The sequence below is a fragment of the Cryptomeria japonica genome, chromosome 2 (genome assembly GCF_030272615.1).
Source record: "Cryptomeria japonica chromosome 2, Sugi_1.0, whole genome shotgun sequence".
In the NCBI taxonomy this organism is placed as follows: Eukaryota; Viridiplantae; Streptophyta; class Pinopsida; order Cupressales; family Cupressaceae; genus Cryptomeria; species Cryptomeria japonica.
The window spans coordinates 345,477,366-345,549,454 of record NC_081406.1 but is presented as its reverse complement, the minus strand read 5'-3'; positions in this window follow the sequence as shown (position 1 = coordinate 345,549,454).

Genomic DNA, 72,089 nt, shown 5'->3' with positions numbered 1-72,089 from the left:
TCGAGGGGGCATGCGTATGTCATTGTCATTGTCTGGGGCATGCATATGTCATTGTCATTGTCTGGGGCATTTTCATTATTGATCTTTGAAACAATGCTTAAAATCGCATTATCTCAAAGAGGGGCAAAATGTAGACACCTAAAAATGGTCAACGCTTGCTGAATCGTACTTTAACATTTGCGCATTGCCTTATTTTAGGGTTTTTGCATCGCATTAACATTTCTTCTATGTTGAGCACTTGGTCTTTATCAATTGCGAGCATCGAGTCCTTCTTTTGCATTCCTCATTTTTCTCGCTTTTGAATTAGGTCTTGTCGATAGCAATTTTCAGTCATGATTCGTCATCAATCCTTGTCCTCTTGTCAATCTCGTCAATTTTGCGATCGATTTGTCATCGATCCTTGTCCTCTTCAATCATGTCAATTGGCACATATCAATTTGGTCTCTTTATCAATATTGGTCAATTTGTCAACCAATTTCAATTGTTTATCAATCAAATCATTTATCAAGTCAGAATCATGATCAAATCGAATCGATATCAATTATCCTTTGTCAAGACCTAATTGTCATCTTTCCATTGCTAATTCATCTTCTAGGGTTTCATGATTTAATCATTTAACCTTGTTTGTCATTTTTCCCTTTAGGATTAATAAATTATTTATTTATCCTAAGTCTTCTCATCACAATTAAATGATCATTTAATTGGCTAATTATTCCTCTTTTTGTGAATTAATTAATAAATGACAAATTATTAATTAATTCACCTAATTTCTTAATTCCTAATTTTCCTCTTTTTCTAATTTTTTAATTTTCTAATTTCTAATTCAATTTCCTCCTATTTTTCTCCTAATTTCATGGGAATGACATTTCAATTTGTCATAATTTGTCATAATTGACAATCAATCAATTTTGACATAGAAATTTGTCATAATTTGTCATAATTGACAATCAATCAATTTTGCATAGAAAGTGCATAATTTGTCATAATTGACATTTTTGATTTACAATTTCCATTTGAATTGAATCATGCTAATTTGATCATTTCTCCAATTTGTCTATAAATTGGATGAATTTCTTCAATCTCGATCTAATAATCAGATTATTGAATTTCTAATCACTTTGTCAAATCACACTTCGAGTACTCTTGCGCCAATATCTTATTTACTTGCTTTCATCTCATGTGTGCACACTTGAAGGTGAGATCCACAAACAAAGGCTATTTGGAGAAGAAAGAAGGACAATGGAGCCGCATGAAGGAGACATTCGAATATGCATCTGGTTTGCTTAGTTTCTTTAGTTTTGAATGTTTTGCTTTTCATGTCTCTATTGAGTGTGTTAGGATTGATCATTGCAATCTGCTTTTGTGATTGAGCTATTATTCATACTTGCTTTGATGATTTCCGATTTCCTAGCTACAAGAGCCATTTTAAAATGGTAGCATTTTTTCACCTACTGCAGAAACTGTCAATGACATGCAATGCAAAGTTGCAAGATAGGCTAGATTTGATTCCGTTCATTGTGGGAACAAACCAACATCATGAGCACATCCGGGTAGGAAGGTTTACAATAGACATGCTCCTATTGTGCCTTCCAATGCACCAGAACGTCGAGAGCCATACCCTATTGGCGCGATCTCTCAAGTGCACTGAGTCCAAAAAAATGTCAAACATTGATGGATAGTTTCTCCCAATCCAGGATGCATATGATCAATACATTCAAACCTATAGGGTCACATGAGGCTCTTCTACAATGACCTATCTCGGTTTCTGATGACTTAGAGCCATTTTCAAATGGTAGCATTTTTTCACCTGCTGCAAAAACCGTCAGTGGCATGCAATGCAAAGTTACAAGATAGGCTAGATTTGATTCCTTCATCATGGGAACAAACCAATATCATGAGCACATCTGGGTGGGAATTTTTACGCTAGGAATGCTCCTGTTGTGCCTCCCAATGTGCTAGAACATCAAGAGCCATACCTTACCGGAGCAATCTCTCAAGTGCCCCGAGTCCAAAAAATTATCAAACTTTGATGGACCATTTCTCGCAATCCAGGATACATATGATTGATCTATTTGAACCTATAGGGTCATGTGAGGCTATTCTATAATGAACTATCTCGGTGTCTGATGACTTGGAGCCATTTTCAAATGGTAGCATTTTTTCACCTACTGCAAAAACTGTCAGTGGCATGCAATGCAAAGTTGCAAGATAGGCTAGATTTGATTCCTTCATCATGGGTACAAACCAACATCACTAGCGCATTTGGGTGGGAATTTTTACATTAGGCATGCTCCTGTTGTGCCTCCCAATGCACCGGAACGTCGAGAGCCATACCCTACCGACCCAATCTCTCAAGTGCCCTGAGTCCAAAACAATGTCAAACTTTGACGGGCTGTTTCTCGCAATCCAGGATGCATATGATCAATCTTTTTGAAACTATAGGGTCATGTGAGGCTAGTCTACAGTGACATATCTCAGTTTGTGATAACTGAAAGCCATTTTCAAATGGTAGCATTTTTTCACCTACTGCAAAAACTGTCAGTGGCATGCAATGCAAAGTTGCAAGATAGGAGAGATTTGATTTTGTTCATCGTGGGCACAAAACAACATCACAAGCACGTCCAGGTGGTCAGTTTTATGCTAAGAATGCTCCTGTTGTGTCTCCCAATCTGCCAAAACGTCGAGAGCCATACCCTACTGGCGCGATCTCTCAAGTGCCTTGAGTCCAAAAAATTGTCAAACTTTGACAGATAGTTTCTCGCAATCCAGGATGCATATGATTAATTCGTTTGAACCTATAGGGCCATGTGAGGCTCGTCTAAAATGACATATCTTAGTTTTTGATGACTCAAATCCATTTTCAAATGGTAGCGTTGTTAGTGGCATGAAATGCAAAGTTGCAAGATAGGCTAGATTTGATTTTGTTCGTTGTGGTCACAAACCAACATCATGAGCACGTTCGGGTGGGTAGGTTTGCGCTAGCCATGCTCCTTTTGTGTCTCCCAATGTGTCAGAACATCGAGAGCCACACCCTATCGACACAATCTCTCAAGTGCCTGAGTCCAAAAAAATATTAAATTATAGGGTCACATGAGGCTCGTCTACAATGACCTATCTTGGTTATCTTCCTAGTCATCCCAAAATACTTGTCGGACATTTCTAATCCTTCTGCTATCATGACACCCTCTACAAGCCCATTCCTAACAAACTATTCTAATATGAGGGTGAAATGGAACAGAGAGAAAGAGGGAGAAGGAAGGCAAGAAACAAATTTCTAGCTCTCCTTTATTCTCACTTTGTCTCCAAAGGGTGTTTTCTCTCGCCTGAGCCAAAAAGATGTTGGCATATGTGCAGAGTATGTTGACATGATGATATTGTGTTGTCATTGATGCCGATATGCTGAAGAGTGAACCAGTAATATGCTAAAGAGTGAACCGGTAATATGTTGAAGAGTGAACGGGTTTATTGAAGTTAAGCAACTGTCAAAGTGAACCGGTATAATGTTGTGAACCGGTATATGTGCCAAAGGTGAAGCGGTACATTTGTCCAAGTGAACCAGTATATGGAATGTTTTCTATCAAGGTTTAATATGGTATGACTACCGGTTGGTAGTCCCAGCCTCAGGGTTTTCGGTTGAAGTGTTTCGAGCCTGTGTGATTCAACCGATGGCATTGTGTGATGAGTTAGCATTGTAATGGAGATCAGATCATGTTGCCACATCAACCTCGTGCGTGTGAAGGATCTTGCATGAAGGGGATTGATCCTATCTACCTCGGGAATGTGCGAAGTCCTTGCAAATGGTGAAGAACGCGTGATGGGTTATCGCCTCCAAGAAGCAGTGAAGAACGAACAATGGAGAATGTCTTGAGATCTGTTCAAGACCGTTGTATTCAAATACAAAGTGTTCAATGGTCAGGATTGAACCGACTGAATTGCTCAACCTAAATGTTTAGTATTTATGCTACCGACCTATCTGTTTCCTATAAGGTTGATGTTGTGTTTCATGTTGAAGTTGTTGGAAAATGTTGTGTGTGTATCTAAGTGCAAAGAGACATGTTTCTTGCTAGACCAAATAAGAGAATAGATACCTGCAAAGTGTGTGTGCAGAAGGAAGGAACTAAAATTGATCTACATTGGCATTGAGTTCTATTACCAGATCATTGCAATACCTATTGATCTCTAATCACTTCAACAGTTGGAAAATCCCTTAACAGGGTAGCTTCAACCAACTTGCTATAAATCCTTTAATAGGGTGACTCAAGGCCATTGAGTTCATAAAATCCTCTAACAAGGTAACCTTTAACAGGGTTTAACCTTTAACCGGGTATTTAGCCATCCCTTAATCGGGTGATCCCTAATAGGATCGGTTCCTAACAAAACCTGTTGTAATAGTCTTTAACCGAACTAGGCTCCTAACAGAGCGGACTTCTAAAGAGTTCAAAAACAACTTGTGGGTATTTATCCCCATCATGGTTTTTCCCAGTTGGGTTTCCACGTGAAAAATATGCGTGTCATATGTGATGTCTTTTTCATGTGATGTTTTGTTGTTTTTTGTCAAGCGGTGAATCATGTTGATCTAGCAAGTTATTATATTTCTGATGATAGATTACTTGTTAATGCACAAGGATAATATGGAAATGAGGGTGTTGGTTGTATGGAAAGATAAGTGTTTTCGGTTTATATCTTTCATAGTCTCATTGTGCTTAACTGGTAGTAATCTAGTTTAAGACCGGTGTTAGTGATTGCCAGTCAAGTTCTCTGTTGCCAGTCAAACCGGTTCAAGAAATTTTTTTGTGTCTATACTGATTCACCCCCCCTTCTCAGTACTGGTTTGGTACTCACTGTTCATCATTGAGTTATCAAAAGAGGCCTTTTTCTCTTCTGGTCTGCTTCAAACAATCCAAATGCCTAATTTTTGCTCTCCTCCCTAAATCCCCAATAGGAGAAATTCATGAAAACCCAAGCTCTCTAACTGCAAACCCACCACAAGAAAAGCCAAAAATCCCACTTCCAAACATGGCTTATCTCAATGCCAAAACCAACCTAGCTTATCACATCACATAAACTCAAAACCCTTAAGATATTCAAAACATAGTCACATATATTCAAAAAATAGTCACAAAACATAGTCACATATATTCAAAAAATGTTTTACAAATCATCTCATGGGATTTTATACAAAATTTGGCATTTAAATATGCACAAATCAGCTCATCGCCATTTAAATAAACAAAATTTGGCATCTAAATATGTACAAATCATCTCATGGCCATTTAAATATATAAAATTATGCCCCTAAATATGTACAAATCAGCTCATGGGAATTTATATATACAAAAAACAAATATAGAATAATTTGTCGATGATATATACAAAATTCTCAAAATCATTCTACCCTGAACTGTAGAATCAATCAAGTGAGCCTTCTGGATCGGCTCTAACCTGTATTGTGTCAAGTATTGCCTCATGATCAGATTCACGAACTTTCCATAAAATCTTGTTATGAGATCTACCACAATACTTAATCAAATGAATATTTGTTGCAACAACAAGGTTAGAGAAATGAAGAATATGTCTATGTTTTTCAAAGTCCTCAAACAACCAAACATCAGAATTCTTGATAGGGTATCTCCTAGGCCATGTGCCTGTCATGACAATAGACCCTACTGGATACTTAATACCCTCTCCATCAATGATTGTGGTTGTCAATTTTCTCTTAGGCTCAATACAATGACACAAAAAGTAATTCATTCCTTCTTCATTTTTCTCTTCTGCAACAACTGCGTACACATGACCTGCATATTATAGAATGATAATTAATACTAAAAATAATGTTTGATGTAACAAAATGAGCCAAAAAAATTTCCTAGAATAAAATTTACCCAGAAAATCACCTGGTTCCACTAGGTCGGATACATGATCGAAATCAACTGATTCTTCCATTTGGTTCAACTGCAGTGCTCTGGGAATTTGATAGGTATCAATGGGAAGCAATGATATACAAGACCATTTGTCAACCCACTCCTATGATTCACATTCTTCCCACAAAAAATACATACATGAAGAGCAAAAACACACAATCTGTCTAGTATAAATTATCGGTGAACTTGCATTTGAACTTCGAAATGAGTGCATGTCACTGGATCCTGCAACTGTACAACAATCTTGATAGTTTTAAATGTCAGATTTAGTGATCAACCAAAAATATCTATGAACCATTGACACACCTGCATTACATGGTCCCATTGTAGAGTTACACCATCTCACAATTGTTGCTGCATCTGTCAACTCAACACCACCTTTGTACTTCAATTATTCTCTAGCTAGGGATCTTTTTATGCATGCTTCTACACCATCATGCTCTCCCTTTCCATGTCCAGCCTCAATGAAATTCCAAAAATGTTGTACACCGCTTGTTAGATGCATCCTACTCAACCAATAGAACATCCTTGCATTTTTAGATTGCGAGGTGCAATTATCTGACCATATTATGTGTTGCTTGTATCATATGTTCCTTTCCCTTAAACTATCATAGAAAACTTTAAAGCATCCTTGCACAAACTCTGATGAATGTGTATGATCATCACTTATGTAGAAGTGATACTCTCTTACAACCTTTCTATCCTCCTTTGTGCTATCATCTGCATGCATGAATGCTATGTGTACAAAAATAGAAACTTGTGTAGAATGGTAATACATAGATTGCACTTCATTTTGAGGTTGTAGTGTATAATTTCCAGAAAAATCAGCTATAGATACAATGGTACCAAGATGAAATGTGTCCTTGCATAACTTCTATTGCTCATCCAAACATTGAGCTCTATGTGTATGCATTATGTACTCATAAACTAGTTTCTCTTTAAACGTTCTCATAAAATCAGCTACACATATATCATTTTTCACTAACTCACATCTCTTTAATTCTTTTCCATCTTTAACTCCATATGTCACTATCTTGTACTTTCCAAAAGATACTAGTTTCTTACCAATTTAATGTGTGCTATCCAAATGTAGACATCTTGGAAAATGTTGCAAACCATCACATGTAGCACAAGAACCTTTCAAACACATCATATTATAATAAATGCAGCCATCATATCTTTTACATAACACACCTGAAATAAATTATCTTGGTGACTTAGGAGGTGGTTGTATATTGCATTCTTGCAAAATATTGTTAGTGTGCAAAGTACAACATATATGACGATAAATATCATAGTGCATGGAAAATTCAATATGCATCCTACAACAACATGTGGTGTGTACATGATTAATCTTAACATAGAAATGTTTTGCCATTTCAAAAAATATTTGACTAATTCTTATTTGAGGAAACTTTTGAAGGAATCTTTCATAATTTTTTTTTTGAGTCATATCCAAATAGTGTTTGCCATGTGGCTCATGATTTCTAGATCCAATTCGCCTTCTAACAACATCTTTTTGGTTAGGCGGAATCCTTGTGTTGTCATGCCAAAAAGTTTCAATTAATGTTCTTAGTGCATCAACAACAACCTTATCTTTTCATGGTAGTCTACCCAAGAGCGCCCAAAGAGAATTATTGTTAGGATCCTCTATTTTCTCCTGCCTATCTAATGCTTTATGTAATGTTGTTCTACTTATGTTTAATGACTTGTTTTTCTTATCAAACAATCTTTTTTTATTTTCTTGCTCATTATGGTTGATGTAATAACATGTCAAGTAACATTAGAATCTTTAGTAGGTGATTTTGAACCAATAGCTTGATATGCATCAAATATATTTCTCACAATAGTTCTTCTGCTATTACTTTCGGATGATCTTAGGCCTAGAATTTTCATTGTCTCTCTAAAATTTAAATTTTGAATCATTTCAACAATTAATTGGCATCAAACACAAAGATTCTAATAGGATAAAAAAACTGATGGTGGACAATGTGGAGCTGGTCAAGGAGGAGGAGATTAGAAATGAGGCAAAAAATTTCTTCTTTGATCTTCTTTGTAGGGATCAGAGCTTGGATGATGATGTTCAAAATGACTTCCTCTAGAACATTCCTTGCCTTATTGATGAGCATAAGAATGCTTTTTTGACTTCCATCCCTTTGGACTTGGAGATCAAAAATGTTGTCTTTTCTTTTGAGGGCAATAAAGCTCCTAGTCTTTATGGCTTCTCTTTGTTCTTCTTCCAAGAGTTCTGGGATATTGTTGGGAAAGATGTCTCCAATGGGGTTAAAGAATTATTTGGAGCAAGAAGATTACTGAAAGAAATTAATGGCACTTTCATTGCTTTGATCCCCAAAATTCAAGGAGCAGACTCCATGGATAAGTTCAGGCCTATCAGTTTATGCAACTCTTTCTATAAGATTATTTCCAAGGTCCTCACATCCAGACTCTTGAATGTCCTTCCCTCCTTGATCAGTCTACAATAGAATGGTTTTGTGCCAGGAAGGAAAATTCTTGATTCCATCATTACCATCCATGAGAATATCCATTCCCTTGTTATGGCCAAGAAGCGGGGTTTTATTCTCAAGCTTGATCTCTCCAAGGCTTATGACCGGTGGACTGGTCTTTCCTCATGAAGGTTCTCTTAGCTTTTGGCTTCTCTAACAGATGTGTGGACCTCTTCAAGCAAGTTCTCTCCTTGACCTCCTTTGTTGTTCTTGTTAACGGCTCCCCCTCCCCTTTTTTTAAAGCCTCCAGAGGTTTGAGGCAAGGGGATCCCATCTCCCCTATTCTCTTCATCATTATGGCTGAATGCTTTAGCAGGTACATGGAAAGCATGGTGACTAGAGGTATCTTTAAAGGTCTCCAACCCTCTTCTGTTGATCACACCTTCTCCCACCAACAATTTGTGGATGATACCATCATTATGGGGGATTCCAGTATTTCGGAAGCCAAAATCCTTAAGGACACCCTGTGCAAGTTTGTGTCTGCTTCTGGCCAACTTATCAATTGGGTTAAAAGTGAAGTGTTTTTCATCAACACTCCTAAGAGAAGACAACATAGAATTTATAGAATTCTAGAATGTCGGATTGTTGTTCTTCCTGCTACCTACCTTGGCCTTCCCCTGGGCATCTCTCCCCCTGATTCCTTTTGGAGTTCTTTAATGGATAAATTTCAGAGAAAGCTTGTTGGTTGGAAATATGCTCTCTTAAGTCAAGCTGGCAAGTTACAACTTCTTAAAGAATCTCTTCAAAGAATTCCTATTTATGCTCTTAGTCTCTTTAGAATCCCTGTTAAGTTTGTTGATGCTATTGAAAAAATCCAAAAAAAAATTCTTTGGTTTGGGGTTGAGGAAAAGAAGAGAATGGCTTTAGTGGCTTGGGACAAGGTTTGTAGATAAAAAAGCAAGGCTGGTCTGGGTCTGAGGAGAATCAAGACTCTCAATGAAGCTCTTTTGTCCAAACAAATATGGAGATTGTTCCACTCTGATAGTGAGTGGTGTGAAATTTGGAGAAGCTTCCTCTCTTGTCTTCATCTCTTTTCTCTTTCATCAACTCTGATTTCAACATCAATGGCTCTTACATTTGGAACCATTCTTCAAAGTGTAAAGACAACATAGCTAAAGGGGTTAAATGGAGAGTTGGTAATGGTAGGAAAGTCAGATTTTGGGAAGATCCTTGGTTGCTTGATAAGCCTTTTCTGGAAATCCCTGGTTGGGCCCCTTTTGCTGCCCCTTGTAAAAGAGTTTTTGGTTCCTTGGTTGAGGGGTACTGGATAGGTGACAAATGGAAAAATATTGAAGGTATACACCCTGGTCTCATCAATCTCAAGATACACTTGTTTTCTGCTTGGCTGAATAATGAAGAAGATATTCTTATTTGGAAACTTGAGCCCAAAGGAAACCTTACTATTTCTTCCATGTATGGAGTGCTAACTCCAGCCCCCTTAGAGAACCCCTTCTAGTCTAAAGCTTGGATCAAGCGTCTTATTCCTAAGATCAATATCTTCTACTGGACTATTCTCCAGAACAAAATTTTGACACTAGACAACCTGAAGATTAGAGGTTTTTATCTTCCCAATAGGTGTGTTTTGTGTCATGAGGAGGAAGAGTCTATGGACCACTTGGCTATTCACTGTTCTTCCACTGTCTCTATTTTGGGAAAGCTTTCTTAAGAATTTTTGTATGGTATGAGTGTTCCCTAACTCTATTCAAGACTTGTTCCATTCTTGGAGCTACCATTCGTCTAATACCTCTTCGAGAATTTTGTGGCAGCTCTCTCTTTCTCACATTCTGTGGGGGATTTGGAAAGAAAGGAACATCCGCATCTTCAGGGATACTTCTCTCCCCTAGGCTGATGTTTTCCAAAAAATTCAAAGGTCTATAGTGGAGAACTTCAAGACCATTGGAGAACCTTGCACTCTTGTCAATTGCCTGGAAGCTCACATCCTCAACTCCTAGAACCTGAAGAGTGTTGTAAGGATTGATACTAAACAAAGTAAGAGACTTGAAGCTAAGTGGTACTCTCCCCCTCCTGGATGGTTCAAAATCAACTTTGACGGTGATGCTAAAGGCAATCCTGGACCAGCAGGATGTGGTGCTATTCTCAGAGATGAAAATGGCATTTGTAAGGAAATTGTTGATGTTCCTATAGGCTGCCAAACTAACCATATGGCAGAAGCTATGACTACTCTCCAAGGCATCCTTCTAGCTAAAAGGTGGAACTATCCTTACCTCTGGATCGAGGGGGATTCTAATAATATCATTAACTGCCTTAAAGGAATTACCAAGCTCTCATGGACTATCAACAATATTATTAAGGCTGCTATGGATCTTATTAAAACCTTTGATAAATGTTTTATCTCTCACATTTATTAGGAAGCAAATGGTCCTGTTGATTGGGCATCTAACATGGCGGTCACTCATGACAACATGATTACCTGGAAGGGTGAATAGGATCTTCTTAATGATGCCAGATCGATCATTTTCATGGATCGATATAACTGCACCTCAAAGATTTTAAATGGATTATATAATGATTAATAACATGACTTGGAGGGCTAATATTAATTATTATTGTGTTAGTACCAATAATGATAATATGAATGCCACCTTCTCCTATGCTTTCTAGGTTTGTGGGGCCGCATCTAGAGATTTCCATCCATTAGCTATCTGCAACTCTCGTGTTTCTGGTTTGAGCTATCAAAATCATGGGAGATAACAAGCATCGCTACGAGCCCAGTAATTGTAAAGAATGGAAACAAAAGGAGGAAATCTAGAGTATCTTGCAGAAGGGCGGGCTAACAAAGTACATGGAAAGACTCCATGGGAGGGATGCTAAAATCACTAATTTTTTCACCAAAAATTGGAGGAAGGGCACCCTAAAAATGGGAGATCAAACTATCACCATCAACGAAGACCTCATTGCTTAGGTGACGGGTCTCCGGAGGGAGGGAAGTAATTTCTGCAGGGACATAAAGCTTAGCAAGGAGGTTATCAAGCGATACCCTGAAACTATTAAGGAGAAAAAGCGCTTGGTGAAGCTTAGAAAGACCTACTACCCTCCTAGGGCCTTTGCTACACCTTGGAGGGAGGTTCAATTTTCAATCATGTGCTACATCACTCTGGATGGCAGATTTACCAAAGTCCACGGCTACCATTTCATGCTACTCAACCACTTTAGGTATGAAGACAAAGTTAACATACCCTATTTCTTAATTTGCTCAATGAATGCCACTATCAAAGCCCATAGAGAGAACCCTAAGGGAGACATTTCTATGCACAAATGTCTAATGCTTCTAATCTATGATCATATTAAAGGTAATCAAATCTCCCGTCCCCAATTTTTTGTCTTTGAATCTGAGGAGGAAGGGTTGGACTCTGAATTTTCTATGGGTGAGGATTTTGCAGGTGATTCGAAAAGTGAGACTGAGGAGAGCTTGGAGGACTCTGAGGTTGAATTGGGTAAAAAAAGAAGACAGGAGAGCAGTAAGTCATCCTCTTCCAAGGGAAAGAAAAAAAGCAAAGAGAAGGTCTTCTAGATTCACTCTTCCTCCTCCTCAGAGGTCTCTAAGGACTTTTAAAATGATGACTCTTCGTCCCCTCGGAAGAAGAAACCTAAATCTTCTTTTCAGCAAAGGAAAAAGAAAAAAAGACAGGGCAATTCTGACCTAGAGACCGAGGACAAAGAGAAGATCAAGGATTCTGATATAGACCAAAAAGTTGAGGAGGAGATTACGGGGGATGGTTTCAACTAGAGTGTTGGTGGTGACGCCGAACAGAAAACTAGTGGTGAAGACCCCAAAACTGATCAGGCCAAGGTTGGTGAAAAAATCCCCCTGCTAACCCTTCTGTTGAGGGTTTGAAGGGGTTTGTGGACACCCTCGATTGGCTAATAAACAATCACAAGAAAGCTGTGGAGGAAAACAAGAACCTAAGTCATAGTGTAGACACTTAAAAATAATTATTTTAATTATTTTTAATTCCTCACATAATTAATTAATTAATTATGTTAATTCAAATTCCTCTCAATATTAATTAAATATAATTAATATTGTCACTATAGCATATGATTGATTTATTTAATAAATCAATCCCTTTCTTTATTCTTCTAAAAAAATCAAATCCTCACAAATCTTCCTCTTAGCTAATTAATTTCAATTAATTAGTTAACCTACATGATTCCTACAAATCATCTTCTTAATTTATTTTTCTAGAAACTCCCTAAACTCACTTAACATTATTCTTCTAATTTTTTATTCCCTCCACTCATACTCTCTCCTAGTCAAATTCTCTTACAAATATTAATCCCACCTAACATTTCCTCTAATCCCCCTCCTAATGAGTTGTTAATGGTTAATCAACATGATTAGCCACAAAGTCAACTCTTTGTCCTTTTCATCCAGCCACTAGCTTTAAATGCTCTTTTCCTAGGTGAATGTAAGATTTTCGAAATCACACATTCCTCTAGGAATCCCCTCTCCTAAGAAATTTTTAATTCCTTTTTATTCCTCCAATCCCCATGATATCCTTTTTTGGAGAATTTTTAATTCCTCCAATGTATCTTGTGGAGTGTGGAGATACAAAATGCCTTTAAGGCATATTTCTCAGTCTCCACACCCTCTCTTGGACCTTGTGTGAGCTCACAAGTAAATCTTAGCCCTTCATCTCGAATTCATCCTAGCCATTCGTTTTCTTCTCCTCTTCCTATAAAATAGGGCTCCATCCCTTCATTCAAAACATCTTGAAATCCAGTAAGTTTATGCTGCCCTTTTGAGCCTAGGAAATCATCTTGGCAACTTGATCATCTCATTCTTATCATTTTTTCAAATCCATTCCATTTGTGCACAACATTGGAGAGCCATCCACATCCAGCAATCAAAGGAGCACATCAAGTGGAGCATTATCAAGGGGCGCCTTCACTTCATCAAGCTCAATCCGAAGGAGAAGGTAAAATAGCAAGGTGAAATGGTCTTTTAATGATATTTTAGCATTCTGCATGTTTATTTCGTTATGTTTTGATCATTTGACCTTCAAATCTATTTTCCCCTCTTCATTTTGGCACATTTGGTGGGACCCACATCCCTAATGTTTTTTTTTTAGGTTTTTGTGAGTTGTGAGATGCAGGTTCCAGAATAGTGCGACTGAAAAAAAAAAAATAAAAAAATTGTAGGTTTCAGAATAGCAGCTCTGTATTTCTGCGCAACAACTGCTTTTCTGTTTTTGTTTCTATTCTTTTTCTGTTTCAATTTTCGTTTCAGCACGATAGCTCTATGATTAGCGCGAGCATTTTTGTGGGAATTTGAATTCCTGTTATCTGATATGTTATTTGCTCTGTTATCTGCTCTGTTTAATTATAATCCGTGTGAAAGTAGGAGAGTATGCTCTTGTCTATATAGACAATTAGAAATCTAGACCTTTCACTTTTCTATTCTGTTTAGCGCGACTGTATGCTCTGACCGCAGGAAAGTGTGAAAATAGGAGAGTATGCTCTTGTCTATCTAGACAATCAGAAATCCAGACCTTTGACACTTTTCTATCTGTTTAGTGCTACTGTCTGCTCTGTTAATCTGTCTGAAATTTTTAGGCGCTAATTGTAGTCTGCATTTTTTTTCATTTCCTGTTATCTGCTCTATTTAAATATAATTTGTCTGACCATAGGAAAGTGTGAAAGTAGGAGATTATGCTCTTGTCTATCTAGACAATCAGAAATCCGGACCTTTGACATTTTTTTTTATTATGTTAAATTTAGGGTGTCTGCTCTGTTAAATCTAAGGTTTAAAAAAAATAAAATAAAATTATGTTTTTTCGCCATATCTTCTTTATCTCGACTCTATTTTCCTCCAAACTTCACCAGATTCTCCGCATTGCCATTTTCCACATTTCCTTCCTTGGAGGCCTTATCCTAAAAATCCACTTTTTGAAGCTCAAAATCCCATATTTCTCTATTTTTAGGGTTTGTCATAACTCCTTCCCCTTTTATGCAATCACCTCCAAATTTTTCTCATATTATCCATCTCCAACTTTTGCTTCTTTGTCCCTCTTGGACAATTTTTCCCATTTCTTCATCTCTCCTCCAAAATCCCCATTTTCCGCTTGCCTATCCCTTGGAAAGTGGCAAAAACCTAGTCAAACCCCATTTACCCATCAAAGCTTTCTTCAAATCCACATTTGTCATTAGCAAAAAAGTTTTTATTCATGTTTTTCTATTCATTCCCAAAAAATCAAAAAAATTAATATTTTTGTCATTTTGTTGTTTTTTGCAGGACGCTTGTTGAAGACTCTATTTTTCCGAACTACTAATCAAGTTGTTTTGTAGGACGCTTTTTGAAGACTCCATTTTTCAAACTACTAATCAAGTGGTTTTGCAGGTTACCTAGCTGATTCAACCAAATATTGTGCATTTATTTAAATTAGGCACCTAGATATTAATTAAAATGGAATGAACCATTGTCTTATGTGTCTTTAAGAAAATCGTAAAGGTAGGAAGGTATGCTTTCGTCTTACTAGAAGATCAAAAATCCAGACCCTCCAAACTTTTCTTGTTTGATTGTGTGTTTACCTCTAGCAGGCCTGCCCTCCCAACTTGCTCTTTGAGAAGGTAAGAGGGGAATGACCCAAGTGAGTACACCCGGACCTGGGTTCCCAACTCACTATAATAAATAGGCCATTGACTATGAAAGGGTTAATGGTTGGGGCTATATGAGAGTTCACTCTCACATTGGGTGCTTAGTAGGATCCTAGAGATCTCAATCACGCTTGCGTGACTACTAAGTTATTGGTGCTTCGTTGGGTTGTAGGCCTCAATTATGCTTGTACAACTTCGAAGGGTAGCTCCTAACGGGAAGACTTACTAAACACCTTGTTCATAGTGGCCAAAAACCTTCTAGTCATTGGTGCAGGAGGTCGGACCTCTGAAGCGACCCATATTCTTATGGCCCTCAGTAGAGACACAAAGTTCACCATGAGGAGTTTTCATGGGAATTGATGCTTGGCTGCCCCGAGAAGTGAGTGTCGTGGAGGGGAGCCAGTGGGGTCAAGTATCTAAGTGTCCGCTCTAGGTAAGTGTAGATGGGAAACCAATTGGGATTCAATGACTATTTTCCTTGCCAGCCTTAAGAATGTTGTATATGAGCTTGAGTGTCTTTGATATAATATGCATTTGATCACTGTGTTTGCTTTGTTTGATACATACTTGCCAAGAGTAGACTAAAAACACATCACTATCCCCAAACACTTTGCAAAAACATTTGTCAAGACAAACAATTGTCCAAGTCATTACCCACACAAAGTCCAAAATTGCGTCAAAACTCTGTCTGTCCTGTTAGTGAACATATTTTCTCTTTGTTTTTAAATGATTAATCTTAAACTCTGTTATCTTATTCTAAGAACAAATGATTTACTGAACAGTTGGGTAAGTGTTGTTCTAATCACTTCCCTCTGAATTTTTGCATAGGTATAGCTCCCTATCTTGGTTTTTCATGAAATGTGTTTTATTTTTATTTATATCTGAATGAAAGCTTTTAACCAGAAAGCGTGTAAGGCCGCCTATTTCATTCTTGGATGAGAGGCTGCAACTTCTCTCATGTCTCATAAACAATGAAAGCTATTTCCTTAATTTTCAATGCATGTAACTACAGCAACTGAAACAAAGTTCAATATACTTCTTCCACCTAAACTAATAAAAGATGAACAGATTCAAGGAAAATAAATCCGTCCTCAATCACAAATCTTTTCTAGAGTAAACAACACATCCAAAGGAAAGAACATCAGAGGAATAATGAAATACTGTAATGAAATGATCAATTGCTGTTACTTGATTGGATGAACATATGCAAAGACATGTTATCTATTCGGATTCAAAATACACATATCTTTCTTCTCCCCAAAAACAATGTAATCAGATTTCATATATATCCTTATGCAACAAAGGCACAAAAATACATCTGCCAATCTTTTTCCATAATAGATCTCAATCATCTGATTCTTCCTTTGATTAAGAACAAAAAATACCAAAACAAAAACTTCAGTCGAAGTTCACAAAATTAGTTACTAAAATCTAACCCTTCTACCATCTGTTTTACTTAATTTATAGTCTAAATGGGGGAGGTCTCCTTGAAAAGTCAACCACTCCCCGATAAAACAGTTGCGAAACCAACAAAAAGTATTTTGGGACAGATGTCCTGAAGTTTCTGCATAACCATGAGAAATGTTTTAAAAATAAAGAAAACTAGTCCTAAATTGATGCATTATGTCATATTCCATCATTGTCATCTTCTTCGTCTTCGCGGGCGTCATGAACAGTTGTGAGTTCTTGATCCATGGATTGGCTCGGGACTTTCATTGCATTGAGTTTCACCTTTGCCACCTCTTTATTGCACCTATGTTGCACCATCTTCTCTGAGTGTTTCGGCAGTTGATCATTCCCAATGAAAACCATAGATTCGATCCTAGCCACCTTGGTTATATCCTTCGGCGTGAAGCTACTCTTGACTCTGATCTTCTCCATGTTCAACCGGAAAGATTTGATTGCTTCTTGTGTGCTTGACCCATAGATTCCTAACTCCCAGTCATGATCGGGATTAACCACTTTATTATCCTTGACTATACTACTTTGCAAATCCTGGAGTTCATAGACAGAGGTTCTTGCATCCGTAATCACCAACTGAAAGGTAAGCACTCGCCACATGATAGTTTTCTTCAGCATGAAAAGTTGACATTCATCAGCCACCAGCTTCGATTTTGGCAAACAAAGGCAGGACATTTTGCCATTTGTGCTCTTCTTTCTCCCACGGTACAAGCTAGTTTTGGATTTCAGAAATCAGGCTCTATACTTCATCACACAATTTCCGGGAGTCAGTAATGTACTTTTCTGTCAAAAACCTGGTAGTCCCATATTCTTCGATTTTGGCAAACAAAGGCAGGACATTTTTCCATTTGTGCTCTTCTTTCTCCCACGGTACAAGCTAGTTTTGGATTTCAAAAATCAAGCTCTATACTTCATCACACAATTTCCAGGAGTCGGTAATGTACTTTTCACCGTCTTTGATTATTTGTTCAATCCACTTCTCAACCGCTTCAGCGATGCTCTTAGCCCATTGAACTTGGTTCATCCACTTCTTATTTTCCGGAGAAGTTGGGTCGAAATTCTCAGTGGCATTGGATATTGGAATTGCTCCAAGGAAACCGATACTATTGATGAATTGAGCCAAAACACTTATGTGTCTTTTAAGTTCTTTTTTCTCCCGTCCATCCTTCTCTGAGCGGGTAAGCATTTTCTTTGCTGACACTTGGAAAAATGGTTATTTGTATCTCTGCTCATCTTTCCCAACTCTACTTTTGTGATCTCAAAATCATCAGGACCAGCTTCTCTATTTTCATCTTTTGGCTTGTATGAGGCAATTTCGGCCATCCATTTTCTAGTTTCTTCATCATTGTTTAGGTGAGCGGTGGTCTTGAACCTTTTCGGCTTTGGATTCTTCTTGGAGTACTTAGCAACCATTTCCTAAATTGGAATGGTCACAGAAAGAAAGCTCCTTTTCTTGTTCACTGAGGTTGTTAACCATTTAGGGGTCACAGCGGAATGAGTAGTTCCTTCAATCATTTTTGGTGGTGGTGTCATAGCCACAGTCACTGTTTGGGAGTCCAGAGCACAAACAACTTCACCATCCAAATCTTTGATTTCAAAAATCCGAGCTTCAAGCACAGCATCCTTTACTCCCATATCCTTGACCTGGTCCATCTTCCTCTGGGTGACACTTTGTGATCGAGTATGTCATGGGGTACTAAAATCCAGAGTTGGACTAGACCTGTGTCTAGGCTGAGACGACTTGGTATCCTTACCTACACGAACAGGAGCACTGTTAGAAGGACGTTTTGGTGAAGATAGTGGATCCTTATTATTTCTTGCAGAAAGGGACTTGGCACCTGACTTTATTGCTTTCTTTTTAGCCACCCATGCCACGGTTCTTTCTAGAACTCATTTGGTCCTCAATTGTATGTCATCATTTTCCTCCTCATCCCAATTAATTGGGGGCATTTCAGTCTCTGCATGGGCTAAATATCTTGGTTCAAACAATTCAAGATAATCCTCTTCAAGCCCTTTAATGTCTAACTTTATTTACAAAGAGACAATCTATTCGAGCACCAATCTCATGTTTTCCCTTTTGAAAACTTCAAGTTCATCCGTACAATCTTCCTAGAAATCTTCTAACCATGGCATGGGAAGATAAGGCATTAGGCCAAGGCTCTAAGAAAATCCCTTATTGTCAAACCCTTTCCTTTCAGAATACAGAGATAAATTAAAATTCCTAAGGTCTGCTCCTATACTTAGTGCATCAGACATTGAATTACAAGACAACACTCCCAATTGTATTGGAAAATGACCTTCCCACTTGTCCTTAGGCTGTGCCTTTTTTATCACAGGGGTCAGTTGCCTACATACTTCTGCTAGAACAAAACAATTAGAACAGAAATGAGGGAGCTTGAAGGGTTCCTCTTCAAAGCCTCCTACTCATATATAGAAAAAGCGTGGGAACTGGATGTAAAAACTACCGAACTTCTTAATCAAGGTCTGTGCATCATCTGAAATCCGTTTACCCTTTGTACTCTTCAGTTCATGACACATATCACCCAGGAATGCATTGTGTATCCTTCTGAAATCTTGTAGGGCATTGTCTTTTTGCAGCATAGGATAGAACTCATACATGGGAACATCCTCCTCAGTGGGCTGCTTTGGTATACCCGTTAACTCTTTAACACAAGCGAGACAATACAAGAGATATGAGGACATGAAGAAGTTTTGTTGAAACTGCTTGGCTAGACTCAACTGCTTTCTCATTGAATCAGCAATTAACTCTACCCAATCCAAATATTGTTTTCCTTCTAGAACTAATTGCACATAGAAATAAATCCAATCATCAAAACTATAAGCTTCGGCAGAACCTTTGGCTCGATGCAATAGAAGCATCACATCATGGATATGTGGCAACATGTAGTTCTTGTTAGGATTTTTGGGTAACCTAGAACCACATCTCTGAGGGACCTTCAACCAAAATTTCGCCACATTGTTTCGGTGTCCGGCTCTATCTGCATTGAACTCACTGATTGACTGGGCAGGAGAGAAATTAGAAAACTGGTAATCCGGTATCTTGAAAACTGAAGCAATCACCTCACAGTTAATGGCAAGAAGGGTTTCGCCATTATCTCTCTTAATAGTTTTAGATACTGGGTCATATCTAGCAATACACTCCCGAACCAACTCTGGACAAGGAATTGCTAGAGGAAAGGCTGCGTCTTCTAAAAGTCCACTACTCAAAATCTCTATACAAAAAGACTTATCAATACCCTTGAACACCCTTTCTTTCAAATCTTCAAGGTTCTCTCCTTTCAGGTCAGTATCACTAACTATGGCTTCTGTGGATGCCAAGCTAAAGACATTTCCAAACAAATGCAGAGTGGACTTCATAACTTCAAAACAAGAAACCTAAATTTGATTGCAGTGAAACCTTCTGTATGAGAGAAAATGCAAGGGAAAACACTGGAGAAAATAAGGAAAGACTCACCTTCACAGTTGTATAATCGGACGACGGCTAGCAGCAAGAAAGACTCCTATCCAGGGATAACATAAACAAAAGTCCAGCAGCAAGTAACAAATGCAGAACACAAATGATTTTCATACCTTATTGAGAAAGGTAATGATACAGATACATTAAATGCAATGATTTCACAATTTCAGTTTGGACATGGCAAGTTGGTAGATTAGACCCTCGCACGCATGCATTGAATGCATGGGGGCATGCTTTAAGAAACTGCCAGTTCCCGAAACGTTCACTTACTTCGAAAAAGCCAAAGAATGACATCACTTTAAGATATGGTTTTGCCTCTCCATATTTAGCAATGAATGCACTTCCCAAAACATTAGAAACTGTGGGACCCACCAACATTGAACCCAGATGAACATCTTGAACCTACTTCTTGAGTGTTCAAGTAGTTCAAGATGTACGCCACGTCAAACTGTTGACCACTTGCTATGTTGAACATGTTGAACATATTTGAACCCTTTGAACTCAATTCAACAAGTTCAAATCACATGCTATATCACCGAACAGGAAGAACTTTTGGAAGAGCCGCTGCAAAACACTTAGAGAAAATGTTAGTACGAAATTTTTTTTTCCTGAACACCTTGGAACCTATGGAACCTAATGAACTTGTTGAACCCAGTTTAAAATGGTTCAACATGTTCAAAGAGTTCAATCAATTGTCTAAACTTGACTTTAAATGACTAGAAAAAGGATTTGAGGACGCATTAAAGACTTAAACCAAGGTAATATGGCATGAACTAGGACTCCAACATCAAAAGGAAAAGATGATCCACTCTTATCATGTGAAATAAATGACGCGGTAACACGTCCCATTTTTCATAAGCCCAAGAGAGAAGCTAAGAGCTTATCCTCTATGTCAACATTCAAGTTTGTCCTTTGAAACACCTATTATCGTCCAAATTAGGGTGGTCATATCCCTTCATACAACTTGCCATTCAAATCGATCCTCCATTAAGTCGTATTCATGTCAAAGACAACCTAGTTATCAAGTTTCTTCTAAACCATCACTACCATACCTTCTTCATCAATCATTCTCAAATTTCTTAAATCCTTTCATCCTCATTTTTCTTAAATCCTTTCATCACAAATTTCTCAAGTCCTTTCATCACAAATTTCTTAAATCCTTTCATCACAAATTTCTCAAGTCTTTTCATCCTGAAATTTCTCAAATCCTTTCATCACAAATTTCTCAAGTCTTTTCATCCTGAAATTTCTCAAATCCTTTCATCACAAATTTCTCAAGTCTTTTCATCCTCAAATTTCTTAAATCCTTTCATCACAAATTTCTTAAGTCCTTTCATCCTCAAATTTCTTAAATCCTTTCACCACAAATTTCTTAAATCCTTTCATCACAAATTTCTTAAGTCCTTTCATCACATTTTTCCTAAGTCTTTTCATCACAAATATCGTGTATGGTCGCAACTCGATCCCAAAAGAAAAAGATGGCTGAAGAACAATATGGCATGCCAGACATTGATATCCTATATGAAGATCCCACGCAAGATCATACACAAAGTGGGCAACCTAGTGATCAAGATCAAAGTCAAAATCTTCACATGGTTAACCAAGATGAACTTTGTCTGAAAGTGCAAACTTTCCTAGCAGATTCTTATAACCAAGAGATGATGGAAAAGTTTATTAAACACAATCCTACTGCACTTCTGAAAACTCTCCTTGAACATGGAGCTCAACTTCCACCTAAATTTAATAGATCCCCTCTCACCCAACAACCACAAGGAGACCTCACTCCCACACAAAGTGCTGCACCTACTATTCAAACTCAATCAATTGCAGCCCCATCAATCATCCAGGCTCAATGAATGCCACCCGTGGTACCTCCCACTGTGGTCTCCATCCCACCTTCTTCCTCCTTACCATCCATACCACTATCAAATCCGATCTCATCCATTCTCCAACAAACTTCTATACCACCTCCTTCTATTCAACTACAAATTTCTATTCCACAAACTTCCCTTCCTCCCAACAATGTCCCAAATTTTATCTGGGCCGTAATCAATCCCGTCACAACAATTGGCAGACCGCAACCAACTATCCCTCAAACCCCAGTGACTTCGGTCATCACATACCACATTCCCACCTCCTCATCATATCAATATATTGGTGGTGGTGCACCTTCTTTGGTTCATCCAATTCTTGGGGCAAATACAATTCATCAATATTAAAGTCCACAACAAGACCTCATCAAGGAAATTCAAGACATGAAGAATATCATCAAGGACATGAAACAAAGGACTAATAAAAGGAAAAATTACTCATTCGAAGAGTTTTGCCCTTGTCCTTACGACCCATCTATATCAGTTGCACCATATCCCCCAAGATTTGAGATCCCTAAATTCACCAAGTATGAAGGCAAAGGAGATCCCCGTGACCATGTCTGAGAATTCCACATCTTATGCCAAGAAGTCTCCTATAGTGACCTTTATCTTCGCAGACTCTTTCCCAAGAGTCTCACGGGAGACGCCTTGGCATGGTTCTCATCTTTACCATGAGGTTCCATTGTCTCTTTTCCAACTTGACAAAAAAATTTGTGGCCCACTATGCATACAACATGGGTAATGATGTATCTGTGATGGACTTATGTAATACAAAACAAAGGCCTAGAAAAACCTTTGCCAATTTCCTACAAAGATGGCAACATCTTATCAAGAAATTCCAGTGGGACATGCCAGAACAACATCAAATTGAGCTATTCCAAAAGAACTTGGTGCCTGAACTTTCAAGACCTTTAATATCTCAATGTATCAAATCCTTCCAAAATTTGACAGATAAGGGCCTCGCCCTCGAACGTGTCTTGTTGGAGGAAGGAACCTTGAAACATTACCAAAAATCAACACAAAGTTCTTCCTCTTATTATAACGACAAGCCAAAATTCTGGTCCAAAAACAAAAATGTGGTCAATGATGGTATAACTGATGCAAAGCGGGTCCAAATCGTGGCCGCTCCCCCAAAATCCACCACCAACAATCATCAATTCAACAACCAAAATCAATCCCAAAAACCTCACAACAATGTCTCAATCCAGGGATGAACACCCCGATCGAATAACAGGACTCCAAGAGATTTCACTCCTCTGGTTGAGCCTATTGAAGTGGTGTTTCAAAAACTTGTCCAAGTAGGTGTAGTGGTTTTTCCAATTACTCACCCATTTGACCCCAATCAACCTAAACTGAGATGGTATAATGAAAATGAGTATTGTGAATACCATCGTATCAAGGGACATGATACATGAAAGTGTATGAAACTGAAGATTTACGTACAAGATCTCATTGATAGAGGTGAGATTGAAGTAGAAAATGCAAAACCTGGTAATAACAATGACAAACTCAAAATGTACCAAGAACCCTTCCCGAAGCATGATAAAGGAAAAGGCTCATCATCTAACGCAATGGGTTATGACTACGCTAATTACGTAACTGGTTTTAATTTTTTGGTAGGTTGCATTGAACCTGCAGACAATAATGTCAATGTCATAACCATCCAAGGAGTTAATCCTACTTCTTCCCAAAGCAGACCAAATCCTTCTTGGATAGTCATTCAAGGCGCCATGCCTTCCACCTCCCATTTCCAGAATGATTGCAATGCAACTACACACCGAGGAAGAGTCACCATCCAAGGAGTTCCTCCCCCACCAAACCCCCCACCCATGTCTTCCACCCGTCGATATGACCTCCTTGATCAACTTGGGAAGACACCCGCGCAGATCTCCATTTTGGAACTTCTCAAGACCTCCCCGGTCCATAAAGAAATTTTGGAACAAGCTCTTCTCCAATCATGCGTTCCAGATAACATCAACACCACCCAATTCCAAGCTCTCATTGGAAACCTCACTGCCCAGTAGGACATTGTATTTAACTCCAAAGATGCTCCCGCAGATGAAGACCATAACAAACCTTTGCACATCGAAGCTCTTATCCACAAGCACAAGGTCAAACGTATCCTAATAGATGGTGGATCCATGCTTAATCTGTGTACATACAAATTAATAAAACAATTGGGACTTTCTGAGGATCTAATAGACACATCAGTAAGGATCACAATAAAGGCATATGATGATGCAGAAAGAATTTCAAAGGGCGTGGTCACCTTACCTCTTCAAGTGGGCCCCATTACAATTGAAACCCCTTGCCAAGTACTAGATCTTGACCTCCCCTACAACATTCTCCTTGGGAGGCCATGGATTCATTCCTTGTAGGCCGTACCTTCCACCTATCACCAATGCATCAAATTCCCCTATAACGGAAGAGAGATCACTATCAAAGGTGATCCCCAACCTTTTCAATATTGCAAACTATTAGAGGGGAAGCATCTGTATCATTGCCCACTAAATAGACCCTTGCCAACACCTCCATCTGACACATCAAATGTTGCCTCCACATAATCCCAACCAGATAATCAAATCAAAATCTTGGACAATGGCTATGGAGAATACAAATTGGAGGATGTCTTATTAATAGGCAACCTCCCTCTCTCTCCTAAGTCATTTGGCAAACCAAAAGAGATAAAAAAGGACCCAAAACCAATCATGCAATGCCAAAACACCACCTTCCAGCAATGGGGCCCACTTGATAATGAGAGCCTCGAAGCAGATATCTCTTCATGGCTGTACCGGGAAGAAGATGAAGATCCAACAAGAATATCCAAAGAAATGTACCCAAAAGCATCTGCCATAGTTGAAAAAATGGGTTACAAAGGACACGGCCTGGGACTAGAGGAGAAAGGAAGAAAAACACCCATAAATCCTATCTCCTATAGATACAACAGAGGCTTGGGGTACACCCCGGTGCCTAAGATTACTATCATTGGTGCCCCTTTTAGTCCTTCTTCGGATATCGAAAGCGCTGACAAAGAGGAATTCCATGAAATGCCTTATGAATATGAGAAAGATATCTTCTTGGACACTTACATCAATACCATCACCCCCATAACCCCTCCCACTTCACATGAGCTACATCTTGTCCATCTTAAACTCATTGATTGGGGCCAATGAGACAAACCCACTTTAGATATCTACGCCAACAATAATTCTCTCATTGCTCTCCTAACAATGCAAAATATGGAAGATTGTAGCAGAATCGAGGGCATTCAACTACATGAAAAGGGATACTTTGGTAGTCAAGTCAATGCCCTTAGCCACAAAAAAGATAATAAAAGAAAAAGATATGATTCCCTAGGTGAAAACCTCCCTTAGGCGCCTTTTGATGAACAAGAAATAAAAACAAAGGGCGTATCTGAAAGTGAAAACCAAGAAAAGGCACTTGACGATGAGGGATTTGACCTCCCTACCATTGGTTACCTTCCACAGGACAAATCAAATTTGTTGATAGAAGAAACAGACAGCATCAACATGGGCACCAAGGTCATTCCAAAAAATGTGCTCATTACCAAATCCCTCATAGAAATCGAGAAACAAGACTTCATCAACTTCCTTATAGAGGTAAAAATCAATTTTGCATGGTCCTATTCTGATATGCCAGGGTTGGACCCTGCCTTGGTGGTTCACAATCTCATCATCCACCCAGATGGAAAACCTGTAAAACAAAAATTGCACAAAATGCACCCACATATTGCACTCCTGGTCATGGCAGAACTCCAAAAGTTGTTAGATGGTAAATTTATCAAACCAATAGACTATGCTGAATGGGTCTCCAACATTGTACCTATCAGCAAACCTGTTGGGGGCATTAGCACCTGCACAGATTTCCGAGATCTAAATATAGCTTGTCTTAAAGATGATTTCCCGCTCCCCAATATAGACATGATTGTGGACCTTACATCAGGACATGAAATGTTATCGCTAATGGATGGGTTTTCTGGATACAACCAAATTAGGATAGCAGATGAGGATCAGCATAAAACTGCATTCACAACACCATGGGGTACCTTCTATTACCCGGTCATGCCTTTTGGCCTTAAAAATGCTGGAGCTACATATCAACAAGCAATGACAACAATTTTTCATGACCTCTTGCATAAAATTATGGAGGACTATGTGGATGATTTGCTAGGAAAATCCAAGACAAGACAAGAACACATCCCCATTCTAAAACAGATCTTCGAAAGATTGGAAAAATACAAGCTGCGCCTAAATCCCAAAAAGTGTGTGTTTGGCGTCACATCGGGAAAACTACTGGGATTCATTGTTTCCCACAGAGGCATTGAGGTTGATCCCACAAAGGTAAAAGCTATTATGGAAATGCCTTCGCCAAAAACTCTCAGACAACTGCATAGTCTCTAGGGAAAACTCCAGTCTGTCAGGCATTTCATTTCATAGCTAGTAGACAAGTGCCATCCATTTGCACACTTGTTACATAAAGACACAAAATTTAAATGGGATTGCCTATGTCAAAAGTCCTTTGAGAAATTAAAAGAATATCTAGCATCACCTCTTGTATTGATGCCTCTTGCTCCTAGAAAACCCCTTATTTTGTATATATGTGCTACTGCAATGGCATTGGGGGCATTATTGGCACAAAAAGACGATCAAGGGAAGGAACACACCATTTACTACATTAGTTGGACATTGGTAGGATATGAACTCAATTACACCCCCATTGAAAGAACATGTTTGGTATTAGTGTTTAGCACATAGAAACTACGACACTATATGCTAAATAATAAGACAAAATTAATTGCTAAAATTGATCCACTTGAATATCTCTTGTCCAAAGCTGCTCTCACTGGCAGAACCGCCAAATGGGTCATGCTCTTAAGCGAGTTTGACATTGAATATGTGGACAGAAAGGCAATCAAGGGACAAGTCATTGCAGATCAGTTGGCTAAAGCTCCACTTCTAGGTGACCATCCTCTTCTCACAGAATTACCAGATGAGTTCATTATGACTGTTACCACATCCTCCACATGGAAATTGTATTTTGATGGCTCCTACACTCAAAATGGATTGCGGGTAGGAATATTATTGGTCACACCTCAAGGAGATGGCATCCCCAAATCATACAAGATAGCCTTTGCATGTACCAATAACATAGCAGAATACAAGGCCCTCATCACAGGTTTACGCTTGGCTATCCACTGGAAAATAAATGAATTACAAGTCTATGGCGATTCCCAACTCATCATAAAACAAGTCAATGATGAATACCAGACAAAAGATGATAAACTCCTTCCCTACCATACCATGGTTGAAGATCTTAAGCAACATTTCACAGCAATCAAGTTTGACCAAATCCCATGAACAAACAACAGGGCTTCAGATGCAATGGCCACCATTGGCTCCCTCCTTCAAATGCCAGCACATAGTCAGAAGTGTGAGTTCTTGGTCAAGCAATTGTTTATACCGACATACGACCTACCAGAGTCTGAAATGGTGTGTGTTCTCATTGGTCCCGAGTCCCCTTGGTACCAAGAAACCTTCGCTTTCCTCAAAGACAACACCATTCCCCCACACCTCACCAAAACCCAATAACAAACCTTCATCCGTCGATGTGCCCGTTACACCATCCTTGCAGACACCTTGTTCAAAAGGCATTTTGATGGTTCCCTTCTAAGGTGTTTAGATAAACAAGAAGCAGAATGGGCATTATGTGAAGTACACGAGAGTATCTGTGGGGCACACTCAAGTGGACTCACATTGGCTAAAAAACTTTTGAGAACAGGATACTATTGGCCTAAAATGGAAGAAGATGCATACAATTATGTGAAGAAATGCATCTCTTGCTAGCAGCATGGCGACAAGATTCATGCACCGTCACAAGAATTGCAGCCATTCATTACACCATGGCCCTTCTCGTAGTGGGGGCTCAATCTCATTGGGAAAATCCACCCTTCATCTTCCAACGGACATAAATTCATTATCACCACCACCGAATACTTCACCAAGTGGGTAGAGGATATCCCTCTTACTTTCACCACCGGCAAGCAAATATCCAAATTCATCCTGAACTACCTATTCTGTTGATATGGCATCCAAAAAGTTATCATCACAGATAATGGTAAACAATTTAAGAACCAGGATGTCAAAGAACTTTGCCAAAAATTCAGCATCCAACACCGCTTCTCTACTCCATATTACCCCCAAGACAATGGCCAAGCTGAGGCTTCTAATAAAACCTTAATAAAAATCCTCAAAAAGACAGTCAATGAAGTAGGCCATGATTGGCACCTCCAAATCCATCCTGCATTGTGGGCCTACCACACCTCCATCTGCACCCCCACAGGTGCCACTCCTTATTCCCTAGTATTTGGTTTCGAAACCATCCTTCCCCTTGAGATCAAGATCCCCTCTCTAAGGGTATCACTGCAAAACATCCTACCAAAGGAAGAATACAGAATTGCTCGCTTACAAGAGCTAGAATTGTTAGATGAAAGGCGCCTCAAGGCCTTGAATCATCTCTGGGTATATCAAAACCGTCTGCGCATGAGTTATCATAAAAAAGTCAGAACCCGAGAATTCCAAGTTGGTGATCTTATCCTCATGGAAAATCAGAAAAATCTATAAGAAAGAGAAAAGAAAGGCAAGTTCGAGCCTAATTGGCTTGGACCATATGTAATCACAGTGAAATATGGATCAGGAGCTTATTAGTTGGCTACTCCTGAAGGCGATCCTTTAGATGATCCAATGAATATCATGCACTTCAAAAGATTTTATGCTTAGTCCTCAGAAAGTCTTAAATTGTCAAAAAAAAAAAAAAAAAATTAAAAAAAAAAAAATGAGAAAAAGATCCTAAAAAAATTGTCACTTTGGTGAAAATTTGACAAACAGGCACCTTATGACACAAAAAATTTAAAAAATCAGAAAAAAGAAAGAAGAAACAATTCGTCCATTAGTGAAAACCACTTGGTGGTGCTATGGACAAGTACCTTGGTGAAAACCTTTGTGCAGACGCCAAGGTAAATAACCGGATCCACTGTCTATCATGTTGATACTACAAATCATCTACCATCCAGCCCACCCATGCGCAACATTCCTTCTTTTCTGCCTCCCAATAAAACATGTGTATGATGATGAAGTCTTCACCTGAGTCATGAACAAGGAATGTCCCATTGAAACTGAGATTTTATGCCTCTGTGTGTAAGCTTCAAGAAGTCTTGAGAAACAATCCCAAGTCCATCCTAGTTCTACTCTTGGCAAGAGGTATCATGTGGTCACAAGGAAGAGACTTGTTAGATTTTGTTAGATCTTTTCATATAGGCTTGCATCTTTTGCCCTACGACTGCCACTATTTACGACTGCCTGGGTTCTTCCATATCTAGGTATGTTATGATAGGTGCATACTGGGGCATATTTCATAGTATGGCATGTTTTGGATTCTTCTTGTATAAACCGGTGACCTGGTACTAGTGTTTACCAACACTTACCTTCTCGTGTACAAGAGGTATCGGTGTGTTTGAGGGTTTCCTTGCATGAACCCACAATTTTGTATTAGTGTTTCTTAACACTTGCATTGTTGTGTGCAAGAAATTCCCATTTGTCTATAGAGTCAGTCCACGCCTTCGGTTTCTCATGGCATCCTAATTTCTATAATCAGTGGTGCAAGTCACTCAGGGCAACATCAAACTAGGTTGGCTCTCCACATTTGTTGTGCACAAAATCTCACTATCATTCCATCAAATCCTAAACTCAATAATCCCATGGAGTTCTCAATTGCCCCCATTTTCCTCCGCGGTCTCGCATCTCTTATTCTTCTTTCCAAATACCTCACGACTAATTCATATATCTTCCTCATTTATCCCTTCCACCCTAATTTTTCTTCCTCTATTTTTCCTCACATAATCAATTCAGATTCTGATTCATGTCTTATACAAGATGTATCCTTCTTGAAACCAGACGCTCTGATCATGTCTTATTCAGGATGAATCCTTCCTGAAACCAGACATTGTGATCGATCATGTCTTATACAGGATGAATCCTTCCTAAAACCAGATGTTGTGATCGATTATGTCTTATATAGGATGTATTCTTCCTGAAATCAGACACTCCGATCATGTCTTATACAGGATGAATCCTTCCTGAAACCAGATGTTGTGATCGATCATGTCTTATACAGGATGAATCCTTCCTGAAACCAGACGTTGTGATTGATCATGTCTTATACAAGATGAATCCTTCCTGAAACCAGACGCTCCGATCATGTCTTATATAGGATGAATCCTTCCTGAAACCAGACGCTCTGATCATGTCTTATACAAGATGAATCCTTCTTGAAACCAGATGTTGTGATCTGATCATGTCTTATACAGGATGAATCCTTCCTGAAACCAGATGTTGTGATCAGTCATGTCTTATACAGGATGTATCCTTCCTGAAACCAGACACTTCGATCATGTCTTATACAGGATGAATCCTTCCTGAAACCAGACGTTGTGATCAATCATGTCTTATATAGGATGAATCCTTCCTGAAACCAGACATTGTGATCTGATCATGTCTTATACAGGATGAATCCTTCCTAAAACTAGACATTGTGATCAGTCATGTCTTATACAGGATGTATCCTTCCTAAAATGATACACTCTGATCATGTCTTATACAGGATGAATCCTTCCTGAAACCAGATGTTGTGATCAGTCATGTCTTATACAGGATGTATCCTTCCTGAAACCAGACACTCCGATCATGTCTTATACAGGATGAATCCTTCCTGAAACTAGATATTGTGATCAATCATGTCTTATACAGGATGAATCCTTTCTGAAACCAAACACTTTGATCATCTTTGTCTTATACAGGATGAATTCTTCTTGAAACCAGACTGAATCTAGATCTTATCAATCGAATCAAATCAAATCTATCAGGATATCAATTTCGCAAAACTCCAAAGATCAAATATGTCAATTGATCTTCCGAGGGGGCATCACGATACCATAATCTATCAATCAAGAGCTGGGGCATCCTATCAAACCAATATCAACATCAAAACAAGATTATTCTTTGAATCAATGTGTCATCACACCTCGCTTCAAAGAGGGGCAAAATATAGACACTTAAAAATAATTATTTTAATTATTTTTAATTCCTCACATAATTAATTAATTAATTATGTTAATTCAAATTCCTCTCAATATTAATTAAATATAATTAATATTGTCACTATAGCATATGATTGATTTATTTAATAAATCAATCCCTTTCTTTATTCTTCTAAAAAATCAAATCCTCACAAATCTTCCTCTTAGCTAATTAATTTCAATTAATTAGTTAACCTACATGATTCCTACAAATCATCTTCTTAATTCATTCTTCTAGAAACTCCCTAAACTCACTTAACATTATTCTTCTATTTTTTTATTCCCTACACTCATTCTCTCTCCTAGTCAAATTCTCCTACAAATATTAATCCCACCTAACATTTCCTCTAATCCCCCTCCTAATGAGTTGTTAATGGTTAATCAACATGATTAGCCACAAAGTCAACTCTTTGTCCTTTTCATCCAGCCACTAGCTTTAAATGCTCTTTTCCTAGGTGAATGTAAGATTTTCAAAATCACACATTCCTCTAGGCATCCCCTCTCCTAAAGAATTTTTAATTCCTTTTTATTCCTCCAATCCCCATGATATCCTTTTTTGGAGAATTTTTAATTCCTCCAATGCATCTTGTGGAGTGTGGAGATACGAAATGCCTTTAAGGCATATTTCTTGGTCCCCACACCCCCTCTTGGACCTTGTGTGAGCTCACAAGTAAATCTTATCCCTTCATCTCGAATTCATCCTAGCCATTCGTTTTCCTCTCCTCTTCCTATAAAATAGGGCTCCATCCCTTCATTCAAAACATCTTGAAATCTAGTAAGTTTATGCTACCATTTTGAGCCCAGGAAATCATCTTGGCAACTTGATCATCTCATTCTTATCATTTTTTCAAATCCATTCCATTTGTGCACAACATTGGAGAGCCATCCACATCTAGCAATCAAAGGAGCACATCAAGTGGAGCATTATCAAGGGGCGCCTTCACTTCATCAAGCTCAATCCGAAGGAGAAGGTAAAATAGCAAGGTGAAATGGTCTTTTAATGATATTTTAGCATTCTGCATGTTTATTTCGTTATGTTTTGATCATTTGACCTTCAAATCTATTTTCCCCTCTTCAGATAGGATTCAAATTCTAGAGACTATTAGCATCGGTGAAGGTAAATCCATGGCTGAGTATGTTGATGATTTGGGAAAGACTATTTCCAAAGTTGAAGAGATTAGGGATGCCTTCAATCCAAGGTTTGAGAAAGTGGAGAAGGCCTTGGAGGAAATAAAAAACAATAACACTGTTAGGGACCAAAGAATGGTGGATGCTGAAAACAGACTCAACAAAATCGATACCTGTCTCAGAAGAATTACTGAACAGAGTTATAACATTCTGAAGGCCTCGGCTGACAACATCAAAATCCCGATCAGTAAGCTAGAGAATGAGAAGGGATCCTTGGAGTAGGAACCTGACATGGGGGGCATGGAAGGTGTGCAAGGACCAAGAACGAGGACCAAAGGCAAGAAGAGGGAGAAAAAGCCAAACAAGGAAATAGAAGAGCTCAAAGTTGCTTCAGCGAATTATGACTTGTTGGTCATCAAGGCTGCTAAACTTCTTAAGTCTCTATAGGTGTTGCTAGCTTTCTAAGTCTTTATTTCCGGTTTCTTTTGCTTTGTTGTTCCTAGTTTTTTGCTGTCCATTCGGGTTGCTGACTTTCTTGCCAGTCTTTTGTATGTTGTCTTTATGCTGGTCTAGTTGAACTTTGTTGTTCTATCTTTTAATCTTTTTGTAAAAGGTTTCAGGTCCTTAAAACCTATTTTTCTAATTAATCAGAACAATTAATTGACATCTTGCAGTTTGATTTAAGTTTTCAAAATAGTTTTTCCATATTTTTTTAACCATTCTCCTAAAACTTCGTTCATTCATTTTATCGAGCATTGGCTTCAAAATATTCTCATCGATGTCAATTAGATACTTTGGTTTCCTATGAATGATTCTAGGAGGTATTATCATCGGTGCATTGCATGCATTAGGTACATTCATTGCATTAGGTTCATACGGTAAATCAAATGTTGTTGGTGCATCTTCATCGTTTGTTTGATTATTCATTGTGGTCTCTTCTTCAATTGCATTATGTTCATTTGGTAAATCTAATTGAGATATTGAGGATGGCGTACCTTCTTGTCCCATTGTTCTTATGTCACATAATTTCTTCATACATTGCCTTTGTCTTTCCTTTTCAGCCTCTCATTGTTCCACCGTTCCTCGCTTGTTCTTTCCCATCGGTAATACCAGTTGTCCTAAATATAATTATTTTACATATATATGTAAACAAAAGTTCTTAAACAATCAAATAATCGTAAAATTGAGAATTATCATTATTTTTTTAAATCAAAACTACTAAACAATCACAATAACATTGACCAAACTAATAAGAACAACAATTCAATAATTTCACTTACTTCTACATATAAAACTGTCACAAAAGCGTAATAATAGTTGCAGTGGGGCCTTCAACGACCTCAAAAACTTCTTTTGAGGCCATTGAGGCTGTTGGGAAACTAAAAGTATGTCCAAGAACCACATACACGATATGTTCAGCAACCCCGTGTGCGCTTTTAGTCCCTAAACATGCTCAACAAACCAATGTCCATATTCCTAGTACCCCGTATTCGCTTTTAACTTATCAAAACCCCGTAAGCATTACTTGTAGTAAATAAAATGTGAAGAAAAAGGGAGGGAGAGGGAGAGGGATGGAGAGAGAGAGAGGGAGAGAGAGAGAGAGGGGGAGAGAGAGAAAGAGGGAGATAGAGAGAGGGAGAGAGAGGGGCAGGAGAGAGGATGGAGAGAGAGAGAGAGAGAGAGAGAGAGAGAGAGAGAGAGATCAAATTAAGGACATTCCATTGTCTTTTGTTATATAATATACTGGCAGGTGAACAAGTCAGATGTTTTTTAGGCCATATATTTGAAGGGGATCTGATGGTTCAAAAGAAAGGAGTGATTGTGATAAAGGAGGTGGGAGATAAGTTTATTATGTTCCAAGTGGTATATAACGAGATGGATAAACATAACATAGTGATGAAAGAGGTGGGAGGAGAAAGTATTATGTTTCAGGTTGTAGGTTTCATGGAGAACAGAAGAGTAGAAGTGATAATGGAGGAGGTAGGAGGAGAAAGCTTGAAAGTGTTTATGAATTTTCTCTACACAAGAAAAGTGGGTGATAATGAAATTTTTGCCAATTATAAACAACTTGTGAGGCTTGCAACCAATTTTTAGATAAAGAAGTTGTTTACCAAGTTGAATTTGTGTATGGATGGGGTATGGAGGAAGGGAGAGAGGGGGAGCATTCTGGTTTGTTATTTTTGTAAGCAGTATTGGTACTACTTTTTATATTGTAATAATGGTTCATCTTGCCACCTTAGGACACCATATGACCCCTTAGGACATCATATGCTCCTAAAGGGTCATGTGGTGTGCTAAGGGGTCACATGATGTCATTAGGTGTTATGTGGGGTCCTAAGAGAGAGAGAGAGAGAGAGAGAGAGAGAGAGACAGAGAGAGAGAGAGAGGAGGAGATCAAGGGGGTAGGGAGAGAGAAAGAGTGGGGAGGGAGAGAAGAAGAGAGAGAGAGGGATGGCGTATGGAGGAAGGGAGAGAGGGGGAGCATGCTGGTTTTTTATTCTTGTAAGCAGTATTGGTACTACTTTTTATATTGTAATAATGGTTCATCTTGCCACCTTATGACACCATAATGCCATCTTGACCCCTTAGGATATCATATGCTCCTAAATGGTCATGTGGTGTTATGTGGGGTCCTAAGGGAGAGAGAGAGAGAGAGAGAGAGAGAGAGAGAGAGAGAGAGAGAGAGAGAGAGAGAGAGAGAGAGAGACCCCTTAGGACACCACATGACCCCTTAGAGCACCACATTAGGGTTATATGGTGTTGTTAGGGGTCATATTGTGTCCTATGACCCCTTAGAACACCATATGGTGTTGTTATGGGTCGTATGGTGTCTTTAGGGGTCATATGTGACCCCTTAGGGCACCATATGACCCCTTAGGTGTCGTTAGGGGTCATATTGTGTCCTATGACCTCTTAGGACACCATATGACCCCTTACAATACCATAAGGTATCGTTATGGGATGCATGTTGTCCTTAGGGGTCATATGGTATCTTGTGACCCCTTAGGTGTTGTTATGAGTCATATTGTGTTCTAAGGGGTCATATTTTGTCGTATGAACCCTTAGGACACCATATGAACCCTTAGGTTCCGTTAGAGATCATATTGTGTCCTAAGGGGTCATACAATGTCCTATGACCCCTTAGGACACCATATGACCTCTTAGGTGTCATTATGGGTCACAATGTGTCCTTAGGGGTCATAATGTGTCCTACGACCCCTTAAGACACCATATGACCCCTTAGGACATCATATGACCCCTTAGGTGTCAAATTTTGTAAGCAGTATTGGCACTGCTTTTTATATTGTAATAATGGTTATGTGGGGTCCTAAGGGGGAGAGAGAGAGAAAGAGAGAGAGAGAGAGAGAGAGAGAGAGAGAGAGAGAGAGAGAGAGAGAGAGAGAGAGAGAGGGAGGGAGAGAGAGAGGAATAAAAAAGGGAGGGAGGGAGATGGGGGGAGAGGAAGAGATGTCACATGAAGTTATTATGGGTCACGTGGGATCCTAATTGAGCCACACATGTGTTAGAACACCATATGACCCCTTAAGACACCATATGACCCCTTAAGATATCATACATGGTCCGAAGGGGTCATACGACATCATTGGGGGTCATGTAGGGTCATAATGGGGCCGCACATGTGTTAGAACATCATATGACCCCTAAGGACATCATATGGTAAGGGGTCATATGTTTGCTAAGGGACCTTATATGATGTCATTAGGTGTTATGTGGGGTCCTGAGAGAGAGAGAGAGAGAGAGGAATACAATGTACAATAAGATATCAAAAGACAATATATATCAATATACATGTACATGTACATACACATATACATATAATACACATAAAATATCAAAAGATAATACACATACATACATATTATATATATTATACATGTATATTATAAACATACATATATACATACAATATCTACATATATATATTATACATATACATATATGTATGCACACACACATTTTAAACATACACACTAGTTTCTTTATGTTAGAGTATCATAGGAAGAACAGTGTACATGGTATTTTCTCCTTATAACCATGTATGCGGTGCTTATTCAAAAGAAACCCCATATGTGGTTCTTATTCGAAAGGAACCCTGTACGTAGTTATTATTCAATAGAAACCTCATACACACTCTTGTCTATTTAGGTTTGTGAATAGGCTTGGATGACAAAGTTGTGGTTTGGACGTTTGATTTCCCTCCATTTCCCTCCTTTTTAATGCGTTTTGTTTTATGAAATTGGTTTCTTGACTTTGTCATCATCAGGTTTACACTTCATCAAGTGGGTATTTCCAAAAATGCCACCATATTTTCACCCATCTTCTGAGCTTTCAAACCATATAATTTTAAAAAAAAATTGAACAACAATAACATATTATTATTGAATTTCTTTTACCAGTGTCTCCATAGTTCTCAGAGACATACATGTACCATTTTTTTAATAACTTTTGATCTACTTATTCAATTTTTTTTATAAATATATATTATTGTAGTGCACTTGATTCTTTACAATTTAAAAAAAAAAAATTGCATTTTCGATTGTTTTGGTGCAAGTTATGCTTCGTGCATGAACATGTACCTAATTTTTAGGATGTGCTTGATTGAAAAAAAAAAAAATACACAAATTCTAGTTCTCACTCTTAACTATCTTTCTGCCAAAGGATTTGTCAAAATACTAAATCTAACTATGAATTTTTTGATGCGCACATCAGACACTATGTTATGTTTTTCAGAAAAAATCAGAGTTTGTTTTTTGTGTGCGAAGGATTTGACCCCCTTAATCTTATCCAGTTTTGAAAAAAATTAGTAGTTTGGAAACTAGAATCAGAGTACTACAATCTTTGTTCTTTGAGTATCTTCATATCTTGAGTGGATGACTCTCAAATTTCTCAAAAAAGTGTCCACTTATACCCCCCTTTTTGCACACCATCTTGGTGCACTTGCCCAAAACATAGTTGAAAAATTAAAAGAAGGGGATTCCATACTATGCAAGAATTTGGAGATACCGTTAAAATTTCTGAAAGATAATTAACTAAGTATATAAAATTTAAATAGACTAGATATACATATCATTTGATTTTTCACTTCTTCATTATGGATCATCTTGGAAGCTAAAAGGGATATACATAATTAATAACCATCAATTTTTTTTCTTCTTGAGACCACTAAGTTGAATCATTTTTACCATAACACTGATCAGAAGGTTACTCTACATCAAGCAAATAAATTCAAGATTCTACACAAATTGTGTCACATTTTCAACAATGTCAATAAGAATTATGGTTATATTTTGTAGGAAATATATCATGGAACCTTATTACTTGCACCCGAGAAAAGTTTCGGGTGTGAGAATGTTGAATTCTATGAAATACCCACAATATGTAGTCTATCAGCAAAGTGTCTAGGAAAAATATAAACCAAACACCTTGTAACACACTTCACATAGATTGAAAAGAATCATCTAGTGACATTAGCATCACATTGCCATTTTATGGCATATTGTTTGACTATTTACTGCCCTTGATTTTGATCAAAGTTATTGACTTGACACCTTGACATCGTTACCAAGGATTGACACAAAGGAATCGACGATTAAATTGTCATGTGTAAACTTTTGAGCATATAATATTTTTTTGGGAAGATTAAACTAAGAATATGAAGGTGAATTGAAATAAAACATTTAAATATTAGTAAAGATTAGATCCACATACATGGTTTAGATTTGTAATCACATGATTGATTATGTAGTCATATATAATAGAAAAATAGAGATTGCATACATTCTAATATATTCATCCCCTAATTTTGTGATAGTAACAAATCATTTTTAGGTCCATATCACAGTCATATTTTACATCAACCTAAGAGATTTAAGTAATTGAATTTATTATTTGATATTCCAAGCATTAAATTTAGCATGCTTATTATCCCCCTCTTATTTCTAGGGTATCTAATGTTAAAGATAATTAATTAATTTATCATAAGAATTATATGTAAAAAATAAATTATATTTTATTTTATTACATTTTTAGTGCTCTTAAATTCTCCCACCTCTTAGGGTTTCTCCCTAGCATTTAGGCTTTCTTTATTAGGGTTTAAATAAGACATTTCTATTTGTATATCATTTATTATAGATCTAATTATGTTTTACACATACTATCTATTTTTTTCTTATTTTATATTCTTTATTTTTTATTTAATAGATTATGCATACTCCCTAAATGTAGTAGCAAAAACTTGTAAATGAACAGTGGGATCTCCTTTTCCATGATATGAATCAAATATAGGCACCAAAAATCCCATAGGCAGTGGATATGCAACAATCTTGAAAATGCCAATGGTGTACATTTTGGATGATTATATGCGATAGAATCCTTCACATTATCTTCACTTTTCCTCTAAACATTGACTATTTCTTTAATAATGTATCCAAGGTGCAAGTGTAAACAAGAGTAGCATTAGGGGTATGCAAAATAATGGAAGAGGTATAGTGAATGTGTGAAGTAGGAGGCGAGGATATAGTCATAGATGGATGAATCACATTATAAGATGGGTTGTTCATGGGGAAAGAAGGGAGAATAGTGTGGGACATGGGTTGGGAAGGTGGTATAGTATGGAACACATAGGTGAAAATACAGAGTGTAGGTAGAATCCTAGAGGGGAGGGGAGTAGTTCAAGAGTATTTGTAGTGGAGTGAGTATAACTAAGAGCTATGTAATAATGAAAAAAAAATTAACAAATGTATAAGAAGGGATATTTATGGAGGGAACAAGGGTAGTGGAAATAGTAATAGTATAGGAAAGAGCCACATTAGTTGTAACGACATGGGTGATTTTTGGACATGAAAGTGGTAAGGATAGGATAGGATCAAAAGAAGATGAGAGACAAGATAATGCATTGTTAGAAGAGGCGAATAAAGAATCAAGACCATGAAAAATATCCATTCCAAATGGACAACCTTCTAGTGTCTTTAATAGAAAATATTAGCTGTTTGATTAGGGGATTCAACTTGAGTAAATTCCTCAATCAATACTTTTCTATTGAGTGAATTATATTTCTTAGTCAAATCTATATCATGTGATCATAATATTGCTGGTCATTCTCAACATTCATACCATCCAAATATACTTCATTCTTATTGGATTGTGAAGGCATAGTGGGGTTAAGATGAGCACTTCTTAAAAGAAGATTAGGATCTCAAGTAGCTCATGACATGAAAAAATCAATATGGATATCAATACAAATCACTCTCAAACTTAAAATGAAGCTCAAAAGAGGAATCCAAGAGTAGGTAGGGTGGGAAATGCAAGGTTAAGCAATGAACCACAATCCTAAAATGAAAGGTATAGCATTAGAGTATTAAAAATATGAAGACAATCTTAAGAAGATCTAAAAAAGGTAAAGCAGTTAAAAACATAGATCTGAAAAACTAATGAGAAAGAAGGATGAAACCTAGGGAAACAAATTAGGGGCATAAGAGTAGACAAGGTCACTAAAATTATAAGATAATAAAATCCCATTCACATAAATTTAGGATAACTAAATAAATACAAACAATAAAATCATAATTAATTTATATTTAATTGAGGAGTTCATAAGAATGATAAATTAAAATGTTATTTGAACAAAAAATAAATGCGGAGGAACCTAGTTCTCAACTTGATAATGGAATATGGAAGTTGAAGACATATAGAATTGATTTGCTATAGTACAAAAGTTGGTGCCCTTAGTGTGTTCACTTTCTTAAACTTTATGCAAACCCAAAACCTTTTGTAAGTCAATCTTGAGTGGCTTAGGGAAGAGCCCAAGTAGGATAAAACTAATATCTAATGCATGGATATAACTTCGAAGACTTTCAACTTTTGCAATCTAGTTTGATGTAATTCCTAATATATGGATATGCATGAGGATCATAATATTTAAGAATACCTCAAGGAAAGTTGCTAGATTTCAATGATGATGTTCCTCTTAGTCAACATCCTTGTTTGATTGAATTTGTGACCTTGGGTAAATGTTGGAAGACAACATACACAGATGTGCAAATGGCCTATATGTAGATTTGAATGTAATGGATTCCTTTTAGTGCTTCAAATCCATGTGTTCAATCGAATATTTCTTGTTATTCCTAATATATATTTAAGTAGATAGACGAGTGTATTCAAATACCAAGATATGACAATTAATGACACAAATATGTACAAATCGATTCCAACTAACTAATAAAAAATAATATTTTTTTTCTTCTTAACTTAAGAAAAAATAATTTTAGAGTCAAAATCCTAAATGACTCTAGATCAAACTTAAATATCACAAAATTGACCAAAAAGACTACAAATTTTAAAATCTAAAATAAATATACAAAATCTAAACTAATATTAATAAATTTAAATGATAGCAAGTGCCACGTAGTGACGAGTACTTGCCGTCATAGTATTGTAATAAAAATAGTTGTTCTAATTTTTAATTATTATAATTTTAAATTGTAATAAAATTATTTATTTTAATTTCTAATCATTATAATTTTGAATCATTGTTAATTTAAATTATATTAGAATATTTATATTTATGTAATATTAACTACAACTCTTATTTTTATAAAATAATATAAACTAGCAATTGCACTTTGGTGTGCAATGGGTATGCTGAAGAGGTGCGGAAGGTCAATTGGGAAAAAAATGGTCTATTTTTTGGATATATTTGTGTAGTTCATGAGGTCAATTTGTGGCCATGATGTTGTTTGTGCAACAAAGGACTTAATTGAGAGGTGATATCTTAAAATCAACTATGCATCCACTTACAATAACTCGATCATAATTGAAATGAAACCTTTGAATTGTGAAGATAATCAAGTTTTATTAGAAACTGGCTCATGTTATGTTTGCAATAGGGTGAGCATGCGAGAGAGGTTGAGATAGGGCTAGAAAGAGGTATATATAGAGGGGTAAGAGTGAGAGAGAGATGGGTAAAGAGATGGATATATAGATAGATATATAGATAGAGAATAAGATGGAGATAGAGATGGAGTCGAAGATAGAGATGGAGAATGGGGAGAGGAAAATAGAGAGAATGAGAAAGATATGAAAGAGACAGAGAGAGAGGGGAGAGGAATATATAGATATGAAAGAGAAAAATAAATAGTTGGAGAGAGATGAAGATATAGAGAGATAAAGATAGAGATAGGAAGTCATATATAGATAAAGGGATATATATATAGTGGTAGAGGGAGATAGAGATAGAGGGAAAGATGAAAGAAGTGATAGGGAGAGACATACATAGAGAGGAAACAAGATAAGGATATAGAGGTCCAAAAAGAGGGAGAATGAGAGAAAGATGGATGGATATGAGAAGTCATGTCTAGAGATTAGGGAGAAAGATGAAGATATAGGTAGAGATGAAGATAGAGAAAAAGAGGAGGTAAAAAAAAGATGGAGCAAGGGAGAGGGGGAGATAAAGATAGAAAGAGAGTCCAGTTAGAGAGGGAGAGACAAAGAGGAAGAGATAGAGAAATATATAAAGGAAGAGGGAGAGATGATATATATATATATATATATATATATATATATATATATATATATATATATATATATATATATATAGTGAGATAGAACTAGGGAGTTAGAGATATAGAGAGAGGGGAAGGGGAGAGAGATAAATAAATGGAAAAATAGAGATGGAGAGAAGGTGAGAGAATGGGATATATATATATATATATATTGAAAGAGATAGAGAGAGATATAGAGATATACAGGAAGAAAAAGGGAGAGAGGTAGAGATAAAGAGATAGATAGGGGGATAGGGAGGGAGTGAGGGAGGGAGAGATGGGGATAAATAGAGAGGGTAAGATTAAGAAAGGGATTGGCCCAAAGAGAGAGAGTGGGGGGTATTGATATAGATATATAGAGAGGGACAAGGAGAGAGATAGAGATATATGTATAAAAAGAGATAGATAGACTAGGTAGAGAGAGATGGAGATGAAATATAGAAAAAGAAATATTATGCAAGAGATATGGAGTGAATGAGAGAGAGGGAGGAAAGAGTGAGAGAAAGGAGCTAACAAAGACAAGTAAAAGAGAGAAAGCTTTAGACTTTAGAGAGAGGGAAAGAGATAAATATGGGGAAAGATAGCGTGTGTGTGTGTGTGTGTGTGTGTGAGAGAGTGAGAGAGAGAGAGAGAGAGAGAGAGAGAGAGAGAGAGAGAGAGAGAGAGAATATAATTTGTAAAATATAAAGGGGGTAAGAAAGAGAGAGATGGAAGGAGAGAAAAAGGGGGAGAGGGATAAATAAAGATATAAAGAGTGTGAGAATTATAGAGGGAGAGATAAAGAGATAAAGATATAATACTTGTGATATGTGGAGGGGTGGAGAGGGATATAGAGAGAATGAGAGAGATGAAGGAAAATGAGTACATAAGATATAGAGATAGGGAGGGAGACATAGGGCGAAGTGTGTGTCCATGTGAGTGAGAGAGATATAGATATAAAGATAAGGAGGGAGAAAGAGGGAATGCGTGAGAGTAAAAAAGATATAGAGATGGATATAAAGAGGGAGAAATATTTACAAATAGATATAGAGAGGGGAGAGGGAGAGAGATGATATAGAAGTTGAGAGATATAAAAAGAGGGAACGAGAGGGGGAGAGAGAGATATATATAGATAGAGTGGGAATGATAGAAGGGGAAAAGAGAGATATAGAGAGAGGTAAAGAGATATAGATAAGGGAGAGAGATGGAGATGGAGATAATAATCAAATGACATGCTAACATCATATGCTATCCTTAAAATATTGGCATGAAATGAGTAATAAAAAATTAGTTGCTCATTTTTTCTCTCTCGCTCTAAAAATTCAATTTAGGTGTTAAGTTGAAATTTATTTTATTATATCTTTTAATTATTATTTGTAATTCCATTAAAACCCACAAATAATTAAAATACAATTTAACTTAATAAAATAATTAATCCTCAAAAGAAGAAGTGGAAGAACTAGAATAAATAATAAAAAATAGAATATCTAATAAAAGAAGATAATATTAAAAGATATTCTTATCAAAAGAAAATAGTAATAAAATAATTTTTTTAATTTAAAATATAATTATTCTATCATAATTAAAATATAAATAAGACAAATAATTATAGATTAAATTAATTATAATAATTTTTTTTTTTGATCGGTAAGAGGCTGAGGCCAAGAATTTTATTAATTATTTTGAAGTTTACATTACTCCACTCGTGCGCGTGCCGGTAGGAAAGAGTGGAGGCGAGAAAACCTCCGGCCTTGCCCGGGACCATAGTCCAGCTAATAATTATAATAATTTTTATTCTTATAATTATATTTTATATATTTTATTGAAATCATTCTATTTTTTTATACTTTTTGAAAATCATAAGTTTTTTAATCATTTTCATATATACAAAATAATTTAATAGCTTTTAATCATTAATTTAAATATTTTCTTTAAGTTATTCAAAATATGTTTATTTTCACTTTTATAATTATTAATAGTTATTTTATTAAAACCAATTATAATTAATATTACATAAATATAAAAATAATATAATATTACACTACAAATTAATAATTAAATTTGAAATTAATTTTATTATTATAATTATAATTATATAAATTTTTAAAATTAAATTAGGATTATACTTTTAAGAAAATTTAATTTTTTCATTATAAAATGTGTATTATATTATAATCATTATGTGAAAGTCATTCCCTATATGAAGTGAACCACCTACTTATTGAAATCAATGGTTCAAAATTGAGGAGATAGTCTTGCATTCTTCTCCTCAATTTTGAACCATTGATTTCAATAAGTAGGTGGTTCGATTCATATAGGAATGCATTCGGCATAAAATATGCATTTTAATATTATTTATTAAAAAAATAATATGCATTAAAAAAAATGTATATTTTATTATAATCTACTTTTAGTAATATCTTGATTCCGAGGACAGGGAGAGGATCTTCACAACCTTAGTTTTGCCTAAAGGGTCTGCCATGTGGAATTTCATGGTCTCTTGTCGGGATCTCATTTTACCCTCCCTCTCGTGGTTAATCCACAATGGATCTAAAGCTTGATTTTGGGAGGATTCATGGAATGGGCATACACCTTTATCTCATATTCGAGATTGGCATCCCCTTGATAATTATCTTAAGAAAGCTTGGGGTGATCGAGTCTGCTATTACTTAGACATCCAAGATGACCTTGCAACATGGAAGGTTTTCTCTGGCATATTTGTTACCTCAGATTTGGTAATCGAATTACAAAAAGAAATTTCCTCCAGAACTATCATATTCTCTCCTCTTGAAGATGAGCTCATTTGGCTAGGCTCTCCTTCTGGCCAATATACGGTTAAGTCTGGCTATGAATCAAAATTTCTTCATCTATCTTCTAACTCATGGCCTACAAAACTATTATGGGGATCTGCATGCCTTCGCTTGGCTGGATACCCAGGATAGGATCCTCATGGGGGCTAGATTAGATAGGTTAGGAATCACTGTTGTATTTCCTTGTACTTTATGTGGTTACTTCATGGAAACCTCTGATCATTTATTTTTGCAGTTTCCCTTTGCCTTGGATTGTTGGTATTGGTTACTTTAGAGACTAGGTTGGTCAACAACTGTTGGCCCCATTCTTTGTGTTCATTTCAAAGCTTGGCCTTTATTGCACAAATCTTCCACATTTGCACCACTTTGGGAAATTGATCCTTCTTTAATCATTTGGAACATCTGGCTTGAAACAAATGAGAGATTTTTTAGGAACAAACCTACTCCATGGGCACAAGTTATAGATAAACTAGAGAAATCAATATCTGAAGTTATGCTCTCATATCATTTTAAATTACAGCATACCAAAAAGAATTTTATCAAATGGGGCTATTTTATTTATGATAACTAGCCTCTTCTTCAGTCTCTCCCAGTTCATGGGTGTCAATCTTCTAGCCCATCTTCCTCATCCCAACTATCTACCACCTGGCTACCTCCATCCGGTTTTGCAAAATTAAATTATGATTGTGCCTCTAGGGGGGATCCAAGCATCTCTAGAGCTCGGGTGGTTATTAGGAATTCTCATGGAAATATAATTACAATACCCTGTAAGAAGTTACCACCTGATTCCAATAATGTTGCGGAGATTGAAGCCCTCCTTCATGGTCTCACCCTTGCCACTTTCATGAATATTCCTAACATTATTGTTGAAGGGGACTCAATGGTGGTTTTTAACATTGTTTCCTCAAGACAGACTTCATCTTGGAAGCTAAGGTATATATTAGATATGGTTTTGGATAAGCTCACATCTTTTCAATCCTTCGAAATCAAACACTGTTTTTGAGAAGCAAACATGTTAGCAGATTTTTTGGCAAATAAAGCTATTGATGACCTTGTTTTGTAGCAGGAAGTAGATGTGAGTCATCTCTTACATTTGATTTAATATTGATTTGTTGGGGAAGGACGATTTTATTTATCAAAGTATATAGGTATGGCTTTTATTCTCACTCTTTCCCCTCATAAGTTTTCAGTGGAGGTCCCTCCTTTTCTGGGATATGGACTTCGGTATTGCCATCTAACTTTGTCAAGTTCACGTCAGACACTGGGATTACAACAGTGCAAATCGTCCTGTTTAATTTGTGTTTGGTGACATTCTTGGTTCCTCCTATCCTCTTATTCAGATGCTATGGATGTTTTATTTTTTGAGTCTTCATATCACATTCATTTTTATATTGTTTGATTTTTGTGACTCCTGGGTGTGCACATCTGCTAATAATGATCTTAGTCAGAAGGTATGCAGGGATTATTGGATCAGAATTGGATAGTAGTGCGGATTCTACATTGCTTTCCACGGATGATGTTGCGGTTATGATTTCTATTTCTACAATTGCGGTTGGTATCAGAGACCTGGACCATCCTTCCTCCTTAGTTGCAACCTATTTTGGTCCCTCTTCTTTATCCCCTTTCTCCCCTGGGTTTTCTTCGGATGTATAAGGGCTTTATTGGGTGGGATATAACTTGTTTCGATGTATTTTGTTAAAAGGACTGTGGATTATCATGGGTGAGGGTGGGGTAGTTCTTTACGATAATTCACTCTTGTTACTCGGGCTACAACCGAGGGTTTTCTTCCTGGTTCTTTTCCTCCGGTATGCCCGCTTGAACCAAACTCTGTAAATCTTCTTTCTTAATTAATAAATTTCGTGGCTCTGCCACTTTTACCGAAAAAAGAAAAAATATATCACTTAATATTATTTTTTTAATTGGAATATTCTATCTTTTTTATGTTTCTAAAAAAATTGAAAAAGAAAGAATCGACTTTATTTAATTCTAATTTTTCTTCTTCTTTTCTTTTTATTTTTCGTTAAGTTTAAAATTATTTTAATTATTTATGTCTTTTTATAATAATTATGTTTATTTTTTTAATAGAAATATTTATATTTAATTTAATTTAAACTAAATCAAGTCCTTATAATTAGTTTTATTATCTATATTTTCAGATAAAAAAAATTAATTAAAATTTATGTCTATTTAGAAAAAAAAAAATTATTTACAATATTATAAATAATTAAAAACGAAAAAAATAAAAATTTAAATAGACATTTTAGTTTTTAAAATTTAAAAAAAAAAAAAAAAACCAAAAAAATCTATTATTCTTAAAAAATTGTTCTTATAACACCAAATTTTTTAAATCAATCATATTGTAGATAAATAATTTTTATAATATCTTAAATTTAAAAATATAAATCTTAACTTTACAAAATCCAATTTTTTTTTAAAAGCAAAAATAATAATCACTTTTGATTGATGCAAATTAATTGATTAAAACTTAAATGAATGTAAATATATTAACTAACATAAAATCAAACATATGAAAACTGATTAGAAATGAACCCAAAACTGAATGGATATTTGCAGTAGTATACAAATTTGACCATCACAATTGTGAAATGGTTTGTTTTCCCTTTTAAAAGAGGTAATTGGGCTTTATAATACACCCCATTTCTTGATTAGCGAGTAACCACCGCCATCTTTCTTTAATCTCTGCTCTTGTCTTCATCATACACCGTGACTGCCGCCGCTGTTTATTTAACATATTTTACTCCATTCCTATAACAACTCTACAAAATCCCCCCTCTTCTTTTCAAACAAAAGTTTCACCTTGCATTCATATATAAAATCATATAAATGAAATGATGTCTACAAGATGAGGCAGCAGTATATAAGATCCAATAGTTTAATTGTGCGGGAACAATCAACCAATAATTCTGATTGTCATCTATTCCTTCCTTTGCTGATCATTCAAGTGATTTATCGCTTTTGCTATATATTCTTTTTTTAACAAAATTGTTAAAGATTCAATTTTTAGAATATTAATGTAATTGATTCAAATATAATATATTTCTTCATGTAATGTCATTCTGTTTTTATGTACAACAATAACAATATAAAATATACATTCAAACCAGAATAATATCTCAAAGAAACCAGCATAAACAACAACCAACCGACCACAACCTGAAATTCTGATTGTCGTCTATTCTTTTGTTGATCATGGTTCTTCTTCCATAGATTTAGATAAATAATCTGTTGTTTTTACTATCCATTCCAGCTCGAACAAAGTTGTTAAAGACTTAACTTTTAGAGTATTGTCGTAATTGATTCAAATATTCTTGAACATCATGTACACTCCCTGATTTAATGTCATTCTATTTCTATGTACAGAAATAACAAAAGAGTATGCATTCAAACCAGAATTCAAGTCCTCAAAGAAACCAACAAAAGCACCAACTGATTAACCACAACCCTTAATTTTGACTGTCATCTATTTCTTTGCTGATCATGATTCTTCTCTCATAGATTTTGATCAACTAATCTGTTGTTTTTACTATCCATTCCTCCTGGAACAAAATTGTTAAAGATTCAACTTTTAGAATATTGACATATTTGATTGAAATATCCTTCAATGTCATACATTCTGTATCGAAATGTCATTCTGTTTCCATATACAATAACAACAAAAGAATATACATTCAAAATAAAACTCAATTCTTCAAAGAACCCTACAAAAACACCAATCAATTAACCACAACTCATAATTCTAACGGTCATCCATTCCTTTGCTGATCATAATTCTACAGCTTACTAACTATTTCTCTTTGAATAAAATTGTTGAAGATTCAACTTTTAGAATTATTGTTCTTAAACTGGATACACTCCATAAGGCAAGGCCATTCAATTTCCATATACAATAATGACAAAACAGTAAACTTTTATAGAAGTTATCCTTTGACATTGAATATGCTCACCCATAACATTTATAATATTTCTGTAAACCCTTGCTTCCATCAACCATTATATATATTAAGGACCATAATGCTTCTTTATTATTAAGATAAGACAAGACAGATTTTTTATTCTTCTTAAAACAAGGTTTGAATTTAAGCCGGACCCAATACCCAGATAAGAACTGTAAAGTATTTGTATGGCTACTTTCAAGGTGGGCTGCCATTTTGTCTCTTGTTTTTTGTCAGCTGTAACTCTTTCATCCAATTAAAAAAGAATAATGAGACATGCACAAAAATAATTGGTTGGTTCTATGTAATTTGACTAAAATAAGAAACGTGAAAAATGAAGTAAACTAATCCGAAGTCATTGAACTCACGTCACATAACGTTCAAAACTGCCAAATACAGCCGTTGAAATCTTTTCCATTGGAACTGGTTACTTGGGGTGCAAGGAACCTTCATTCTCTGTACCGTTGACATTAAATCCCCCCCTCCATAATTATGACTGCAAGCAAAACCCTTCTCCACTCAATTCTGTAAAATCACATCCACCGCTTTGATTATTTCAACGCGGCAATTAATTAATTAATTACATCCACTCAACGTCTCCATGTCAATTACTTGTGAGCTATAAACTTCATTCTTAAAACACCTCTGCTCTTCTGATACGTAGCATATTGTCAATGGAAACTTTCTCTTGAATAAACTATTTATTATAAAAACTCAGTGGGAATGCTGGAATTTTCTTGCATTCTAATCCACAATTATGAATCACCTTTTTATTTTCTAACATAAGACTTTGGTGGAGTGGCGGTCGGATCCCAAGTCATTACTTGTAAAATCATATTTTAAGTTATGAATGACGCATCTCTGTGAGTTTCTAGCTAATCTATTTGATATTAATTTAAAAATTAAAGAGTCTTCCTTTGACTAATTTATATTCGGTATATTCAATATAAAAAGAAGTGGCTAAGACTATGCCAGATATCATATAAGAGAGCAAGACGTTGCTCCAAGAATGAGTAATAAAGTGAATGTAGCAAAGGAGGTCACACATCATGAAGGAATCATGATGCTAATGAGAGATTTGTGTGTGATGTTTGACGATAGCTTCAATATCATATAGGGTTGTGTCTATTCTAGCTCTAAAACGATCAAATCTGTTAGACTAACAAGACGTGTTATGCATTTTCAGCCATCAGATAGAAAATCTACGGTTGAAAATCGTGACTAATATCGCGTGTTAGTCGTGCCATACCACTTTTTGGAGTCAGAATAGACACATCCATCATATAGATATTGAAAATTGGTTCTATTGATATGACCCTTGATGTGAAGGGTGTCTTCAAGAGAGTAAAGAATTACATAATTATTATAGAACTAGTCTAGGTGCTTTGAAAATTTGGCAACATTTTGATCTAAAGCCTTGAGTTGAGTATTGGTTTTAGCAATTACTTGTACTTGATCCTTTTTTGACTTTAGTGACTCCTTCAACACAAAGGGTAGAGTGGTCATCCCCATAGAGAGGTTAGGTTTCCCATAATTGTGAAAACATATTATTATCTAACTCTCAATAAGAATTTGATAGTAACTTGATGGTAGGTTCTGACAACCATATTTTTAGACACAATTCAACACCAACAATAACTATTTTTTTAAGACCATTCATGAAGGAAGATCATAGAAAGAGTGATGCGAATGGAATGCTAAACAAGATGAGAAATGAAACATAATCAATTTGCATGTTTACAATACTTAGGCTTGCAACAAAAGTGACGTTGAAGGAAGCACAAATGACTATCAATAGGAACATTGTTTCTACAAGGTAACTTGGGCTTTTGCATTGGCATTGGACTTCCACAATTTCATATTCAAAGTACACTTAAATTACTCCTTGCTTCAGGCCACTCGTAAGTTACTTCAAACCATGTTGCACAACTCAAAAGTCACTTCCTAGTTTATGTGTAGACCATTGCATCATGTTTATCCACATATTGTGAACAATCATGTCGCATAGATTCATATACCTCTATTTGAGATGCATGTTTTATCTTCACCTACAAACTTTAGCCCACATAGAGAACATGGTCTAGAATCTAGCATAGAATATTACGCATTTAAAAATGCACACATGTAAATTAACAACCTTTATGTTTGTGATCATATAAATTAAAAAATGCACACATGTGACATAAAATGATAGGAAAACATTTAAGTAGGCAAGACTAAATACATCAAGTAATACATGTCTTTGAGAGTACATGCTCGGTACAAAAATAGTAGATTAATAAATAGTTTATTCTAGTTCTTGTACTACTCTCTATCTAAAACACTTGTCTCCATATTGTTTCCACATGCATATAATGCATCTAAATCTTCATCTCAAGTATTGTTTCTCAATACCTAGGATTTAGATCATTAGTGATGTAGAAGCATCTTAAGCCTACAAGGACTCTTACATCAACTAGAGTACTTTTTTTGCCGTTCTTAATTTTTCTCATATTGATGTGATAATCTTGTGTGTACCATTGATGCTTATTCATATATTAGTGTTCATAATAAACACATGGATGTATGTTTTATGCTATTATTTCATCATAACACCTTCACATTATAACATAAATATTCTAAGGGTTTCATAAGCATGCACAAATTTTTACTTCTATAATTAATATAATGATATGAATCATGGTTTGTTGCACCTACTCAAGGAAGGCCTATTTGAGTTGCATGCCTCATATTTGAAACTCACATAGAATTTGTAAAGTGGAAAATTGGGGGCTTAGCAACTTCTCCACGTGGAAGGGAGGAGTCACTAAGTTCAATTTTCACTTGGGGGAGACTTTACATTCAAAAGAGGGGGATGAATCTACTAGATCCAATCCTAAATGATGCGAGTAAGTATATTGATCGTATTTGGAATGCAATTGACCCTCTTTTGTAAGTTGATTACTTGAATTAAGACTAAGTGCTAGAAATGAAGACAAAGTATGAGAAAACAATGACCTATAGGCTCAGGATTTAGCCGTGCACCTAGATCTGAGAAGTTTGAGATGATTTAGAGCTTCTCTTTGTGAAATCTGCCAAAAGTTGCAGGGACTGTGTGTCCGGACCAGGTCGCCCCCAACTTGGTCCTTCGAACTTTCTGAACATCGAAAAGAGTTTTTTTGTCTCTGCAAACAAAACTCAATTCCAAAAGTACAGTTGTGCACTTGCTTTCTGCACACAGAAGGAAAGGGAAATGTGTTGGGAATAAGGGTTTACCTTGAGGTCAAACCCTAGTTTTGAAATTAACCAAGTGGTTGAAATAATGTAATTGAAATAACTAAAAGTAGAAATCCTCCTCTTTGAGGGGATGTTGAATTTCTTGAAAATGAAATGCTTATACATCCTTGTGAAGTTTTGCTTGCCTCCACATGGAATTATGATTTCATGAAGTAGAATGATGATCTCCTCTCCAATGCTTGAAATCTTGACTCTATTGCTACTCCAAAGCTTGAAGGAAGACTAAAAATGTTCAATTGCTCTTGAATGCTTGAATGCTTGAAGGCCTCTTATGTGTGTTAGCTTTTTCAAATGAGAGGGGAATCCCTCTTATATACTTGCCCGTAGGATTAATTGACCGATTTTCCGACATGAGCTGATATAGAGGGGATTTTTCTGCTTCAAATTTGAGTTAGGAAAGGGAAAGGGGTCCAAGATCGGTCCCATTAAGGAGGACTAGGGCACCACACCTTGGTCCTGCTCTAATTTGGGCTAGGATCAAGGTGCAGGTAGGGTGCATTAATGAATTAAATAAATATTTTGATATATGTATGAGCATAATCATGTCTCCGATCAGGCCAAGGGGCGTAAACACTAAGGCGAAGACCCAAATGCAGTTGAAAATTGCAAGGGGTGCAATCTGAGGATGTTACATTTAGCCCCCACTTTAGCAGCAGTGTGAGCTTAAGCAAATACTATCGATAAAGTACAAGGAATTCAGATTGAAAGACTCTCACCACATCAAAGAGGCAAGATTCACCAAGCCTCTAGTTGACTTTAAGATCTTACGAATTTAATGATAAGGTAAAGGGAAGATCATGAGAGAGAAAGAGAGAACCATGATTGCAACTAGTAAGGTTCTCTTACTATGAGTCATGAAAAGAAGGTACTAAAAATCACAAAGCAAAGACAAAGTTCGTTAAGTAACTTTAAGTATCAAGAGAGAGAATCATGAGTGGAGTGTATGCCCCCATATTAAAGCGATTGTGCACACCTTGCTAGGAGAAATTTCTTTAAGGTAGGATACACCCCAAAAAGACAAGCATGTTATCGCAATAATTTAGCCCCCAAGAGAGGATAAATCAAAGGATCATGAACACAAAACACAAAGCATGAGGTGGTTTCACCTAACTTTGGAGTCAGTATGCTCTTTATAATAACTTGTATATCATGTATATATATGTGCATAGAATCATCCTCATCCCCCAAAGAAAGGAAACCACCATGGAAGAAGGGAACACATATTTTGAGTCAACATGGGAGAGACCAAAAGAGATCTCAACGCTTTGCATCGTCCTCAAGTAGATAACACTAGGGACAATAAATAGAAGAATAGGAAAAACAAATAGAAGAATGTCACACATAATCAAGAGAGGAGAGAGAGAGAGAGAGAATCTACGATGCTAATGAAGCTAATCAAGAAGGTCATCCTCCCCCCGATCTTGTTGATCATTATTTTTGGAAGGTGGACAAAACGCAAGAGGAGCCACATCAAGCATAGTAGATGGAGCCATCACAAGTTCCAAACAAGGACCATTCTCTAATGATAAGTCACTTTGTTCATTACTAGGAGCTAGGATTAATGCTTTTGAAAATTTTACAGATAAATCGTTGTCAACATCAACATATTCATATTCATCATCAGAAATATTAGGATCAACATTTTCATCATTAACAACATTTTCACCTATTTCTTCATCAAGATTAATAAGAATAGGAGCTCCAATAGGAATATTGTAGACACCTAAAATTGACCTGTCTAATTAAATAAATATCTTTATTTATTTAATTATCTTTAGCCTAATTCTTCTATTAATTAAATGAATCTTTATTTATTTAATTAATTCATTTATCCTCTTCTAGCCTTATTTCTCATTTAAATAAATACATTTATTTATTTAAATTATCTTTTTTCCTAAATTAAATAAATATCTTATTTATTTAATTGATCCCACTTCTTCTATTAATTAAATGAATCTTTATTTATTTAATTAATTCATTAACCTTTTTTACCCATGACACATGTCATTCATCTCTTAATTCCTACACTACCTACCCTCTTATTATTTTCTTATTTCCTTCACCTACCCTCTAATCATAGCCGACCATTTATCTTTTGCACCTCTCAATCTTATCCATCCATTTCATATAGTACCTTCTGTATAAGGAGATGCTTCCTTCATTATCAAACCCTAACGAATCAATCTATGCTAACTGACTATGCATTCAATCCCGACTATGCTTTCGAACTTGCATATGAAATCAAACCTACTTGCAACCACATTTCCGTTCTTTGTTGAGCTTTTGTGCACATATAAAATCTGAGAGCAAATATATCAAGCAAGATAATGGAGATAGGAAGAATGGAGATCCAAACCCTATTGGACATGTGATGGTATAATCTTTGTGATTTCATTTGATTTACATTGTCTTAGGTAATCTTCATATGTTATGGTAGATCTTCGTTGTTGTTAGGCTAGGGTTTTGTGGTTGAATTCATTTAGTCTTTCAACATTGTTGTTATCCACTTTCACCATAAAAAATTTCGCATGCCCCGTGGGACATAGATTTTTGTTAGATCTGTGTTTTTTGCAGATTTTTCTAACCCTATATTGCTATTTTGTAAAACAATTTGGAGAATAACCTTGTGCAGCTAGGGTTTGGACACAAAATCAAGATCTTGGAGAGATTTTATCATATCTCACAAACGGCTTGGAAATTTTGCACCAAATTTTTTTTGCAAGTTGAAGACAGTATCAGGAGCTCTCAAAAACAAATTCATATCTATTGGAGCATATTTTAATTTTCTATGAATTTTTTATGAATTTTCATAAAAAAATAATTTTGAGAGAAAATGAGAGAATTTTTCAGATTTTCTTACATTTTTGGAAATCTCTCATAATTATACAGAGGATCTATTTTTTGTGATTTTAATTTTGATGCAAAATATTTCCTAAAAAATTGGATCTTTAAAAATTAGAGTTTTTCCTTATTTTGATCAAATATCACAAATGGCTTTGAATTTTGGCATCAAATGTTTTTTGTAGGTCAGAAAAAGTATCAGACATGTTCAGGAAAAATTTTAGATTTTTTGGATCAAGGTTTCATTTTATATGAATTTTTTATGATTTTTCATAAAAAATTAATTTTGAGAGGAAATTAGTGAATTTTTTGGATTTTCTTACATTTTTGGAAATATCTCAGAATTCTACATAGTATCTGTTCTTTGTGATTTTAAATTTGATGCAAAATCATTCCTCAAAAATCAGATCTTTGAAAATTAGGGTTTTGCATTATTTTACTCATATCTCCCAAACTGCTTGGATTTGTTGCAGAAATTTTTTTATGCAGGTTCGGAAGACCATCAGAACTCTCTAGTAAAAATTTCAGATTTTTTGGATCGATTTTGCATTTTATATGAATTTTTTTATGATTTTTCATAAAAAATTAATTTTTAGAGCAAATTAGCAATTTTTTTGGATTTTCTTAGATTTCTGGAAATCTCTTGAAATTTTACAAGTGGCCTTTTTTTAATGATGAATTAGATCTTTGAATTGGTCAACAAAATGCATTGTTGAAGGCCCCTATTTCACAAAGTCTTTTGGATCTAAAATTACCTAACTTGTGTGCTTGCAGGAAGGGGTGATCATTTGAAAAAATCCAAACTACTAACAAATCTTTGTTGTAGGACCTTGGCAAGGGTTTTTGATCTTTATTGTGTGCCTTGTTGTCATAGACTAGCAAACACTTCAATTAGTGCACTAAAATTGAACCATTATCTTTTGTGTCTTGAGCAATAGGCTCTTTTTGTTTCATCTTTAGAGGGCCTATCTCCCCATGTGGTCATTAGGACTACTAGTGAGGAGAGAACGACTCAAGTGGTAGCGAGGAAAACCCACCTCTTTCGAACCACTATAAACAACTGTATTCATGGTGAAAACTATGGATAACGTGTACTGATTAGTTCATATCGACACTATGTCTCCCCATAAACCCATTTGATCAAATTTATTTGATCATTTGTAGGGCGTAACCCCTACCGGTTGGGAGTCTTCTGTATTTACAGAGCTGAAAGTGCCGCATGTGTGGCCACACAAGCGGATGCCCTTACTAGCACCTTTTTGTTTTAGAAGCCAAAATCCTTCTAGTTGTTGGGGCAGGAGGCCGGACCTCTGGTAGTGGCCCGCACACATACGGTTCTTAGTAGAGATACGAAGTTCATCACGAGGAGTTTTCGTGGGGACTGATGCTTGGCTACCCCGAGAAGTGAGTGCCGAGGGTGGAGCCAGTGGGGTCAAGCATCTAAGTATCCGCTCTGAATAGCGTAGCCTCGGGAGAAATTCCATGTGGGATCAACAACTATTGTCTTGGCCAGCCATAAGAATTGTGCTTGACTTATTTTGAACAATCAAACATTCAAGACCAAACACCAAAACATTGTGTCTTTTGTGTTTTCAAGTGTATGCAAAACAATTTTACATCAAACAACACACTTTTCTTTGAGTCATTTTGAGTCTAAACACTTGCAAACATTGAGTCCTCATCAACATTGTGTCCTCTTGTCACGAAAAACAGTCAAAAATTCAGATTTGGTCACAACAAACAACTTCACAAATTGGAAAAATTTACATTCCAACAAACAAGAGAAATCAGTTTCAAAATTCTTGAGCTTCCTAGGCTACCTCTTCAGGTTTTCATCTAGAATTCAACCTGTCTTTGGGTCTCACAAAGTCCATCATTGCTTTACATCTTGCATTACATTCACATTTGTCTAAACTTGAGTCAAAAGGTCACTTGCTTGTCCTCATCATACTTTGTCAACACATTACATACATACAACATTTTGCTAAGTGGTCCCTCATCAAGGTCTATCACCTTTGGGTCTCATTTGGTCTTACTTAGAGTCAAGGTCAACTTACCTCATCAAGAGAAACTATCATCTCTTTGGAAGTCACACCTACTCTACTACATACATACTTGGTCTTACACTTTGGACATTGCAAGTAAACCTCAGATTCATTTACATTTCATCCAACTCTTGGTCTTCCATACTCTTTCCATTTTCATCTAGTCTCACGCATCTTGGTCAAGACCTATTTCATGGTTGAAACCCGTTCCCAAAAATCTAGGAGAGAAACTAAAGAGGTTCAAGAGTCCGCAAACATGAGTTCCTATAAGTATGACAATGATATCTTTTTCAATTCTGATCATACTACATTACCTAACATGGATGCTTATAGAAACATTCCAAATGTTGAGCACATGGACACTACAAACAACAATGATACACACAATGACAATATGGACAACATTTCAATACATTCAGCAGAAGTGGAAGACTTCATTATGGATCCCTATTTCAATTGATTGGTTGAGGAAATAATGAGGAGGGATAGACAATATTTCTTACAAATGATGGCACAAAGTGGAGCCAAGATACCTCATGATTTTGACATGTCTCAAATAATGGAAAATCGACCTTTGCAACAACCTCACCTCAACATGGATCATAGGAGGCCTAATAGTGGAGGCAATAGAGGACCAGAGGTCCCATACACACATGGTCAAGCATATGATACTCACCTTTGCAGACCATTATGGAAGTCTTATGCAGAAAAATATGCTCAATCACATACCAATGCTAAGGATCAACCACCAAAGCAATTAGATATTCAAAGGCATGCTCAAAATTTGGACATAAGGAAACCCCACGTCAAATTTGGGGGCAACACACTAGAAAAAACTCATGACATTCCTATAGAGTATGGTATACATGGATAAAGCAGATATTTCATTCCTCACCATGACTCTATACCAAGTGGTCCATATACACAGCATCATTATAGACCTCCTCCATATGAACATGTGTATGATCAATATCATCCATATATGCAACATGCTCCTCCTCCAATTGGTGCCTCAAGGATGGGGTATGGTCCAAGAAGTCGATCTCCACCTAAGAGCAATTTGGAACAGCAAATCAAGGAATTACAAAAGAAAATGGAGGACATAAATACACTGAAGCCAACTTACACAATGAGAGACATATGTCCCTATCCATTTGACAAAAGCATTCCAATGCCTCCATTTCCTACACACTTTGTGACACCTAAGTTTGATAAGTACAGAGGAAAAGGGGATCCTAAGGCACATATAAGATAGTTTTTCTCAACTTGCATTGAGGTAGCAGTAGAAGAGACATATTTGATGAGATTATTCCCACAAAGCTTAGGAGATCAAGCTATGGAATGGTTCTCCCAACTGCCACCTAGTATTAAGTCATGGGGTGACTTAGTAGAGGCATTTATTCAACATTTCTCCTACAACATAGAGATAGACATATCAGTCACTACTTTGTGCAACACCAAGCAAAGGGATGGAGAATTTTTTTCATCATTTTTACAAAGATGGAGAAATCTAGCCAGCAGATGCTCTTGTGAAATTTCACAAAAAAAAATGGTAGAAATGTTCACCCAGAATGTTAACAAAGACATTGGCTATGATCTAAGGAAAGCTTGTTTTTCCACCTTCAAGGACATCATTGAAAAAGGCTTAGCGATAGAAAAGGTCCTAATTGAACAAGGAGTCATTAAGATATTCAAGGAAAATAAAGATGACTTTAAAGGAAAAGACAAGCCAAGATTTTGGAATAAAAACAAGAACACAGTCAATGATGGTGTTGTTGATGCTAATACGGTACGACCAAAAATCATTTTTTCTGGATCAAGTTCTACAAACAATCAAGTGAATACTCAAACAACTTCAAAGTCACGAAGGAAGTACACCCCATTGGGAGAACCACTTCAGTCAGTTTTCAAAAAGCTAGTGGCAAACAAGATAATAACAATTCCAGATCTACCTCCATATGAGCCAAAGGTCAAACCAAATTGGTGGAATGATGATGAGTATTGTGAATTTCACAAGAGCAAGGGTCATAAGACAAGAAATTACCATCGGCTGAAAAACATCATACAAGATCTCATTGATAGAGGTGACATTGAAATTGAAGGACACTCATCCAATCAAGAACATGAGATGTTTAAGGAACCATTCCCAAAGCATGACAAAGGAAAATCTAAAGCCATAGATGACCAAACCAACTATACCAGAGCATCCCACAATTATGATTCAACCATCAATCACATTTCGATAGATAATTATGTCTCTACCATTATCATCAAGGACAAAACACCTGAGAATTCTACCCAAAGACCCAAGATTGTCCTAAAAGGCATTGGATCTTCTTCCGAACCTACCTCTGAATGCAATGTTACCACTCGTCAAGGTAAATTCACTTTGCAAGGTGCTCCAACTAAAAACACCGCTTCCTCATCAACTAAGCCTGAGTATGACCTTGTAGAACAGTTAGGGAAGACACCTGTGCTCATCTCCATTCTTGAGCTCTTATGCATATCCCCCGCACATAAAGCCATTCTTGACAAAACTTTGAGAGACACTTCCATTCCTACTGATCTGAATGTGGACCAATTTCAAGCCATGGTGGGATACCTTTCCATTCCACACTCCCTTACATTCACAGAAGCTAGTGACGCCTCCGTAAGTCAGCCACATAATGCACCGTTACACATTGAAGCCTTCATACACAAAAATCAAATAAAACGAGTCCTAATAGATGGAGGAGTGGGTCTAAACATTTGTACATTGAGCACTATTAAACAATTGGGATATTCTGATAAAGCTGTGAATTCTACAAACAAAATTACCTTCAAGGCACATGATGACGAAGAACGCTCATCCAAAGGCACAGTCACCCTACCTCTCAGAGTAGGGCCAGTTACAAAGGATGAGGTTTGTCAAGTCCTAGACCTCGATCTCACATACAATATATTGCTAGGATGTCCATGGATTCATGAGATGAGCGCAGTCCCATCTACATATCATCGATGTATCAAGTTTCCACACAATGGAGTTGAAGTGACTGTCAAAGCTGACCCAAATCCATTCATATATTGTAACAATCTACGATCTAGATCAGAAATAACAATACCAGTCAATCGAGAGGCTATTTCATCTTCAACATATGTGGATCCAGAATCCTTGAAAGCTTCTACATCAAAACAAGCAGAGATCAAAGAAAAGTTCAAGTTTAAAGACATGGAATGTGGTGAGTATATCTTTCATGTTGATCAACTCCCACTATCTCCTAAGGTATTCAGTCAACAAGAACAACCTAAAAACAATTTTCAATGCCAAGGAATTGGGTATGAACCACCTAGTGTTGTGGCTACTGTTGTGCCCAAACTTTAGGGCACAAAAACGGAACAACAAATTTTTTTTTTTGACGTCATGAACTCGCTATAAATCCTAATACATAACAACTGTATTTAAAGTTTTGTCTTATCTAGGATGTAAATAAACTTACTTACTAAGGTTAAGTTAAATAACCAACTCGAGCGAGTGACTTGATTGGTGGAGATTAATTTGCATTGCGGATTAGTTAGCTAGCTCAATTACCTAAGACAAATTGCCGCTAATTAAATCAAGGGATAATTGGCTATCTTAATGTATTAAATCATTCCAGGTCATATAATGATATTGCTAATGATTATTTGATGCTTATATAAAAATTCATTATACACATCCACCCGATGAGGGTTTCAAATTACTACAATGTCATTTGCCCACTAAAACCGACAATAAGCTAAGGCCAATTCTGATTTTCCCTAAACCCCTTGATTTTGTCAATTAATTTTCAATCCGACCAAAAATCGGTCTCAAGGGCTTAGGTTCATAAATTTACAAATTCCTCCTTTCAAATTTTCCTATCGTCCAAATATATGGGAGGTAAGTCCATTGATTAATTAAATATATTGCTGGATTTAACGTATAGTTTATCCAACTATAGTAATCCTTTATTATTAACCCCCTTGAATTAATTGAAATTAAATTTCTAAAGAATGGGGACATATAATAATTTAATTATTAAATTAACCCCTATATCAAAAGTCTAAAATTCCATAATAATTCATTTTTTTAGATTAGTCCCCAATTATATACATTAAAATCAAGGTTTAAAATTCCATAATATTTCAATTAAAAACTTAACCCCAAATTATATACTAAAATCTAACTTTAAAATTCTAATTTAAATTCCTTATATATATATATATATATATATCACAATATAAATTCTTAAATACTAACCCTCATTATAAATTAAAAAAAAAACCAATTTAAATGCCCCAATCTAAATCTCCTATATATATATATATAAATATACATATATATATATATATCAATATATTCATATATATATATATATATATATATATATATATATATATATATATATAAAATTCTTATAATGCTAACCCTAACCCGAAATTGGGTTAGGGTTGCATTTTTACATATTACACTTGTCTTATGTTATTTATACCCAATTTAAATGCCCCAATCTAAATCTCCTATATATATATATATAAATATACATATATATATATATATATATATCAATATATTCATTTATATATATATATATATATATATATATATATATATATATATATAAAATTCTTATAATGCTAACCCTAACCCGAAATTGGGTTAGGGTTGCATTTTTACATATTACACTTGTCTTATGTTATTTATACCCTTTTTACATATTATACCCTAACCCGAAATGGGTTAGGGTTTTATATTAACCCTTTTTCTTTGTTTTGTTTTCTTTCTTTTTTTTTTGTTTTGGAATGTGACTGCAGGTATGGAGGCGGAGGGTTTCATGCGGGGAGAAGCGGTGGAGGAGGAAGGGTTTCGGGTGCCGCTGTGCATACGCACAGTGGCGGCAGCGCCGCCCACTGTGTGTACACACAGTGGCGGACGACATAGCTGCCGCCCACTATGTATACACATAGTGGCGGGCACCGTTCACTGTGCGTAGCACAGTGGCGGCCGCGACCGCCCACTGTCTTACACACAGTGCGGTGCCCTTCGGCGCCGCCCACTGTGTGTAGCACAGTGGCTCGGCCGTGGCTGTCCACTGTGTTGCACACAGTGGCCCGCATGACCTGGTTTCCCTTTTTTTTTTTTTGCAACATTTTTAATAAATTTCGGGGGTTGATAAAAATGTTATATGATAAGTTTTTTTTTTTTGATCATTAAATATATATATATATATATAATATGCACAATATCATTTATAAATATGAAAATATTTTCTTCTACAGGTATTCCCAGAGCATGACTTTAGATTGCAGAATATATATATATATATATATATAGGATTAAAGAGTTTATTCTGCATTATATTTTTTTTTTATGTTTTGTAATAGAGATGCACAGGATTCAGAATACATGTTTTTTTTAATTTCGTTGTTCAGGGGTATGCATATACAGGAAACTTATATATATATATTTTCTATACATATAGGTATATATTTTCAATATATATACTTATATACATATAGAAATATATATATGACTAAATGTTGAAGTAATAGGGTTAAAAAAAACCCTTATATTGATCTGAGGTTTTTTTTTTTTAACCATCTACATTCCGTTTTTAGTCTTCTAATAGCATTTAGAATAGGTTTATATATATATATATATATATATATATATATATATATATATATATATTTTCTTCCTTTCATTTAAACTTTCTACAAAAATAAGACAACTCTGGTTCTCCTCTCTTTTTTTTTAAACAGTCATAAAATTTACAGAATTTAAACTATGCAAGTAAATAATAACCCTACTGCATTTCTTTTTCTTTCTTTAACATTTGCAGTAAATAAACCAGTGAATAGTAAATAGGAATCCTAATGCATTTTTCCTTTCCTTTCTTTAATATTGCAGTAAATAACCAAGTGAATAGACCAGATTAAAATGTAGACTACAGCAACACAATAGACATCATAATATAATATAAATTTACATTATTTTCCAGAAAGATAAGTTACAATAGCCCAAATATGAAAATGGGTAGATAATCTAACAGTCCCCTTTTTTTTTCTTTTCTAAACTTTACACAGAAAATAAAATTTACATTTATTTAAACAGAAACAGAATCATTTTAAGCCCTATATTTACATATGCACTTTCTTTCTTTTTGCTACAAATCATAAGGTTACATTTCTTTCTTCCTTTCTGCATTTAAATAAAGTTAAGAAATCTGAATAGAAGTCTGCAACACAACAATCTGCAACTCCTAGTCTTTTTCCCCAAGACACCTGCAAGTAAAACTTAGGACTGTGACCATGGGATGCTCACCTCCCAGCCTAGGCTTACCAGAAGCCACCCCCGAGCTAGAAGGATCAAGACCTAGACGGGTTACAATCAGGCAATACAACACAACAATAGGGCAAACACACAACACATACACTTTCCCATCCCAAGCTACACTATCACCACATTTGTGGAGATCAATCTATGGGTGGAAGTGGACCAAGTACCATTGGGGAGACTGCAGCCAAAAATATAACACAAGCCACCTCATGGCAACACAAAATACTCAACAGAATTCATCCCACACACCTTATGCCCCCCAAAGGCTCAAAGCCATTTCTCTCCCCTTATGACCCCCAAATGCATACACAAGGCTATGTAGCAAGGGTCACAAAGGACACCCTTGAGATCACTCTCCTTAAGGAGAGCCTCTCACCCAAGGCTGTCATGCTTCTTCCACCCCAAGATCATCCTACTCTCCCAAGAGTAGAAGATCTTGGACACTCCCAAAACAAGAACACAAAACAAAAAAACATAGAAATGAAACTACACATTATTTTCTTCAACAACAATTTACATACACACTTTCTTTACAAGCATTTCTTTCCTTCAACAAAACAACATAACTAACATAAACAACAAAAACAAGAGGAGATAACAACCAACCTTATTCTGCCAATAGGTATGCTAAACTTGGTTGGAGATGAGCTGCCCAATCCACACAACTTTCTGCAATCCTTGGCCCCCAAATTCCTCTAAATTCCTAAAACTGGTTTTTCCTTCCAAGTTTTTTCCAAAAATCTCCAAGAATGGAGAGTGGGTGATTAGCTCACTAAGCTTCCATTCTTAGCCTAAGAAGGCCTCTCTCACTCCTTCCAACCTCTTGGATAGAGTGAGAGATCTCCCATTGGGTTGGTCTTCCCTAGGTCTTACACACTCCCTAACCTAGGTGTCTAGAGAAGGGAAATGGAATGGGGAAGAGGGATTACTATCTCCAAGAAGGTTCTCCTTCCAAGGATGGCACTCCTATAGATGGAATTCGTCCATCTTGGGAAAACCACTTTTTTGGGTGGTTAAACAAGTCCTAAGGGAAGGACACATGGCCAATTTTGGCTTTCACCCATAGGTACCCCATGAGGCCTAATAGAAAAGCTCTAAAATTGACTCTAGGAGTTGATTTGACCTTCAGAAAGTCCACCTGAAGTTAACCTACGGGTCAACTCTGAGTTGACCTTCCTTGTGGCTCTCTAACCTAGATTTCTTGGTTCCTTCCAGGATAATTAGGGGATATAACAATTAACAAAAATAAAACTTTCAAAAAGGTGACATGACAATTGCCAACACAACATACTACATAGGTGTCAAGTGACACTACAAAATAATTCCACATCACAATAAACACATGGCAATTGTCCCTTAAACAATTTAATCAATCCAATAAGTACAAATTACACTCATGCAACATTTTACATTTACGAATAAAATACAGTACATACGGGGTGTTGTCTCTCCAAATAGACAACCCCTGGTTTTACTAACGCACATTGGCCTAGGCTTGATTCTCCCTAATATTTCCATGGTCACATGGATATTTTCCTGCACATCTCAATTTAAACATTAGTACTTCCCAAATAGCCTCATATAATATATAATCACAAAATCAGAATACAATACATTCATTCTGCAAGGACTTGACATTATAAATTACGATTTGTCACAAATCAAGGCAATTTCCTCATAATCCTCAAAATTTGATCCATCTACAATATATGCAAACATTTTCCTAACATTATATCAAATCCTGAAATTCAGATAATAACCTGCATCATCACAACATTACCCTAATCTAGAATCATATAATATTCTATAATCCACAAGGCATAGAAATGAAGCATTCCACATATATCAATGTTACCAAAATCGCAGAATCATGAAAAGTTCTATATCCATAGTGTGTCAAAACTAGCATCCAAAATAGTTCCAAAATGAAAATAACTGAAGAGATAGGATGGGTCGGGGTAGGGCCTCACAGCTACTAAGTCTGAATGCAAATCTCCTCTAGTGGTGCAAGCATCTCTTGATATCAATAGTCCTAAGAGTGGTTCCTGCGAAGAATCTATTGAGCGTATCACTAGCCCTCTTGAGAACTCATATAGCCTTACCATTTCATCCACTCATTCCATTTCCACTCCACTTCCAAACTTGGATAAAAAAGAATTACAAAAATCCTTACTCATTGGGGATCAAAAATCAAGCTTTGAAAAGAAAAATCTAAAAGCCAAAAATAAAGAAAAGTGCTTTAGTCCAAGTAAAAATCAAAAGTTATTGGACTCTAAAAAAATCAAAGTCAAGGATAAAAATCCTATGAAAGAAAAAGAACAAGAGTTGATCTCCCCTAATATCAAAATAACTGGGGGCAAAAGTTCTAAAATTTCCAGTCAAAAAGCATACTTGTTGATCCTAAGTCTCCATCATGCTATCCTACTTTCACTTCTTTTCACAATCATAAGCCTTCATTCCTCATCCACTTGTTCCGCACATCCTTTCCCTTATGGTGATACATCATGGACCTTTAATGGAGCTTCCTCAAAGGACTTTGTTATTAGGGATGCCCAAACTTCTTTAGGTGACATGCATACGGGCCTGTGTAGTCCACACACTAGTAATTCTATCTCAGTTCCTTTATCAAGGAAGATAGTCACTCGAGCTATACATCATTCAATGAAGGAATGTTGCAGTTACAATCATAAGGTTAAGCCTCATACACTTGAGGTGGGTGACTTAGTTCTTAGAGAAAATCCTAAAAATCAACAAGATAGAGAGAGGAAGGGCAAGTTCGAACCAAATTGGCTTGGTCCTTACATCATCACAGTAGCATATGGATCTGGTGCATATCAACTCTCAACCACAAAGGGTGAATCCTTAGAGGATCCTATCAACATCATGCACCTTCGCAGGTTTTACACATAGCTCTTCAGAGTATCCCAATTCAAAAATACAAAAAAATACAAAAATACAAAAAAAAAAAAAAAAAAATCAAAAATACAAAAAAAATAAAAAAATTCAAAAACACAAAAAAATTCCATAAAACATAAAAAATCGTTACTTGGCGAAAACCTGGCAAACAGGCACCTTGTGACAACAAAAAAAATGGAAAAAGAAAAAACATTTCGTCCAACGGTGAAAACCACTTTGGTGGTGCCCTAGGCAAGTACCATGGTGAAAACCGAGTCACTGGTGCCATGTGTAGAGACATTGCTCCTCCCTCCTTTAGGATTCAATCTCATCCTTTCACCTTACACACACTCACAACCTATCCATCCATAATAAAACTTACCCATTCCCATCATGGCTTGCTATTGATCTACCCAAGATTGGTTAGCCATTCATAATAAACCTCCCTTTCCCCCTCTTTCCATCCATAATAAATCAGCTCCTATCTGTGGCTAAGGCTAATCCTAAGTCTAGTAATGGGTGTGGAACTGAGAACATCACATGTTTCGAGGAGTACAGTTTCTTCCACTTTTCTTTAGTCTATCCGCGCACAATCCGCAATAAAGCAACACTTACATCACCAATCCACAATAAAGTTACGTCTTCTCTGCAATAAAGTATCAGTTTCATAGATTCAGTCAGTTTCAGATGAGACATAGTAGCAACAATGGGCTTCAACAAATCAAATCTTTCAATAGACTCAGACAACATTATGGTTCAGTGCTATCTATCCTTTTTGTGGAAGTAAACATTGTCACCACAATCAAATAAGACTTATACAAGTGACAAGAGACACTAAACTTAAGGACTACAGTGGATGTTGGTGTCGAGTCTTAGTTTTCTTTTGATTTTATCTTTTGGTGACATGTCTTTTAGCTTTTTTGGGATGTCTTTGACTAGAGATTCTATCTCCAGGATGTCTTTGACTAGAAAGGCGAGGATGGGGTATCGTCACCTATTTTTCTTTTGTTGTCTGTGGATTGTCTCTTAGTAATGCTATGACTTGTCCAAGGATATGAGGACACTGAGAGTCTAGTATGAACTGGGGCATTCCTTGTTTGTAACTGTCTTATCTCTATGCAAAAGGGTACAATGACTTTTTGGGTCGAACATATGCCTCGATTGTCATAACCTACTTGCCATAATAAAGCTCAATGATGATAATGCACAAGAAGCTCTTTCACTTTCATATCTTCTATCTTTCATCCCCCTTTCTTGATTGACTTCCATCATCCTTCTTGAGTTCGTGTAGCCTGCTATCACACGACTGAGTATAATGACATGCCAAAAACATTTGCATTTCATGTAGTTGCACCTGCATTACCACATATAAGCATTTCATACATACATATAGATATCATAATTGCATTACATCTTGCACACAACACATGTTAGCACATTTTACATTTTCATTGAATAGTTATTTACACTATCATATTCATATGCATTCCATACATTCACATTTACATTTGCATCATATATAACATATTAAAAACATAAAAGATCAAAAATATTGCATTTCATCATGTACATATTTGCATCCATATCATAAGCATCACATAGCAACATCACATAGGTACACATGCATATAGTTGCCGTAATGATAAATCATCTCATATATATATATATATATATCGCAAAATCATAAGTGTCATGATACAATGATGTCAATATACATATGGCTACACTGCCAACCCTCGTGTCGCCCTATCTGGACAGAGGAACCCACTGATAACTCCTGCCAACACTGCTGGTAGTGCTAATCTTGTCCATGTCATGGTATCCCAAGCCATGTGTCCAACCCTCATCTCTAGTCCTAGATCCTAAAACACTCATCTCAGCGCATCCCTATCTCCATCTCGATCGTAAGGAACTAATTCTCCATTGATCGATATCCTCAGTATCCTGTATACATCCTCTAAGGTGATTGTCATCTCACCCATCGGCAAATGGAATGTGCATGTCTCAGAGTGCCATCTCTTAGCTAAAAGTAGTCAACAACCCCATGTTCGCCCAAAACTCAGGCACATATAGAATATGGCGCAAGCCCATAACCTCAATTGCTGCTCTATCTTCAAAAGTTATCTCTGGTCATAACCTCTGAGTCGACAAGAATCTCTCCCGTGACTCCAGCATAGGCAGGTACTCCTACAGTCAAACAAATCAGCTATGCCAATCATAGTAGCATTCCCTGTTCATCACAAAATGCTGCTTTTTATCTTAGTACTTATGATACTCTATCCTAGTGACACTCACTGTTCATCACAAAGTGTTTCTATTTATCCTAGGTGTACTCCCTGTTCATCACAAAGTACTACGTGTTTTAGCACTCCTTGTTCATCACAAAGTGCTACTCATATTTGCACTCACTGTTCATCACAAAGTGCTACTCTTTTCAGTACTCCCTGTTCATCACAAAGTAATATGTCTTGGTACTCACTATTCATCACAAAGTTCCTTGACCTATGTTATCCTAGGGCCTCTGCTTGAGTGTATCCTCTTGAGTAGTTTCCAGATTGGCAACATATGTTCTATCATAGAATTGTCAATCCTAGCCCTATCTGCTACCATAGTCTTCCCTAGAGGACCTGCTTGAGTGTATCCTTTAAGCTACTTATCCAATCGACAATGTATGTTCATCATAGAACTACCGATTTGGCCTTGAAGACATATTACCCTACCTAACATGCATTTATGACAACATTTATTATGACAAAGTACAAGGAGGTTTTGTGGTACTCACCAGCTCTCCTACATTGGTTGGCCTCTGAAATCGGCGAACGCGATCAAATCTATGAACCAATGCCATCGTTGTTGACTACTGCTGCTCTATTCTCTCTCGGCACTCTGATCTCTTGGATGTGTGGATGACAATGAGGATGTGCTCCCTCGTGGTCTATTTTATAGACTGCCCTCACCCTAGCCCTAGTCCTAGTCTCTCGAGTCAGTCTTCTTTATCCTGTGACTCTATCACTCTATCCTATTCGGTCAGTCCATTCTAGCCTTCCTTTCTTATCGAGAGATTGTCTACAATCTTTTCAGACATTTTCATCCAATCTCTTGAGGGGGCATATCATTCCCATCTTGGGGCAACTTTGTATCAGTTTATCTTATCTTCTTTGAAACAACATGACAAGCCGCATTGTCTCAAAGAGGGGCAAAATGTAGACACCTAAAATTGTCTTGTCTAATTAAATAAATATCTTTATTTATTTAATTATCTTTATCCTAATTCTTCTATTAATTAAATGAATCTTTATTTATTTAATTAATTCATTTATCCTCTTCTAGCCTTATTTCTCATTTAAATAAATACATTTATTTATTTAAATTATCCTTTTTCCTAAATTAAATAAATATCTTATTTATTTAATTGATCCCACTTCTTCTATTAATTAAATGAATCTTTATTTATTTAATTAATTCATTAACCTCTTCTACCCATGACACATGTCATTCATCTCTTAATTCCTACACTACCTACCCTCTTATTATTTTCTTATTTCCTTTACCTACCCTCTAATCATAGCCAACCATTTATCTTTTACACCTCTCAATCTTATCCATCCATTTCATATAGTACCTTCTATATAAGGAGATGCTTCCTTCATTATCAAACCCTAACTAATCAATCTATGCTAACTGACTATGCATTCAACCCCGACTATGCTTTCGAACTTGCATATGCAATCAAGCCTACTTGCAACCACATTTCCGTTCTTTGTTGAGCTCTTGTGCACATATAAAATCTGAGAGAAAATATATCAAGCAAGATCAATGGAGATAGGAAGAATGGAGATCCAAACCCTATTGGACATGTGATGGTATAATCTTTGTGATTTCATTTGATTTACATTGTCTTAGGTAATCTTCATATGTTATGGTGGATCTTCGTTGTTGTTAGGCTAGGGTTTTGTGGTTGAATTCATTTACTCTTTCAACATTGTTGTTATCCACTTTCACCATAAACAAATATAACTTGAACCATCATTTGTTTTAAGCATTTTGCATCTTGGAGAATTAGGTTGAACATCTTTCTTAGGAGAAAATGGAATCATGTCAATAATTGGTGTTTTAGGAGAAGAAATGATTTGGAAAGCAACTTCACGAGCTCTAGCACGACGTTCTCTCACACAACGGTTTCGTCTAGTTTTGGCTGAAGGTTGAGGAGGGTTAGGTTCATTAGGTATAGGCTTCATCTATTCTTTTAGGAAAGGATGAATGGGCGGAGGTCTTTTAGGTTGGACAATAAGAGAGGTCGGTCGTTTCTCTCTATAGGATGAAGGATGAGGAACCACACCATATAAAGGAGGAATGGGAGGTGTAGGAAGGAGACCATGTCCATAGGAGAAGGAATATATTCTTCTTTATGCTAAAGAAAAATACCTCTTTTCTCAAGAGAAAGGATACTTTTCTTTTTAGGAGAAGGAATATGTGCCTCTTTGGGAAGAAGATTATTTCTTTCCTTAGGAGGAAGAACAATCTTATCCTTAAGAATGGGTATATGATCATCAAGAGGAATGCTGAGTGTAGGATTTATAGGTTTACTCAATGACAAAATCATCTCATTTTTCCAATTTTGGTATGATCTAAAGAGAGAATCACTTCTAGGTTGAGGAGGCTTGAATCGTTCAGATGAAAAGTAATCAAGACAAACATCTCCACACCTCATTGTAGGTTAAAATATGCTATGATTTATAGTTATGATTTTATCATTATGAGGAAATTTCAAACACTTGTGGACAATAGAAGCGATCACTTTCATGGAAGAGAGCCAAGGATGTCCTAGCTTCACACAAAATTGATCAGATGTAGGAATGATAGCAAATTTAATATCTAAGCATTTAGTGCCAACATCAATAGAAAGTGTTATAGAACCAATAGTAGGACAAGAGAATCCATCAAAAAATTTAACTATCACATCAGTATCATCATATATCACTTGATGCAATTGCAAAGTATAAAGAAATTTTTCAATTATCACATTAACCATGCAAGTAGGATCAATACGCACTCCCCTAGCAGGTATGCCTTTGATTTTTGCACTTATGTATAATGGGCCATCAGGTGCTTTAATGGTCTCACTAGGATCAAATGTTATGCACAAGTCCTTAGGAGGTTCTTGTTGATCTACAAGGTTCACCACATTATTAGATCCAAGGCCAACATCATTGGGAGAGAAAGTAAGATGATCAGTCTAAATCACATTAGTGGAATGGGATGGTAAATGATCAGTGAATATCTGAATGTTTTGATTAGGAGGAGCTACGGATTTGATTCCTTTATCATTCACACCTTCCATAGATATGGTATTGTTATCGATCAATTCTTGAATCTTACTTCTCAATGAAAAATATTTTTTAGTATCATGACCAGGCTGACGATGGTATTGACAAAAGGATTTAGCATCAAAGTAAGGTGAAGTTGTCTTAGATGGATCAATTGGTTTGATTTGGGGAATTTTTGACACATTTCTTTGTATTAACTGAGACATAATGCTATGTGAAGATTCATTCAAAGGAGTAAATTCTTTTTCTTTTTAAAAGTATCTAGACAAAGGAGGCACACCTGTAGCGCCTACCAGTTGACTGTTGTTGGTGTTGTTGTCATTGAATTTGATGAATCCTTTGTTTGGATTGAACTTCACAAACAGTTGTTAAGCAATATCAACCTTATCACTTGGAGCCATGGAAGGAGATGATTGTTACAATTGACTCACAGTGAGCTGATAATTGTGAAGTATTGTGCACAAATGCGGAAAGGAAGTAAACTCAGTTAAGAGAAGTTTATCTCTAATATATTTTTGAAAATTATCAATAAAAATATTTTGAATATCTTGATTAGGCACAGGAAAAGAAATCAGAGAATACAAATGCTTATATCAAACAATAAAATCAAGCACTTTTTCTTTAACACCTTGTTTACAATGCATCAAATTAGTCAAAGTAAATTTAGGACCAATATTATTGTGAAATTGTTGAATAAAAGCATTAGACAATTATTGAAAAGAAGTAATAGAATAAGGAGGAAAAGAACAATACCATTGCAAAGATCAATCCCTTAATGGTCTAGTAAACAATTTTGCTAGCAATCTTTGATCATGAGAAAAGTTACTACACAAAGTTTGGAATATTTTAACATTAGTTAAGGGATCACCTTTTCCATTATAAAGTTCCAATTGAGGGACTTCTACATGTTTAGAAGGGATAGTTCTAACAATGT